The 72,089-nt window shown below is 44.8% G+C and overlaps 2 protein-coding genes across 2 annotated transcripts in view; one reads left to right on the top strand and one right to left on the bottom strand.

The window, feature by feature from the left end:
- LOC143746668 (GTPase IMAP family member 8-like) overlaps positions 1-1,768 on the bottom strand; it is a 12,815-nt gene extending 11,047 nt beyond the window's left edge. The window contains exons 1-2 of the mRNA XM_077238623.1: positions 1,753-1,768; positions 402-958 (exon numbers count right to left, since the gene is read on the bottom strand). Of these exons, the coding sequence (XP_077094738.1) occupies positions 402-958; positions 1,753-1,768 (573 nt within the window). The remainder of the gene's footprint in view (positions 1-401; positions 959-1,752) is intronic.
- Positions 1,769-32,034: 30,266 nt separating this feature from the next.
- Positions 32,035-71,203, top strand: LOC143747375 (zinc-binding protein A33-like). The gene is made up of 7 exons (XM_077240143.1): positions 32,035-32,684; positions 51,870-51,965; positions 52,182-52,412; positions 52,486-52,508; positions 52,590-52,708; positions 60,889-64,288; positions 69,527-71,203. Exons 1-6 carry the CDS (start codon positions 32,283-32,285, stop codon positions 61,377-61,379), a joined length of 1,362 nt encoding a protein of 453 aa, XP_077096258.1. The 5' UTR covers positions 32,035-32,282; the 3' UTR covers positions 61,380-64,288; positions 69,527-71,203.
- Positions 71,204-72,089: the final 886 nt, after the last annotated feature.

Here is a 72,089-nt window from a genome sequence, read left to right as displayed (position 1 = left end):
TGCTCCTCCTTCAGTTTGTGCTCCTTCTCCTGCTTCTGCAGCGCCTCCTCCTTCAGTTCGAGCTCCTTTGTCAGCTGCTCCTCCTTCAGTGTGTGCTCCTTCTCTTGCTTCTGCAGCTGCTCCTCCTTCAGTTCGAGCTCCTTTGTCAGTTTCTGATTGTCCTGCTCTTGTTTCTGCAGCTCCTCCTTCTTCAGTTTGAGCTCGTTTGTCAGTTTCTGGTTCTCCTGTTTTTGCTTTTGCAGCTGTTCCTCCTTCTGTTCAAGCTCCCTTTTCATATGCCATGTTCCTAGTAATATAACTGCAATCAATACAATAGCACACAAAATATATGGAAACTTTGCCAGGTTCTTTCTGTCCCTCTTTGACATTTCTGTTTGAGTTGTGTTAAACATCTCAGGTGTGTAATGCCTCATTCCATGCTGCCTCCTCAATGCATTAATCTTCTGCAGCAGTTCTGTAACCTGCTGTTGATCGTTTCTATCTTCATTGTTGAATGAGTGATATCTGCCACCACATCTTTCAACTATTTTGGGTAAATAGTGGCTTTCCCTGATGTACGCCTCCAAAGATTTACCCTTCAGCAGATCAGTGTGAGTAAACAGAATGATGGTACGAAGCAAAGCCTCTTTTCCGAAGTTCTCCTGGATCCATTGCACTGAGTTCCTCTCCTCTTGTGTGAATCTCACTCCCAGTTTGATCACCAGCAGGAACACATGAGGACCACGAGCAGACATCTCTACACACCTCTCTATTTCAGCCTTCACTTCCTCTTTTGTGATAGACGTATTGAACAGTCCTGGAGTGTCGATTACAGCAACGGTCTTCCCATCCAAAACTCTTTCCTGTTTCTCATACATTTTACTGGCCTCTTTAAATGCATTCCTGCCCAGGATGGTGTTTCCTGATGTACTTTTTCCTACTCCAGTTTTACCCAGGAGCAAAATCCTTAGATCACCTTCTGAAAAGAATTATAAACAATTTTTAAAATAAAAATTAGTAATAAATGACATTTTTATATTACATGGCAGACCATCCTCTCAATCCTCTCTGGACACATGTATTAACACGGTCGCTGCCCTTCTACTGTGAACTCAATCATAAAAGTTAACCAGGTTGTTCAAATCACAGACTCTTTTATTAATTTTTAAAATTTGTCTCTTTTGGTGTGTGCCTTTTTAGGTTTCCATATATTGTAAAGTCTCTTATCTTTCTATAAGACTCCCTGTCATTTTCTCTCAGTTTGCAAAGCTATGTTGTCATTAAATGTGTTAAAGAGTTGGGCTGAAAAACTTTGTTTTTATCTTACAAATTCAGTTTGTAACAGTCACATATGTAATCATTTCAATATGCTGTATGTGTATAAAAAATTGTCTGCAAATTGTCAAAAATACTCATTATTAGGGGTTGGTGCTTGCTAAAGTGTAAATAAATGTTCAATATGTTAATTATTTTTATTCGGCATGTATTCAAAGATGTATGTTGAATTGAAAGTTTAATTAAGAAAAATGTTGTTTGCTATTATTAAGTTTTGCAAGTATATCATTTTAAAAGAAAATGTCTGCTATATGTACAATATCATATTTAAATGTTTAAAAAACACCGATTTTGGCCTGAAGACATTATTCTGATAGGAAGTGCAATAATTTCAGTAAAAGTCGCTATTAATTACTTTGTGTCTTCTAGTTTTATAAAAGAAAAATGTATCTTATCTGCCTAATCTTAAAAGTATATAAAATAAATAATTTTACTGACCTTGACCTGAAGTCATTATTATTGTGTGGAATTTCCTGCGTTGTTTCACTCAGGTGTTCTCTCTCTGAGCGTCTTTCAAACTGAATAAAACTGCCGGAGCTCTTTGTTGTGATAGTGAAAGTCCTTTAGTTGAAACAGTCAATTGTGATCATGTGACTCATCTCTCAGGTCTTTGTAAACTCACAACTGCCACTTGAGGGCACTATATACTAGCACTGAGTAAAAGAGATCTGAGATATTGTAAGTTAATTGTAGTTACTTGAATCTTAATATTGTGTTACTCATTTGCTGCTGTGTAGTTATTCATTAATGATGGAAGAGTATTCTAAAGTGTTACTACTTACCTTATTTCAGAAATAAATGTTAATTTGCAAAAGAAAACAATGTATCCGTTGTATTTCTGTTCCCTTTCAAGGGAACTCGAGCTGCGTTTGAGACGCGGTGGGAACGCTCTGCGTGATATGTCGTGAAGCACGTGTAAAATCAGTCCAATGGAAGCCCGCCACGACATAGGTGACGTCATTGACCAGGAAACTATAAAGCACCCTTGAAATCAGACAGCTTCTGCACCTTCAGCAAGCGCTCTCTGTATATCTGTCCTTGTCTATTTATTGTTGTCTGTCAAGCCCAATATATCTATCATTATTATGGCGAGCAAGCAAGATTATAGACGGTGTGTTGTTCCCTGCCCTCGTTATATTACGGGTGGGGACACACATCAGCTTTGTGTTGCTTGTTTGGGAGTGGAGCATGCTCAGTCAGTCCTCGAGGGGGCTGATTGTGAGCATTGTATGAGTCTATCTATGAAGACGCTCCGCTCTCGCCGATCGTTCTTTGAGGAGAATGGTTCGGTTCGCGCTACCCGCGCGGGTCCCGCTGTTGCCTAGTCACGGCGGCGACTCGCATTTTGGGGTTCGAAGACGGATCTGACAGCGTGGGTTGGGACGGGCCCCGCCCTATCTCAGCTTTCACCTGCAGATCCAGTGTGCTGCGATTTCCAGTTCTGAGGAATTGGTATCGTTAGTGTTTTGTTAAGAAAAAGTGAACAAAACAAATAAAAATATTAAGAAAAAGGCAGATGTTTGATTTTTCAATAAATAGGCAGCTCATAACTCTGTTGAATAAAGAGGAGCTTTTAAAAGGAGGTTTTTCTAATGCTGTTGCTAGTTAAATATTTACTGGACAGCTGAACATTATGAGAGTGAAAATAAAAAGAGTTTATTAGATTAAATATATCTAAAAAAACAGGAAAACTCTGTATCTCAGCCTCCTCGTCGGGGACTACTGGTTTTTCCCTATCTCCACACTGGGTCACCGTGATTTTGCCAAGTAAGACATGGTCCTGGATCAACATTCCTGTCCCAAAATGTAGTCCTTACCCAATCCCTACCCCTAAACCTAACCCTACCCATAACTTTTCTCTAAAATCAGAGGGTAATGATAGGTGAATGACACTGATGTTTAAGTACTTCACCTTGGTTCTAAGCCTAAACTTGACATAAACTGTAAACTTGTCCCTCAAATCTGATTGGTTAATTGGAAAGTTGATCCAGGATCAACAACGATGTTGATCCAGGAACATGTGGTACTTGGTGAAATCACGTTCACCCTCCACACTGAGGTGTCGAGATCGTGGAATAAACCTGTTTCTATTTTATGTGTTTAATACCCAAACGCCTAACTAGAGTAATGTTGTGGGTATTAAGTATCATGGTATGACAGTGCCTTGGATTATAGAGACGCTTGCGAGCTTTCTCTCTCCCGAGTCGGCGTCATCATTTTTAACCCCGACGTTACCCACCAGCCATCTTTAATAATAAATAAATTTTATTAGGCAGTACTGGTGGGTAAAGTATTTAAGGACATAGATGAATGTGAGGATGTCAGCATTGACTCTATTCGAGAATATATATATATATATATATATATATATATATATATATGTTTATATGTATACGTTTTTCTGATATAAAAATAAAGAAAAAGAAAGATAAAAATGTCTGTTCTTCTGGACGCTCCGCTTTCAAGAAAACTAAACCTTTCAGCGGCGTTCCAGAGGTTTCTTCCTCACCAATCTATGTTCCTGAAACTGGCATAGAGTACAAAGAAGAAGACCTGATGCCGAGGCTATCAGGCTTCTAAGGGTGGTCCCCTCCGGGGTAGGGACGGTTTTGAGAAATCGTTTCTCCTCGGCGCCCTCTGGGGTGCGACTCAATGAGGAGGGTCGCAGCGCTGCCAGTTTGGTTGTTCCCTGCCGGTTCGCCGTTCAGGGCACCGAGGTGTCAGCGTCCCCATACGATCCTCCGAGGAGGGTCGTAGAGCAGTCAGTTCGGTCTCCCTGCCGGTTCGCCGTTTCAGGGTGCCGAGGTGCCTGCTTTTTCCTAGGATCCTCCGAGGAGGGTCGTAGGAACTAAGCTAGTTAGAGGTAGGCAAGATCTGAGGACTGTCGTCATCTCTAATAAAGCTTAGACAAGAAGTCCTGTCGAATAAAAAAAAAAAAAAAAAAGAGGGACGGTTTTGAGAAATCGTTTCTCCTAACGGCGCCCTCTGGGGTGCGACTCTCTGAGGAGGGTCGCAGCGCTGCCAGTTCGGTTGTTCCCTGCCGGTTCGCCGCTTCAGGGCGCCGAGGTGTCAATGTCCCCGTGCAATCCTCTGAGGAGGTTTGTAGAATGGTCAGTTCGGTTGTTCCCTGCCGGTTCGCCGCTTCAGGGCACCGAAATGGTTGTTCAATCAAATCCAGAGGCCAGTCTCGAGAGACTGGTTCCCTTATCGGAATTTCTGGCAGCGTGGAAACTTCTGCCAAATATTTCTCTATGGGTCCTGCACATAATAGAAAAGGGTTAAACGGAGTTGTGGAAACGGTGGGCTTGGCCTCTGAGGGGGCCCAGCTCATAGAATCCGGTCTCTCGACTGAGGTCGTTGAGACTGTCCATCAATCCAGAGCTCCTTCCACGAGAAAACTATGTACATTGAAATGGAAACTGTTCTCTACATTCTCTACATTGACTCTGAGGGGGCCCAGCTCATAGAATCCGGTCTCTCGACTGAGGTCGTTGAGACTGTCCATCAATCCAGAGCTCCTTCCACGAGAAAACTATGTACATTGAAATGGAAACTGTTCTCTACATGGCTTGGAGAACGTTTTTTAATCTTGTTAACTGCCCGGTTGGTACAGTTCTCGATTTCCTACAAGACCGTTTCTCTGCTGGATTATTTCCCTCCACCTTAAAGGTGTACGTAGCGGCTATATCTGCTTATCACCCCTCTAGGGGCTTCTTCTCTTGGGAGAGATCCTCTTATTGTTTGTTTTCTCCGTGGTACATTGAGGCTCAGGCCTGCACTGCAATCTAGAGCACCGGCTTGGGATTTGACCATTGTACTTGAGGGTCTGGCCTTGGCTCCCTTCGAGACCATCTAGGAGGTTTCAGAAAAATTCCTCACTCTAAAGACTATATTTCTCCTTGCTATATCATCTATCAAGAGAATTGGTGATTTACATGCTCTGTCGGTTGCTCCTTCATGTCTGGAATTTGCACCTGGTATGGTGAAAGCATTCCTCTACCCTAGACCGGGTTATATTCCTAAGGTCCCACTAAATATTGGGGGCCCAATAGTGCGGCAGGCCTTTTATCCTCCACCCTTTAATACCCCAGATCAGGAACAGCTTAACCTGTTATGTCCAGTCCGGGCTTTAGATGCCTACGTTCACAGAGCTGCTCTGTGGCGTAAATCTGAGCAATTATTTGTTTGCTTTGGGTCACTCAAGAGAGGATGCACTGCATCTAAACAGGTGATGAGTAAATGGATAGTCGAGGCTATTTCATTGGCTTATGAAGCGGCCGGACAGCCTTCACCTATGGCTGTGCGGGCCCATTCTACTCGGAGTATGGCGGCCTCTATGGCCTTTATTTCGGGAGTTTCCCTTCTTGACGTGTGTAATGCGGCAGGATGGTCCTCTCCGCATACATTTGTCAGGTTTTATGACCTTGACCTCTCCACTCCTGGGGCGAGGTTGCTTGCTTCTTAGTGTGCGCAGGACTTCACACAGAACGGGCATTTGTCATTATGGCATAGTGGGGATGGGGTTCCCACCGCGTCTCAAACGCAGCTCGAGTTCCCTTGAAAGGGAACGTCTCAGGTTACGTATGTAACCCTGGTTCCCTGATAGGGAACGAGACGCTGCGTTTGCCTGCCATACTTCCTGCATGCCCTGATCGACTTGCTTCAGGCCTTTCAGAAGCTGTCGCGGTCTGATTTCAAGGGTGCTTTATAGTTTCCTGGTCAATGACGTCACCTATGTCGTAGCGGGCTCCCATTGGACTGATTTTACACGTGCTTCACGACGTATCACGCAGAGCGTTCCCACCGCGTCTCAAACGCAGCGTCTCGTTCCCTATCAGGGAACCAGGGTTACAAACGTAACCTGAGACATTTCTATTTTCAATGGAATTCTTTTTTTTATAAAGTGCTTTTCTAAGAGTTATAGTAAAAATAAAATCCTGCCATCTACTAATGCTTAGGTTGTTCCACACCGTACGTCTTTTGTATAACAAACAACCACTAAAGTCAATACAAGGACATGCAGCGACCTGTAGCATAAGAGGATGCATTCAAATGCCAAGACAGTGCCCTGCCTATAATGAAGTATTTAAAAAAATGTGGCAAAAGAACCAATTTGCAAGTCAAAGGTTAATAGGGCCATGCTCGACAAAGACACTGAGCTATCAGAAATAGACACACTGCTTATTGGGAATGTAGTTCAACCGAACAGGTCTGATAGGCATACACATGGCAGGCATGGCTGTCAATTTCAAACTCGACACAGGTGCTGAATAGTGCTGCACGATTAATCATATCGCAATCGCGAAGTCAAGCCTATGCGATTAGATGATGCAAAATGCTGCGATTTTATATGAAATAAACAAATTAACGCAGCATCTGTTATTTTTCGTCATCCTTTGGCAAGTGTTACATGCAGAAGTGGGTAGTAACGAATTACATTTACTTCTTTACATTTACTTGAGTATTTTTTTGGAGAAATTGTACTTTTAAGTGTAGATTTAAATGTGGGTACTTTAAACTCGAGTACATTTCTAATGACAAAAAACTTTACTTTTACTTCGTTACGTTGGGCGACGTTCCTTTCTTTACTTTATTTTAATGCAATCTACATGTCAAATGCGTAGTTTATTTCAAGTGCGCTGTATCTTTTTTGATAGCATGAGCGATGCTCAATTCACAAATGGATCACTCTTTTCAGTCGATTCTGTTCAAAGACTTCATCAAACATGTTGGCAGATCCGTCTAAATCAGTTCGCGAATCACTTTGAATGATCTCTTCAGTTCCTGCACGCACTGAATCGTCTGAAGCGCTTTCAATTCACACTCGACTCGGAGTCGTAACAGGAAGATTTAAGAACATCAAGAGCGTTGGATGAACCTGATAAAATGTATAACCTGATTTCATACAGGTAATACATTTTACAAACAAACAGATTATTACGCCACAATAGCACTACTACAAAGTATGACATTATCCGTTTTTTGGACATATACATTAATTTATAGGCTACATTAAATAAGCTACCATTGGTGGTACCAATGGTTAAAATTTTTCCAAAATAAATTTGTCGCGTGTGAAAATGCAGCCGGTGTCGAATCGTTTGTAGCCTCTTCTTCCAGCAGCTGGAATGTAATTAAACTTGTCATTTTGATGGCAGTTTGTAATCCAGCAAGTTCAAAACAACTGGTGTGTTGATTGATACACCTCAAAACATTAGATACTTCTGCGCTGAGGAGCCGTGCCGAGGCACAACCCAAGTAAAGAAGATAACTCTGCAAATAACTGCAATTTCAGGGTTCAGACAGAGATGGAGACAAAGAGGTTAAACTTACAGACTGTAGCTTTAATTGGCAATTAATTATTCTTTACACAGTGTAGTTTTTGTCCTTAAAAATAATTATACATCAGCAAATATGTGCAAACCAAATACCTTTATTGTACACAAATATAGCATATGCCCGATTACTGGACTTTATCTAAATTGTGTCTGATTGTGCAAATACTGTGAAATACACACAGGGTTTACATAAACACAGTTGGTTATGTCTAAAGTGAAAGTGATCAGTCGTGTCTGTTATTTTGTTAGAAGCGGGACATGGTACATGGAGAGTTAAAGGGATAGTTCACCCAAAAATTATATTATTTACTCACTCTCCATGTATCAGTTTCTTTCTTCTGCTGAGCACAAAATAGGATATTTTGAAGAATGTTGGAAACCAAACTTTTGCAGGTCCCCATTGACTTCCATATACACTCAAAAAAAAATATTCATTGGATGAACTCAATTAAGTTGTGGGCAGGATTTCCATCCAATAAATATATGTAGCCCCAACTCAAACTGAGTACATCCATTCAACAGAATGTAAATTAGTTAACCTAACTCATTTGTATCAAATAGATGCAAAAGAATATAAACGAGTGACTCGATTAACTTATTTCTATCAAATACTAATTATTACTAACCAGACTGACTTAATTTCTGTCAGATGTCTACAAAAGTTTTGTTGAAAATTAACAGGGGTTTAACTCTGTTTTCCATTTAAAGTTACCATAATAGTGATTAGTGTTTCCATTAGTTGGGCTCTTAACTCTTATTATATCTATTGTCTTTTTAGGCTGCTGTGACAGTGTGTTTGTTAAACACATTTGGAGCAGCAAAGTAAGCTAAAGTTGAAATGAGATCAGCTGATGATGGTTACCTGTTGATGGTTTTATAATCATTATGAAACAGAATGATTTACTGAGGTTTTTATAATCTAACCATTATGTTGTCACGTTTTTTTCACAACACATACCTTGTGTTACTGCAGCATGAGATCAATGAATATTATAACACTAAGTTTGAAGACTTTAACGAACATGAGCATAAAAAAGTCTGTTTTGATGACACACAGACATCAACAATCAGCGTATGAATCTCAACAATGGTGACAATCAAAAGTACTTTGCTGCAATGCATACTGGGAACCACCATAGTACAAAACTCCCAGCATGCATTGCAACATGAATAAATTATGCAGCTGAACTGTCCTATAATTTTGTTTGATTCTAAATATTTGCTTTTATTTTTTGCTGTTGTATTTGTTGTGAATTAGTAGCTTTTCAGTGATGTTCTGACTTAATCTGTTTATCTAAATATTTGTGATTGTCACCATTGTTGAGATTCATACGCTGATTTTTGATGTCTGTGTGTGTCATCAAAAACTGATTTTTTGTGCTCATGTTCGTTTAAGTCTTCAAACTTATTTTTATAATAATGCTTGATCTCATGCTGCAGTAACACAAGGTTTGTTGTGAAAAAAACATAATTGTTAGATTAAAATACCTCAGTGAATCAGTCTGCTTCATGATGATTATAAAACCATCAAACCCTTAACCATCATCAGCTGATCTCATTTCACTTTAGCTTTCTTTGCTGCTCCAAATGTGTTTAACAAACACACTGTCACAGCAGCCAAAAAAGACAACAGATATAATAAGAGTTAAGAGCCCAACTAATGGAATCATTGATCACTGTTATGGTGACTTCAAATGGAAAACATTGAGTTGAACCTCTGTTAATTCTCAATAAAACTTTTGTAGACGTCTGACAGAAATAAAGTCATTCTGGTTAGTAATAAGTATTTGATAAAAATAAGCTAGCCTCTCTCGTTTATATTATTTTGCATCTATTTATTACAAATGAGTTAGGCTAACTGATTTACATTGTGTTGAATGGATGTACTCAGTTTGAGTTGGGGCTACATATATTTATTGGATGGAAATCCTGCCCACAACTTAATTGAGTTCATCCAATGAATATTTTTTTTGAGTTGAGCTATTAATACATTTTTAGTTAAACCAATTAAATATATTTACACATATGATCTTAAAAAAATATATGTAAATAAAGCAGATTAGATTTAAATGTGTCACCTCTAAGAAGGGCTTGAATAATTTTTTTGAGTGGGAAAACAAAAACTATGGAAATCAATGGGGTCTATCAACACATTCGTCAAAATATCTTCTTTTGTGTTTATCAGAAGAAATAAATTGATATATGGAGAGAGTAAATAATGACAGAATGTTCATGGGTGAACTACACCTTTAATGTTAATACATTTATTAATGTATCTTGTTACAGGTCCATCTGATTCTGATCTGTTCATTTTATGTCTTATTTAAGTACTTAATTTAATATTGTCCGTTTTGTAATTAAATATTTTTTTTTATATATATATAAGAAGATACTGTTTATCTAAAGTTATTTAGTTAATTGTTCTGCACATTTGCACGGAATTTTTTTTTATACCGAAAGCAGGTTTGCTTTTTTGAGTAAACCACTTATTACTGCAAGACTTTGAATATTAAAGTGCAAAATAATAGCTGACCACTCTCGTGGGTTTGATACTGTTACAATTTGAAACCGTATAAGAGTAAAAACATGCCAGGCACACATTGATGCAAGCAACACAGCTACAACTAATAAAATTGATAATGAGTCTGTTTTGTAGTCTGCGAATAATCAAGCATTGACAATAGTCAATCATATTGCCGGGTGGCACCATGGGCCCCCAAATAAAATTCTGCTTAGGACCCCATAAAGGCTTGGGCCGGCCCTTGAGTGTGGAGTGTGTGTGTGGAGTAGAGTGTGTGTGGAGTGTGTGTGTGGAGTGTGGAGTGTGTGTGGAGTGTGTGTGTAGAGTGTGTGGAGTGTGTGTGTGTGTGTGTGTGTGTGTGTGTGTGTGTGTGTGTGTGTGTGTGTGTGTGTGTGTGTGTGTGTGTGTGTGTGTGTGTGTGTGTGTGTGTGTGTGTGTGTGTGTGTGTGGAGTGTGTATGTGTGTGTGTGTAGTGTGTGTTTGTGTTTTTTTAGAAAAAAAAATTCCTCGTTATTTTTTCAGACTTATTATCATTAGCCTGCTTTTGCGCAAAATGTATGCGTGTTCTTGAGCGCGGGATAGGCTATATTCCTCATGCACCCAGGATTTAAGCAGAAATTAATATGAACGTGAGATTAGTCGACTAATTGCTTAAATGAATTACTACTAGTCGACTAGAAAAATCTTTAGTCTGTCAACTCTAATCAATACATTTACTATAGGCTAGTTGACATTATTTAATTAGTAATTCTAGTATCCAGCTCTTTACATTAAATTAGTTCAGTTAACAGTCAATCAGTTAATGAACTAATAAACTAATAAAACAAAGATTAAATTAAGATTCTAACTATGTATTTCTATATACCATTGCTTGTTCCACTACAAAAGACTGTTTTTAAGGTGGCAATCCATTACACATTTGAAGATTTACTGTATCTTGAAGATTGTAGTATTTTATCTTCTGAAAAGATTGACATTTCGTTAATTTTAAAAAATAAGCACATAATATTGTAAAACAAACTTATGTTCTTTTAGATATTCTATGTTTTGACTACATTTTGAATTTTGTATAATTATATCTCTAAGTAATGAACATATTTTAACAAAAAAATCCCATATATAAATATAATACATATATAAAAAGGACCTCATTGATCATTTTTGACTGATTAGGCCAGTTTAAGCGGAAAACAGAGCCACTTTTCAAGCTCCCAGTAGATGAAAAATGTAACATCTTACATCAGGTTAAACACAACATGATAAAATATTGTGCATACTTCTAAATTAATATATTTAGGCTTTCTTCATCTCCATTAGTGATGTTGCCCATCTGACACTGAGGCTCCTGCATGTATTAAACTGAAACCCTGTATCTACGCTTGGATCGTTTTCAGAGAATCACGTGAACAATAACAAATAAAGTCTCAGTTCCTGTTTAATCTCTTGCAGCTTCACTCTGAGTGTCAGAACTGTAGTTCTGAACTGTAGGCACGGTCTGCTCGCTGCTTGAATCATGCAGTGTTGTTATATTTCAAGGTGATCTGGCTGTTGTAAACTCTATGAGTCAGCAGAGGACACTGTTGTCCATATTGAATATTTTCTGGTACAGTCGAGGAGAAGATGTCAAACATAAGGGATTGTTGTAAAGAAAATGTGTAGTATTGATGATTGTCTCTTTTTCCTGAAAGATGAGACAGTATCTGTGTAAGATCGTCTAACCCTAACCCATCTCAATGTAATATCATCTGCTTTCTCAAAGTTACCTCTAAAAACAAGCCTTTGATTTTTGATAAAAAATTAGGCGAACAAAAATCAATTTTTGAGCAAGTACATAACAAATTTGTGTTCTGTCTCCTTGACTTACCTATGATTCACAAGCTTATAATAATGATTTTTAATTTGAGCTTTCAGTTTGAATAGTCATCTAAAACATAAAAAAACAGCAGTGAGTCACTGCCATTGATAAACTAACGATCGAGCAGAAGGCCTGATGCCGTGCGCTGAACATCAGTCTGGTGTCCATATAGTGCTGTAGGGATGATGCATTTCTGTAGGATGGAAACGTTCCCATAACTTCCACTAACATTCTTTAAAAGTTATGTAAATGTTAGGACAAAACGTTCTTAAAATAATGTTAATGGAACTGTCACAGTTCTGTTAGTTTGGACTTTTAGTTTGTTCCATCACATGCAGCGCCGCCGCTCCCACCACGCGCATCATGCACTGTGCATAGGGCACCAAGTGTTGAGGGAGCACCAAAAATAGCCTAATGAAAAATCAATCATCATATCATAGTCATAATTATAATGCCGATATTATTTCAGTATAGAAATATTATTAGGCACTTTTTAGGGATGTATACAACAAAACAGGCGGAACAAGAGTTTTTAATTGCTCTAGAAAGTAACGATGGTGCTGCCTTCGTCTCAGTGGTCTGTTGGATTGCGCGTTAAAAAGTTAAAGTTAAAGTGGCAAAAATAAACGTTTTATTATGCTTAGAGCACCAAAATGGCTGGCAGCGGTACTGATCACATGTATCCCGTCTCCATGGTTACGCATCATTATTAGTTCAGCTGTGTTTGATTATTACCTCGTTAACTGCACAACTTTAGTTCCTGCTTGTGTGATGTTCATCCGGTCTCGTGTGTGTTTGGTTGTGTCTGCACCAGCTGTCGGTATCTCACACTACCTGTGGGAATATTATTGGTTCCACTTTATTTTGATAATCCACTTTAGACATTCTACTAACTACAAGTAACTTTGCAACTACATGTCAACTAACTCTCATTAGAGTATTAGTAGACTAATAAACTTCCAGTGTTACGGTTAGGTGTTAGGGTTCGTGTTAGGAGACTGAGTTGACTTGTAGTTGCCAAGTTACTTATAGTCAGTAATATGTCTATTGGGGGTCAACAAAATAAATAGTCAGCAGATATTAAGCAGAAAGACTACTAATACTCTAATGACAGTTAGTTGACATGTAGCTGCAAAGTTACTTATAGTTAGTAGAATTTCTAAAGTGGACTTTCTAAATAAAATGTTACCATATTATTTAATTATCTTGGAAACCTTTAATCTTCGTGCCTTTATCTACAGAGCAGCCATTACAGAAGACCGGACCTCCCAATATGGATGAACGGGAAAAGTTGATCAGGGATTTCCTGGGTTTGGCGAGGGAGTTTCTCAGGCTTGCCATCACCAGCTCCCTCGAGGATCAGACTCTGACGACCTCGTTCCAGATCGGGACAACATTCAGCCGCCTGATCACCCTCCCAGACACCACAGGACTAGAGAGTGTTGTTTCCCGGGCCAGAACTCAGCCAGTGTCCAGCCAGAAACCCACTGACGGCGAGAAGAGACAGTGTGTGAGTCGGACGTGATGTTGAAGTGATCAAGCTGACATCACACCGGAGCTCATCTGATGAGGGGTGTGAGCCGGCCGCCCCACCCTGCGCCAAGGGAGTGTGTGTGGAAGACGAGGGTTTGGTGAGAAGCCCGCCTCGTCACTGAGATAGAGTTTCTAGACTATTATTTAGATTTATCCCTTCATCTGCTTGATTATTTGATATTGGACTATTGGTCCCGCACAGCCTACCTCTCCTATCTCCTGTTCTAAATGCCCTGGTCAGTTAATCTCAGTCTTCTTCCCAGACCTCATGCCCTGTCTGAGTTGTCTCCCGCCATTCCCGATGTGGCGTGGTTAGACCGCGGGCCTACTGTGGGCCACCGGGGCATGGGGATCCCGTGGCTCCACCTCCAGCTTCAGATCAAGTTGTTCATCGACCCGTCGCCCTGATCCTCCAGCTGCGCTCCTCACTCCCTCAATGTCTGCGGCACCATCCAGAATTCGGTTTCGCTGATCCCTCGGACCATCGACTCCCCCAGACATCACGTCACTCTTCCTAACCCTCCCTGGTTCAGCCAGAACCGGGAACACTTCCTATAACACCTGATGTACTCGCTACATCATAAACAGAAGGGCATCTATAATAATTTTAGTCTTAGGTTTACTGTAATCAACCAGATCCTGGCCGCATCCAGATCAGATGGAGGACCTGCGCCAGGACACGACCACAGCGCATCCCTGAAGTGTCAGCAGAGATTGTGTCCACTAGACTCTCCCTGTGAAGGCCTAATCGACACGACAGTCATCGGCACTGATCCACAACAAACTCTCCATACGCACGTGATGACTCCGGTCTTCAACCAGATGAATTGCAAAAGTGAATATGCTGATCCAATCTGACATCTGACCTGTAATGCTCCTGAATCATAATCACACATTGTTCGTTCGCTGGCTAGAGGAGAACTGAGCGACTGAGCCTGGTTTCTCACAAGTTTTTTTCTCCATTCTGTCACTGATGGAGTTTTGGTTCCTTGCCACTGTCGCCATTGGCTTTTTGCTTGCTTAGTTGGGGACATTTAATTTTATATTGAACAATATTGTAACATTATACGCTGCTGGGTGTTCTGCGTCACTGCTCTCCATCTGTGCCGTGGCTGTGGGCTCCTCCACCCTAGTCTCCGTGGCCTTCGCTCGTCCCCGAGGTGGCGTTGAGGCCTTCACCCCCACGGCTCCTCCCTCCAGCGCCGCCGCCGTGCTCCACCGTCCTGGCTGTGGCCTGTGTCACCATATAATTATATGGGGATTATTATATTAAATAACTAATTTAATATTATTTTGGCTCTTTTAGTGTACTCTCAGTAAACTACTAGTTTAGTAGTTTTATACTACAAGTTTTTATAATAATAAATTATAATAAACAAAATAATTATGAATACAATTAGGGTACCAAGGAGAAGAGAGGTACTTCAAGACAGACCTGTGAACATGCAAGATAATTAACCAATGACAACATGACACTAGAGACTAGGGAAGCACATGGCAGAATCACATGAGGACGGGGGAATCACATGACAAGAAAGGAAACATGAGTGACATGAAACATAAACAAAAACAAGACGTCACACATACACTACCGCTCAAACGTGTGGGGTCAGTCATTAGGGCCCAATTGTTAGGCCCTATTGTTTTCCTAAGGATTCTTCTTCTTCTTCTTATTATTATTATTATTATTATTATTAGGGCCCAAGCCTTGAAAAGGCGAAGGCCCTATTGTTTTCCTAAGGATTCTTCTTCTTCTTCTTCTTCTTCTTCTTCTTCTTCTTCTTCTTATTATTATTATTATTATTATTATTATTATTTTACAACCTTTTGGGCACTTTTGGGGCCCTTAACATGCTGGAAAACTCTTGAAACTTTGCACACGGGTCAGAACCCGCGGCCATCAGGGCCGGGCTGATGCTGGTACCTGGGCGTGGCAGAGGGGTTTGACAGCGCCCCTGGAATGGGATTTGAACTCTTGTCCATAAATCAAACACACTTGCATGTAATAATATGAAACTCGGTACACATATAGATCTCATCGGGCCGACCAACTTTCCCTCGGTCAAGTTTTACGCCAGCCCAACAGGAAGTCGGCTATTATGGGTTGTTTGGAGAACGCTTGCTCTGGAATTTTAACTTCTCCTCCAAGGCAATTCATTCAATTGTCACCAAACTCGGTCAGCGTGAAGTCAAGACATTGAAGATGCTAAATTGCGGACGGATTTTTAATATCTCGAACGGTTTGGTCGTGGCAAGGAAATGAATTTATGACTAAAAAAGGACACATAAAGTGTGTTATAACTTAGTTAGTTTTACCTACAGTTACAAAACCTGGCGTGTATATTGTTCTCGTCAAGCCGAACAACTTTCCAATTTACAGTCATTAGTTCCCACCAACATGAAGTCAGATATTTTGGTTTGAATGTGGATTCTGAGCATTTTCTCTCCCTCTCTCTGACAGAGAGAATGTCCCCTGCCAATCTAGGTGTGTGTGTGTGTGTGTGTGTGTGTGTGTGTGTGTGTGTGTGTGTGTGTGTGTGTGTGTGTGTGTGTGTGTGTGTGTGTGTGTGTGTGTGTGTGTGTCTGTGTGGGGAGGGGGAGGGGGGGTCTCTTCGGGTGATAGTTTAAACACAAAATCATAAATAGGGCTATACTGCCCTCTTGTGTCCAAAATTATATTTATATAAATATATTGCATATGTGACTGAGGATGTTGTGTTTTATTGGGAGTGTACACATATATAAGTAAACAGTTTGCAGTCTGAATGATGTCCTGTATGAAAAAAAAATGACGGAGTATGTTTCCACTGTTCTCACACACACACACACACACACACACACACATACACACACACACACACACACAGTTCGATCGCGCTCGCGCCTCTCTCTCTCACACACGCACACACACACACAGTTCGATCGCGCGCGCTCTCTCTCTCAAGGTGGAGTGTGTGTGCGCGTGAGAGAGAGAGAGAGAGAGAAAGAGAAAGAGAGAGAGAGGGGGGGGGGTGCGATCGAACGGTGTGTGTGTGTGTGTGTGTGTGTGTGTGTGTGTGTGTGTGTGTGTGTGTGTGTGTGTGTGTGTGATCCATGAGACCCATGGATGATGTGTCTCATTTAATGTCCTTATGTTTAAGGACATTATGGAATTAAGATAATGTCTGTACTATGTTATGATTGTACTGTACAATTAAATACAACCGTTGCAAAGTCTGCAGTCTGAACACTTTACCTCAGAGCGTCGAACTGAATGAATTGAGAATATCACCTGAAAATCCGATAACGTCAGCAATTTTCATTCAAGCAGCTGATTTCTGTAAATTAATGTAAAACTAAATGTATATTGCAGCACAGGTTGTAGTCAGTATATACATTAACGACGATTTGAGACAAATACATGTACATTTAATATAAAACTATGTAAATCGCGCTCTGTGGCACGCAGGATTTTGAACAAGGTCCTAAAGCCGTAGCTGGGCGCCGCCGGTGTGTGTAAGTTACACTCATAGAGAATAATGTGTTGAATTTTAAAAGATGTAACCGTTTCCCAAAGCCAAGGGTTAATAACCACACTCCGGAGGAGCCGACACCAAGGCACCAATCAGGCAAGACAGCAAGCAATGTAAAAAAAACTCTTCTTTTTATTTATTAATTAATAACACTTAAAACAGCAACGGAATGACTTTGGGTTCCTTTTCTTCACTCCCGGATGTCCCAGCTCGTAGAATAGCTGCAGATCGAGCGCAACAGTCGGCAGCTTCTCCTTCAGAAGGATGATTCGCAGGATCTCTCCGTTCACAGAACGACAGCAGATTGAACACAGCAGATCGAACACAGCAGCAGGCAGACTCACTTCAGAAGGATGATTCACAGGATCTCTCCGTTCTCAGAACGACAGCAGATAGAACACGGCAGTCAGCAGACTCACTTCAGAAGGATGATTCACAGGGTCTCTCCGTTCTCAGAATGACAGCAGATTGAACACAGTAGTCAGCAGACTCACTTCAGAATGATGATTTACAGTATCTCTCAGTTCACAGAACGACAGCAGATTGAACACAGCAGTCAGCAGACTCACTTCGAAAGGATGATTCACAGGATCTCTCCGTTCTCAGAATGACAGCAGATAGAACACAGCAGTCAGCAGACTCACTTCAGAAGGATGATTCACAGGATCTCTCCGTTCACAGAACGACAGCAGATAGAACACGGCAGTCAGCAGACTCACTTCAGAAGGATGATTCACAGGGTCTCTCCGTTCTCAGAATGACAGCAGATTGAACACAGTAGTCAGCAGACTCACTTCAGAATGATGATTTACAGTATCTCTCAGTTCACAGAACGACAGCAGATTGAACACAGCAGTCAGCAGACTCACTTCGGAAGGATGATTCACAGGATCTCTCCGTTCTCAGAATGACAGCAGATTGAACACAGTAGTCAGCAGACTTACTTCAGAATGATGATTCACAGTATCTCTCAGTTTACAGAACGACAGCAGATTGAACACAGCAGTCAGCAGACTCACTTCGGAAGGATGATCCACAGGATCTCTCCGTTCTCAGAATGACAGCAAATTGAACACAGTAGTCAGCAGACTCACTTCAGAATGATGATTCACAGTATCTCTCAGTTTACAGAACGACAGCAGATTGAACACAGCAGTCAGCAGACTCACTTCGGAAGGATGATCCACAGGATCTCTCCGTTCTCAGAATGACAGCAAATTGAACACAGTAGTCAGCAGACTCACTTCAGAATGATGATTCACAGTATCTCTCAGTTTACAGAACGACAGCAGATTGAACACAGCAGTCAGCAGACTCACTTCGGAAGGATGATCCACAGGATCTCTCCGTTCTCAGAATGACAGCAGATTGAACACAGTAGTCAGCAGACTCACTTCAGAATGATGATTCACAGTATCTCTCAGTTCACAGAACGACAGCAGATTGAACATAGCAGATCGAACACAGCAGTCAGCAGATTCACTTCAGAAGGATGATTCACAGGATCTCTCCGTTCACAGAACGACAGCAGATAGAACACGGCAGTCAGCAGACTCACTTCAGAAGGATGATTCACAGGGTCTCTCCATTCACAGAACGACAGCAGATAGAACACGGTAGTCGGCAGACTCACTCCAAAATGATGATTCACATGATCTCTCCGTTCACAGAACGACAGCAGATCGAACACAGCAGTCGGCAGACTCACTTCGGAAGGATGATACACAGGATCTCTCCGTTCACAGAATGACAGCAGATAGAACACAGTAGTCAGCAGACTCACTTCAGAAGGATGATTCACAGGATCTCTCCGTTCTCAGAATGACAACAGATTGAACACAGTAGTCGGCAGACTCACTTCAGAATGATGATTCGCAGGATCTCTCCGTTCACAGAACGACAGCAGGTTGAACACAGCAGCCAGCAGACTCACTTCGGAAGGATGATACACAGGATCTCTCCGTTCACAGAATGACAGCAGATTGAACACAGCAGTCGGCAGACTCACTTCGGAAGGATGATACACAGGATCTCTCCGTTCACAGAATGACAGCAGATTGAACACAGTAGTCAGCAGGCTCACTTCAGAATGATGATTCGCAGGATCTCTCCGTTCACAGAACGACAGCAGGTTGAACACAGCAGCCAGCAGACTCACTTCGGAAGGATGATTCACAGGATCTCTCCGTTCACAGAATGACAACAGATTGAACACAGTAGTCGGCAGACTCACTTCAGAATGATGATTCGCAGGATCTCTCCGTTCACAGAACGACAGCAGGTTGAACACAGCAGCCAGCAGACTCACTTCGGAAGGATGACTCACAGGATCTCTCCGTTCACAGAATGACAGCAGATTGAACACAGTAGTCGGCAGACTCACCTCAGAACGATGATTCCGAAACCTGGACAAAACTTCACAATCGACAGATCGGGTTTAACTCTTGATGTCCCACTGGTTAGGCTTCCCCGAACAAAGATGATAGAGTGAGGTTAATGATTTGATCTCCCACACTCGTGCATGCATCAATACTATAACTCTTTACACGTGCTCACTTCACACTTTCAGACACTGCAATGCCACATCACCTCTCGTGAACAACAGGCCTTCACTCCATCTTTGCAGGGTCAGACACTCCACAGATGGCTTTTCGCATGGGGGTATCAGGTTTCAAGAAAGATCCTATAAAGCCCAGTTCTTCTTTGGATCTCTGAGACTCACAATGAGAGAAACACCACACACTGCCAGCACAAGTCAGTATTCAAAAATGTTCTTGGTAGGTATTCATTACATCACCCTTTCGTACGTTGATGAAAAGTGCACTTAACTTCTCTCCTTGATAACAGCATAGATCCTCAGTGCGGCCCTTAATCACTCTGTCCTCTCAGTCCCATGTGTCAATCACTCACCCGTCTTCAATGCACAAACATCCCCACACTTTATATTCGCTGCGGTTGCCGCTTTCTGTTGTCTGCTGACAAGAACGCCAAGGGGAACCCAACGTGAAAAACTAAGCACCAAGAACCACTCCCCATGTCTTCAAACTTCTCCTTATATATCCCTCTTCCCGCATGTGCTCACTGATAACGGCCTGATTGGTGTCCGCAGCTGGCGCTCGTCAATGCCGGCGGCCATGACATGTCACCGGAACCGGCCTGGTGTTACACCGGAAGTCGCTCCCCCATGCAACAAATCCCGGTTCTAAAGTTCCTATTTCTCACCCGGTGACACCCTCCCTCACCAATCCGTTCTAGTCCCGAGAACGGGGGCCCGACTCCCATTCCCCGTACCTCGCAGGAGGCACTCCCTGGGTCTCTCGTTGCGAGCGCCTCAACGGCACAACCGGTTCCTCTCTCCTCGGCTCAGCAATGGGGACTCTAGGAACCATAGCCCAACCCATCCAAGGGGGTCCAGGGGCCACTGGGGCGGGCGGGGTCTCGACCACTTGCCTCGGGTAGTTGGGACATGGGCGAAGCAAGTTACGGTGCAAGACCCTCACAGGCCCGGCTCTTCCCTCCGGACGAATGGCATAAACGGGCTGGTCAGGGTTCTGTCGTCGCTCCACCACATATGGTACGGTCTCCCACCGGTCACTAAGCTTCCCCTTCCCTTGGCGCCGATTATCGCGCACCAGCACCCGCTCACCAGGCAGCAAGGGGGCCTCTCGAGTGGTTCGATCGTACAGGCGTTTGTTCTTCTTAGCAGCTGTATCTAGATGTTCAGAGACCCTCTCGTAGGCAGCGTGAAGCTGTCGATGGTGTCGGTGTACCCACTCCGTAGTGGTGGCGGGCTCTCCGGTTGCAGCAGTTCCCAGTATCAGATCCGTAGGCAAGCGTACGTGTCTCCCAAACATCAGGTAAGTGGGGGCGTATCCTGTGGTGCTGTGGACGCTATTATTGTAAGCCTGTATCAAGGCAGGGAGACTATCCGTCCACTGGCTCTGATGGTCCGTATCCAATGTCCCCAACAGACTCAACAGCGTCTGGTTAAAGCGCTCGCCGCCACCATTTCCCTGCGGGTGGTATGGAGTAGTGTGGGTCTTCCTACACCCGTACAGTTGACACAGCTCCTTGATCACACGGGACTCGAAATTCGGCCCTTGTTCCGAATGGAGAGTCTCGGGACACCCAAATGGCTGGAACACTGTTCTCCAAAGGGCATTCGCTGTCGTGGTGGCCGTCTTATTCAGAGTCGGAATAGCCCAGGCATACTTCGTAAACAGATCCGTCACCACCAGGATATTTTGATACCGATCCATCGGGCGACTCAAGGTCAGAAAGTCCATAGCCACCATATGCAACGGGGCCCGGGGTCGTACCGGAACTAAGGGGGCCTTCACTTCTCTCCTAGCTTTAAACAACGTGCAGCGGGGGCACTCCTGCACATACCTCCCCACGGACTCTTCCATTTTGCCCCAATAGAAGTGCCTACGCAACAAGGACACTGTTCTCTCCCTCCCTTGATGCCCCAGCAGGTCATGGTATGCCTGGAGCAGGGATTGAACTTGGGCTTCTGGCACCACCACCTGATGTACAGCCTCACGAGTCCTTGGGTCCTGGATAGATCGACAGACCACCCCATCTCGCAAACACAGCCGTCTCCAGTGCCCCAAAAGTTTCCTCACCGTCAACACTTGGCCCTGTCGCTCCGCCGCTCCAGGTAATGTACCCTGCTCCAGGTAAGTTCGCAAGGTGGACAGCCCTTCGTCCTCCCCCTGTCGTTCCCTCCAACGTTGCGGGTCCCATCCCCAACTAGCCGGAACTTCTTCCGACCGCGCTCCAGGCGCCTCTATCACTCCCACCATCAGCCCCTCATCCAGTTCCTCCTCTAGATGTTCTCCAGCTCTGGCCACAGGTAATCGGGACAAGACATCGGCGTTGACGTGCTCACGGCCTGGCCGATACTGCAGCTGGTAGTTGAAGTTGGCGAGTTGGGCCGCCCACCTCTGCTCTACCGCTCCCAGTTTAGCCGTCTGGAGGTGAACCAGCGGGCTGTTGTCAGTGACCACCAATACTTCAGCTCCCCATAGGTAGTCCTTGAATTTCTCACATAAGGCCCACTTCAGGGCCAAAAGTTCGATCTTAAAGGAGCTATAGTTTGCATCGTTCCGCTCCGCTGGGTGGAGACTCCGGCTGGCATAGGCAATAACCTTCTCCACTCCGTTCTGCCGCTGGGCCAGTACCGCCCCTAGCCCTGTATTACTGGCATCCGTGTACAGGACGAATGGCTGAGTGAAATCGGCATAGGCCAGAATAGGGGCCTGCAACAGCTCCTGTTTCAGCCTCTGAAAGGCTATTTCACACTCTGGGCTCCAGACTATCACGGGGAACCTCGGCCACGTGGACGGCTTGAACCAGCGAGCAGTTGATTCAAGGGCTTAGCAATCCGGGAGAAATCCTTGATGAAGCGCCGATAGTATCCCACAAATCCCAAAAAGGACCTCACGTGCTTCACCGTTTTAGGGGGATCCCAGCCTTGCACAGCAGACACCTTATCCGGGTCTACGGCCACTCCCGCAGCACTCACACGATGTCCCAAGAACTTGACCTCCTTCCGAAGGAGCTGACATTTCCCAGGCTGGAGCTTCAACCCATACTTTTCCATGGCTCGGAATACTTGCTCCAGATGTAACAGGTGGGAGTCAAATTCAGGTGAGTAGACGATCACGTCGTCTAGATAGACCAGAGTGGAGTCCACCAACTGCCCTCCCAGGCATCGCTGCATCAACCATTGGAACGTGGCGGGGGCGTTGCAGAGTCCGAAGGGCATCCGGTCCCACTCAAATAACCCAAAGGGCGTAGTAAAGGCAGTCTTCTCTTGGTCTCTTCCTTCCACCTGCACCTGCCAGTATCCGCTCGCAAGATCAAGGGTAGAGTACCAGGCGGCGTGGGTTAGGCTAGTGAGGGAGTCTTCAATTCTCGGCAGGGGAAAAGCGTCCTTTTTGGTGACCTGATTCAGCTTACGATAGTCTACACAGAATCTCCAAGAGCCAGTTCTCTTGCGCACCAGCACAATCGGGGCTGCCCATGGGCTGCAGCTCTCCCGAATGATTCCTCGTTCTAGCATCCCCCGCAACAAGGTACGGATCTCGGAGTACAAGGTTGGAGGGACCGGACGGTACCGCTCTCGACTAGGCATGGCATCCCCAGTAGGTATCGAGTGCTTCACCTCATCCGTAATCCTCGTCATGCGTGGAAAAGACGTGCTGCCACTTGGCCAGAAAGTGTTGAAGCTGGTACGTTTGTTCTTCTACTAAGCCCTCGCCCTGCAGTGATTCACCCTGAAGATAAGCCGGCACGCTCCTCCCAACGGGATCGGACCGAAGTTCTTCCGACGTCAAGGCTACTTCGACCACCGTTGCACTCACTTGACAGAAACGGACCTCCTGCCCCTCTCTCACCTGGTGAGGACTCACCGGCGTAACACGAGCCAACCGTTGGTGACGGAACAGATGTACTGGATACGTGCTCACATTCCTCACCCGTACTGAGACTCGGCCTCGACGTGCCACCGCTAACCCTCGAGCCACCTCCACACTCTGGCACTCCCAATGGGGCTCCACAAGAACCCAATCTTCGGGACCATAAGTCCGAGCGGGGAGACGAACCCAGACTACCGCCTCGCTTCGGGCCGGAACGGAGATAGCATACCGACATGCAACTCGGCCAGCGTCCTCTCGATCTTGTTGGAGACTTGCGGTCTGTACTCGCCGACAATCCGTAACAACACGCTCCCAGTCTTGCTTCTCGGCCAAAGAAGTGGTACGAAGGGGCCCGGCTTGAAACAATTTCTCCCAACACTCCATCAGCACGTTCATCCCCAGCAAGGCTCGATGCGCCCCCAGGCAAGAGTCTCGGACAACTACTACTCCCTTCTGTGGTATCACAGTCCCATGGATCTCAAAGTCGGTCACTTGGTACCCGATATACGGGATATTCAGACCATTTGCTCCCCGTAGTGTGAGCCAGGGGACTTCGGTTTCTGGTAAGTGATGGGCATTAAACAGTTCTTTGGACAGACTTTCAGCGAATAGGGTGACCTGGGATCCGGTGTCCACCAGGCACCGGACATTTACGCCATTTACCTTTATCTCTACAAGCGGACAATGGCCCACCAGACTGTCTCTTGGGGCGGACTTTACAGAGGGGTCAATCCAGGGGGTCCCGACCACTTGACCCACAGTGGCCGGTCGTCCTAAAAACCACCTTGCGAGCTGCGACGAGAGCTGCACTGACGGCTATAGTGTCCAGGTTCTCCACAGTTATTACAGAGCGTGCGCCCCTGCCCATCCCACTGGAACTTGGGGACAGTTGGTCGACCGGCACGTCTTTCCAGATCCCTTCCCCCATCAGAATAGGAGCGTTCTCGAGGAAAGGTCGGAGGCTCTGGCCGTCCACAGCGAAGCTCCCCCAAAAGGGTCTTAGAAAACTCTGCCATCTCTTCACGGACATCCTTCATCAACTCAGTACGCAAGGCTTGTTTCCAATCCGACGGTTCAGGAGGTACAGGAATGCCAACTCCGCTCGCAGCCATGCACACAGGGGGGTCCACTGCTTCGGCGTGATCCCGCTCCAGAGCTAAGGCTTCTTGGCGAAGCTCCTCGAAGGTCAAAGCAGCATCTCGCCGAAGCTGTAATCGTAAACTCTGCCGTATAGGGCCCTCTCGTAACCCCAACAAGAATTGATCTCTCAACAGGGTCTCTTCCTCTCCCAGACCATGGTCTTCTCGGTTCTTTAATCTAGAATACTGCTCTCGTAGACGCAGGGCGAATGCCCGCAGAGTTTGTCTAGGCCCCTGCTTGCAGTTGAAGAATTGCGCCCATAGCACTGCCACCGGAGTGGAATCACCGTACTGCCCAGTCAAGAATTCAAAGATGGCTCGTGTGGTGGCTCGGACAGCCTCAGGTGCAGCTCGGACCTCTCTCTTCGCCTCCCCCTCTAGAGAATTCAGAACGAACTGTACCTTCTGGGCCTCACTTAACCCCTGTAGTCCAGCCAAATACTCCACTTGTGCTCTCCAGTCAATCAAGTTCAATTCAGATCCAAGCCCACCATACTTCTGGGCCCACGGAGCTCCCATAAACATTGGTACCGTCGGATGCCGGACGGCTGGCAATTCTTCATCCGCCATCATGGCTCCTTGGCCGCTCAACTCCGAGTGGTAACCCTGCCGACTGACGCCAATTTGATGTAACCGTTTCCCAAAGCCAAGGGTTAATAACCACACTCCGGAGGAACCGACACCAAGGCACCAATCAGGCAAGACACCAAGCAATGTAAAAAAAACTCTTCTTTTTATTTATTAATTAATAACACTTAAAACAGCAACGGAATGACTTTGGGTTCCTTTTCTTCACTCCCGGATGTCCCAGCTCGTAGAATAGCTGCAGATCGAGCGCAACAGTCGGCAGCTTCTCCTTCAGAAGGATGATTCGCAGGATCTCTCCGTTCACAGAACGACAGCAGATTGAACACAGCAGATCGAACACAGCAGCAGGCAGACTCACTTCAGAAGGATGATTCACAGGATCTCTCCGTTCACAGAACGACAGCAGATAGAACACGGCAGTCAGCAGACTCACTTCAGAAGGATGATTCACAGGGTCTCTCCGTTCACAGAACGACAGCAGATAGAACACAGTAGTCAGCAGACTCACTTCAGAATGATGATTTACAGTATCTCTCAGTTCACAGAACGACAGCAGATTGAACACAGCAGTCAGCAGACTCACTTCGGAAGGATGATTCACAGGATCTCTCCGTTCTCAGAATGACAGCAGATTGAACACAGTAGTCAGCAGACTCACTTCAGAATGATGATTCACAGTATCTCTCAGTTCACAGAACGACAGCAGATTGAACACAGCAGTCAGCAGACTCACTTCGGAAGGATGATCCACAGGATCTCTCCGTTCTCAGAATGACAGCAAATTGAACACAGTAGTCAGCAGACTCACTTCAGAATGATGATTCACAGTATCTCTCAGTTCACAGAACGACAGCAGATTGAACACAGCAGATCGAACACAGCAGTCAGCAGATTCACTTCAGAAGGATGATTCACAGGATCTCTCCGTTCACAGAACGACAGCAGATAGAACACGGCAGTCAGCAGACTCACTTCAGAAGGATGATTCACAGGGTCTCTCCATTCACAGAACGACAGCAGATAGAACACGGTAGTCGGCAGACTCACTCCAAAATGATGATTCACATGATCTCTCCGTTCACAGAACGACAGCAGATCGAACACAGCAGTCGGCAGACTCACTTCGGAAGGATGATACACAGGATCTCTCCGTTCACAGAATGACAGCAGATTGAACACAGTAGTCAGCAGGCTCACTTCAGAATGATGATTCGCAGGATCTCTCCGTTCACAGAACGACAGCAGGTTGAACACAGCAGCCAGCAGACTCACTTCGGAAGGATGATTCACAGGATCTCTCCGTTCACAGAATGACAACAGATTGAACACAGTAGTCGGCAGACTCACTTCAGAATGATGATTCGCAGGATCTCTCCGTTCACAGAACGACAGCAGGTTGAATACAGCAGCCAGCAGACTCACTTCGGAAGGATGACTCACAGGATCTCTCCGTTCACAGAATGACAGCAGATTGAACACAGTAGTCGGCAGACTCACCTCAGAACGATGATTCCGGAACCTGGACAAAACTTCACAATCGACAGATCAGGTTTAACTCTTGATGTCCCACTGGTTAGGCTTCCCCGAACAAAGATGATAGAGTGAGGTTAATGATTTGATCTCCCACACTCGTGCATGCATCAATACTATAACTCTTTACACGTGCTCACTTCACACTTTCAGACACTGCAATGCCACATCACCTCTCGTGAACAACAGGCCTTCACTCCATCTTTGCAGGGTCAGACACTCCACAGATGGCTTTTCGCATGGGGGTATCAGGTTTCAAGAAAGATCCTATAAAGCCCAGTTCTTCTTTGGATCTCTGAGACTCACAATGAGAGAAACACCACACACTGCCAGCACAAGTCAGTATTCAAAAATGTTCTTGGTAGGTATTCATTACATCACCCTTTCGTACGTTGATGAAAAGTGCACTTAACTTCTCTCCTTGATAACAGCATAGATCCTCAGTGCGGCCCTTAATCACTCTGTCCTCTCAGTCCCATGTGTCAATCACTCACCCGTCTTCAATGCACAAACATCCCCACACTTTATATTCGCTGCGGTTGCCGCTTTCTGTTGTCTGCTGACAAGAACGCCAAGGGGAACCCAACGTGAAAAACTAAGCACCAAGAACCACTCCCCATGTCTTCAAACTTCTCCTTATATATCCCTCTTCCCGCATGTGCTCACTGATAACGGCCTGATTGGTGTCCGCAGCTGGCGCTCGTCAATGCCGGCGGCCATGACATGTCACCGGAACCGGCCTGGTGTTACACCGGAAGTCGCTCCCCCATGCAACAAATCCCGGTTCTAAAGTTCCTATTTCTCACCCGGTGACAAAGACATGGCACTGCGCGACACGGCGCTGCGCTTCTCGTCCGGTGTGCGACCACTTTTAGGAAATGGACAGCCGCCGACACGAACGCACACACCTATTTACTTGATAATAAAGCCGTAAAGTAGGCTATCTTTCAACTCAGGACCATAGCTCAGCACAGCGCCACTTCTCAAAAATACTGACAGGACTGGAGATCAAAAGTTTAACTGACACGTAACCGCGATCAGAGTCGTTTTCATCCGAGAAACGCTGTGATTGGTGGATAGGATATGGAGCAGGCGACTGACAGCGACATAACCAATCACAGTGTGACAGACGCTTCACACAGCACCAACTGCAATGTTTAATTTTAAATGAATGTAGCCTACTGGTAGTCTGGCACACGTGGGTGCTCGATATTTTCCGTGGGTGCTCGAGCCCCGGAGCACCCACGGTATCGGCGCCTATGCCCTAAAGGCACCAGGGTGGTGGTGCCACCCTTCTTTTATATATATAAATATAGCTGCGAGCAGCGATGAAGGGCCAAAGCCAGAGGCACCGCCACCCCGGTGCCTTTAGGTAACTAAAGGAACCGGGGTTACGGTGCCACCGGCTTGGGCCCGCAATCGCTGCTCGCAGCTATAAGAATATAAGAAAGAAGAATATAAAAGAAGCCGGTGGCACCGCCACCCTGGTGCCTTTAGGGCATAGGCGCCGATACCGTGGGTGCTCCGGGTTCTTCTTCATCTAAGGATTCTTCACCTAAGGATTCTTCTTCATCTTCTTCTTCTTCTTCTTTTTATTAGGGCCCAAGCCCTGAAAGGGCGCAGAGCCCTATTGTTTTCCTTAGGATTATTTTTTTATTTTTTTTAGGGCCCAAGCCTTGAAAAGGCGAAGGCCCTGTTGTTTTCCTTAGGATTATTTATTATTTATTAGGACCCAAGCCCTGAAAGGGCGCAGAGCCCTATTGTTTTCCTTAGGATTATTTTTTTTTAAATATTTTTCTTACGACTATTCGGGCACTTTTGGGGCCCTTAACGTGCCCGAAAACTCTTGAAACTTTGCACACAGGTCAGAACCCGCGGCCATCAGGGTCGGGCTGAAGGTGGTACCCGGGCGTGGCAGGGGGGCTAGACAGAGCCCCCCGGGAACGGGGTCCGAAGACTTGGTCCATAAATCAAACACGCTTGCATGTAAGAATATGAAACTCGGTAGTCATATAGATCTCATCGTTTCATATATACTTCATACTCTTACTTTTTACCCCAGCCCAACATGAAGTCGGCTATTTAGGGTTGTTTGTAAAACGCATGCAATGGAATTTAAAGTACTTCTCCTAGAGAATTCAAAGAAATGGCACAAAACTCGGTCAGCATGAAGTCAATACATTGAGGATGAAAAATTGCCAGGGGATTTTTGATATTTGGAACGGTTTGGCCGTGGCGAGGAAACGAAATTATGGCGAGAAACGTGAAACAGGAAGTGTGTTATAACTTCAGCATACATACATTAACTGATATTGATGAAACTTCAGCAGTGTGTTCGTTGTAAGAGGCCGGTCACATGGATGTGACTATTGTGAGTCAAAGTTATAGCGCCACCAACTGGCAGCAGGAAGTGTTTCACTTTCAAAATGCTTTTAAATCACCCTCTTATTTTTACCCGATTTGCTTCAAACGTTATGTGTATAATGTAAACACACGCCACATGTAGACCTGTGAAAGGATTATTGAATCTTAAATACTGTTGCCATGGTAACGCATCAAACTTTAATATTCTTTTTGGATGCTTTTGAGACTCTTAACATTCTTCAAATTGCATGAAACTCGACAGACACATCTCATTTATTACCTAGTAGACATGTGCAAAGTTTCAGAAACGGGCGTGGTACAGGGGTTCAGTAGCGCCCCCTTTTGACAAAAGTGGGGGGGTTAGTTTTATCAACAGTAACAAAACTCGGTATGTATATTGTACTCTTCAAGCCTGACAACTTTCTAATTTAAAGTCATTAGCTCCGACCAACAGGAAGTCAGATATTTTGGTTTGAATGTGGATTTTTCAAGCATTTTCTCTCCCTCTCTGTCTCTCTCTGCCTGTGCGTCTCTGTGTGTGTGTGTGTGTGTGTGTGTGTGTGTGTGTGTGTGTGTGTGTGTGTGTGTGTGTGTGTGTGTGTGTGTGTGTGTGTGTGTGTGTGTGTGTGTGTGTGAGATTTGCTTTTATTCTTGTTTTTCAGGTTTCGGGGGCTTTTGGGGCCCTTAACGTGCTCGAAAACTCTTGAAACTTTGCACACTGGTCAGAACCCGCGGCCATCAGGGACGGGCTGAAGCTGGTACCCGGGCGTGGCAGGGGACTCAACAGCGCCCCCTGGAACGGGGTTTGAAAACTTGGTCCATATATCAAACACGCTTGCATGAATTAATATGCAGATATCCATCGCCAGATTGTTACGACGGATGCCTCTTTGACTGGTTGGGGTCTGATCTTTTGAGGCCAAACCAGCTTACAGTGTTTGGACAGGCAAGCTTCTCTAGTGGCACATAAATTGCAGAGAGTTGCGAGCCATCTCTCTGGTCCTGGATCACTTTGGGTCTGGCGCAGTGCCCCCTCTGGTTCTCCCTGTCTCATCCGACACCTCTGAGGATAGATGCCTTCGCTCATCTGTGACCGGATTTGAGACTGTATGCATTCCCTCCGGTCAAGCTAATTCCTGCAGTGTTTTGCAGAGTGAGGGAGTGTGGAATCGCCTCCTTCTGGTTAGCCCTATTCTGGCCATCCCAGATGTGGTTTTTAGAAGCTGAGCTCCCTGGTGGAGGGGTCCTCTTGGAAGGTTCCTATCAGGAGAGATCTGTTGTCTCAGCTCCAGGGCTGGATTTGGGACCCTCAACCCGAGGTATGGAAGCTGTGGGTGTGGCGAATCAGGGGCAATCGCTAGCGCCAGTGGCGTCTGGTTTTTCTACAAATGTTCGGGAGACCATTGATAACTTTGAGTCTTGGTGTTGGGTTTTTGCAGTGGATCCAGTCAGCTGGTTGGCCGGTCAGTTCAGTGCTGGAAATCCTGCAGGATAAGTTTGTGGCTGGAGTGGCTACAACTACTTTGAGGGTTTATGTCGCGGCTATCACCGGCCATCGGGTGTCAGACGAGGTCCCCCTAGGTAGACAATGTCTGGTCTCTTCGTTTATGCATGGAGTTAGATCCTTGAGGCCTTCGCGTCCTATTAGTGTCCCCACCTGGGACTTATCCATTGTTTTGGAAGGGCTATTGGAGCCTCCCTTTGAACGCTTGGAATCAGCTCTATACCTGATTCTGACTCTCAAGGTGCCACTTTGTTAGTATTGACCTCTCTCAAGTATGTGGGGGATCTGCAGGCTCTTTCTGTGAGTGAGCCTTGCATGAGATTTCCCCCGGGTATTCTGAAGGTGTTTCTGCGACCCAGACCTGGTTATGACCCCAAAGTTTTGTCCACGTCATTCCGCTCTCAGGTGGCCATGCTTCACTCTTTCTGTTCCACTTCTTCTTCTAGCTTTATATCAGAACAGGATTTGCTTTCTAGGATGCATTTCTTTGATTATGGATTTTTACACTGTAAAAAACGCCCCACAAAGGTTATTTCTGTGAGTGCTGTTAATGGCACTGGTTTCACTTCTATTCTGACGGTCTGTCTTCTGAAAAATCTCCCACTGTTGTTTGCTAAATTGTTCCTCCAGGACACACAAACTGGAGGGTTTTGTTTTTGTTTTTACTTCAAATAATGAATATTTTCTCTTTGCCTTGTCTCACTCATGGCATGATGGTTTATTTGAAGCACTAGATTGTTGACCACCACAAAATATTTAAGTACTTGTATGCACATACAAATATGATACCACATTGTAAAAAATATTGCTGTGAAATGTACAGTGAATTTTGGTTGCCAGCAAGCCTGTAAATTAACAAGAGAACTGTAAATCAACTACAATTACAACTACAATAAAACACAGGAAAACTGTAAAAACAGACAAACAAGAGCAGCTTTGGATTGACATGTCACAGTTTAGCCCAAATGATGATGATGAGTTACAAAATGGATTAAATAACAAAAGTATTTATTAAAAAAATAAAACTCAGATAAGTCATTGGATACTTAAATAAACTATGTACAAATAAAGATCAATGAATAAAACACACAAATAAACCGTCTTTGAGTATTTTTATTGTCAATATTTGAACAATATTTTTCATTGTTCTCTAGTGTATGATTCAAGGTTTTATACCATTATAACTGAGAAAGTTTCAATGCAAGTTTTTTTCAAATTTAACCTGAAGAAATCCTGAACTCATACTCAGAATTAGTGCACACACATTTAGGAGCAATGAGTAGTGAACACACACACACACACACACACACACACACACACACACACACACACACACACACACACACACACACACACACACACACACACACACACACACTTGTTTTTGCAGTTTTCTTTTACCCAAAGAAACTCCACCCTCATAAACTGCACCCTCTTACAACACTTACCAGTAAGAGACTGACTTATTTCTCTTTCTGTCATGCTGACTCTCTTCTCTCTCGACAAAAGCAATAAAGACGCAGCGATCAGTGGAGAATGAAGACAAACACTTTCAAGAAGGATTGTCGAGACATTTGTTTCTGAACAGAGAGCAGATCGTTGTGATTCTCAAGGTGATTCATTTTTAAACCCGTCGTTCAGAAAGTGAAAGTAAAGTTAAAAATGGCTTCACTAAATGTATTTGCTGAAGAGCTTTCTTGTCCCGTGTGCTGTGAAATCTTCAAGGCTCCTGTTGTTTTATCATGTAGTCACAGTTTCTGTAAAGAGTGTCTTCAACAGTTCTGGAGAACCAAGAAAACTCAGGAGTGTCCTGTCTGCAGGAGAAGATCCTCAAGAGATGAACCTCCTCTTAATCTGGTGTTAAAAAACTTGTGCGAGTCAATCCAGAAGGAGAGAAATGAGAAGCGTTCATCAGGATCTGAGGAGATCTGCAGTTTACACAGTGAGAAACTCAAACTCTTCTGTCTGGAGGACAAACAGCCTGTGTGTATAGTGTGTATTACTTCACAACAACATGACAATCATAAATTCAGACCCATCAGTGAAGTGGTTTCGTCATATAAGGTAAGACAAATGTCTTATATTTCACGTGAAAGTGAAAGTGGCATGTGAAGGCCAAACATGTAAACCCATACTCAGAATATGCGCACATATATTTAGTGAGTAGTGAACACACACACACACACGGATCAGTGATTGGGGATCAATGGATCCTCAGTCATTTCCTGCCAGTATTGAGAATAAAACACAGTTCTGGTAACAAGTCTGACTCTAAACATTAGGCCACGACTTCCCTTTATTTTACCTTAACAAAAAAAGAACAATACTTAGTCATAAACACAAATATTACATTCATGCACTCAATATTTATCTCTGCCATTTTACTCAACTTCAAATGACATTTACTGTGCTGTGAAAAAGTATTTGCCCCTATCCTGATTTCTTCTGTTATTGTGTCTCATACTAATTTAAATCATTTTTAAACAATATACTAGAGTTGGGGTACTCAAACTCGGACTCAGATTTCAATTTTGAACGAACTCGGGCTTGTCAGGCACTCGAGTGAATTTGTACTTGGACTTGACAAGGACTCTGACATTTTAGACTTGGAAAACACAGTACATATGAACCTAGTACATTTGAATCCGGGCACTGGAGGACACAATATATTATTATTCAAAAACTAAACAAAACTACTTACATTGTGTTGTTTCAGCATTAAGCATTGTAGCCAATCGCAGACATGTATATTAAGCACATGAACGCAGTGGCCAATCAGAGGCGTTTTAGCATCACCATGCTGAGAATATGCTCAAAATGTTCAGCACCAGCTTTATACTTTCACTAATCACCTCATAAACATCAATTTCTAGACGCAATGTAAATTAGAGATTGACTGTGCAGTGTGGACAACTTCAGTGTTTATGATGAGAGTTTTAGTGAGAGTCTAGAATGCGGTAAGTAAATGAAAGATTAAAGGGAGCGCTATTGACCTAAATAATAGTTTTGTTTTTCATGCTTCTAGAGGACCAGTGGTTAAAGGGTTAGTTCACCCAAAAATGAAAATTATGTCATTAATGACTCACCCTCATGAATGAGCACTGTGCCACTGTTCGTCCGACTGTTTGCACTGTATTTTACTTTATGTTTTAATTATTCTGATTTCTGTATTTTATCTTTTATTCTAAACTGTTTTAATTATTCTGATTTCTTTTGATTATTTTAATTTCTTCTATGTAAAGCACTTTGAATTACCATTGTGTATGAAATGTGCTATATAAATAAACTTGCCTTGCCTTGCCTTGCCTTGCCTCATGTCGCTCCAAGCCCGTAAGACCTCCATTCATCTTCAGAACACAGTTTAAGATATTTTAGATTCAGTCCGAGAGCTTTTTTTCCTCCATTGAAAATGTATGAACGGTATACTGTCCTTGTCCAGAAAGGAAATAAAGACATCATCAAAGTAGTCCATGTGACATCAGTGGGTTAGTTAGAATGTTTTGAAGCATCGGAAATACATTTTGGTCCAAAAATAACCAAAACTACGACTTTATTCAGCATTGTATTGTCCTCCGGTTCTGTTGGGGATTGGAGGGTTTTCAAGCATGACGTGCCTGTTTAATGTCCTGCCACATCATTTCTATTGGGTTCAAGTCAGGACTTTGACGAGGCCACTCCACTACTTTAACTGTGCTCTCTCAAGCCGTTCAGAGCTGGATTTACTCCTGTGCTTTGAACAATTTTCTTGCTGCTTTTGCTTCAACCTACAGACTGAAGATCTGAGATTCTCTGTTAGGATTTTCTGAAAAGCAGAAAGCAGAAAAATGCAATTCCTTCGATTGTTCATTGTTCTTCGCTCTTTTGTGGCTTCTTGCTGAGCCACTTCTGGGAAAGTTTGATACTGTTCCCAATTTATTTATTTTTCTGTTTGGAGATAATGGCTCTCGCTGTGATTCTCCAAGAGCCTTTGAAATAGCGTTGCAATTCTGACAGACAGACAGTGACGTGCGGTCTGAGTAGGCAAACTAGGCACTGCCTACCCTGCCAAAATTCAAAAATAAAAATGTTTATTAAGGCGAGACAATACAGGTGAATTGGGTAAAAATTTTAACTTACAGATATCACCTTGAAACTTTACCAGTTGATTACTCACATGAATAGGAGAAAAAAATGTATTGCAAGTTTTCTGTAATTTTTTGTTTAAATATGCTAATCAGGCTATATCTAATTAAATATGCGCTAATTTGCCTATATTTTGAAGTGACGTTTTTTGAAGATGAAAAAAACAAGGTTCAAATTTATTTTTGCATTTTGTTGATATATTCAATGAAAAGACATTTACAGAGGGGCTTATGAATATCTCCTTTTGTTACCCTGTAAATCAGAAAATACTGCCAATAGCCTTAAATTGATTTCCGCCCAATTTATAGGCATAAAATGTCATATAAATCAGGCCAAGAATGATATATAAACAAATCCCTCAGAACAAACCTTCACAATATAGTTAGGAATAGGACAGTAAAGTTTGGTGTATGTATGCGCTACAGAAGTGGAAAATCGTCACTAGGAGTGTGAGAAAAAACTCATTTTGAGAAAACGGCCTTTAAAGATTTTTATGGCAAAATTCCACTCATTTCTATTGAAAGCTATGAATTACAGACAAAATATGCTTTAGGTCCAAGTACAATCAATGTATCACACTGTTTAACATCCAAAACTCATCATTGCTTCATCCATCACTGATCATAACATCCAAAACAACACTCAAAACATCAAAGCCACACATCAATAGTCCATCGCACAGGTGTTTCTGCCTGAGGGACTCACAACCACTTTAGGATCCCACAATTACAGATTTGTTTAGTAATATATAGTAATTATATTATACAAAAACTGAAATGTGTTGTGTAATATAATTGTTTTGTATATATAGTGTGTAAAGTATAGTATTATGTGATGCATATGTATAATGTCAGAGCGCGTCACGTGACGATTCTGAATGAATCACGTTGTCAGAAATTGGCATCAGCCAATGAGATTGCGCATTTCGAGTTAAATCGCCCGTTTTACTTTCATGATTGGTTGCTGATAGACAGGAAATGACCATATTTGGATCCGACAGTATTGCAAAGGAGAGAGAGAGAGCTTTATACGGTGTGTGTGATGACAGGGTGCAGACAGCGATCGCGGAGCTGCAGGATGATTTAAGCCCCGTTCACACCGCCAGCGACTTTGTCGCTGTATGTCGCTAGGCTCTGTACTGTGAAGTCGCTTGTGGGCGTTCGTAGTGCTGTCGCTCTAATGTTATTGGTAGACTGCACGTCTGGCCATATCTATACAAAATACCATCACAAGTGATATATACAACTATATCATTTTAATTTGGCTAGGAATTAGGCTCAAAAGAAACAGTATGCTGTTGGGAGAGTGTTTTTATATTACCACAGCAGTGTTCAGTGGATTAAATAATTTACTAGATTAATGATCGATCAATCAACAAATTAAACTCACTCATATTGTCATAAATTACTAAAACGTCATTCGAATTTGACAAATAATCAATTTTCTTGTCCCTAATAGTCAACATAATGCAGGGGAAACTGTAAAATGAACTGCAGCAGTACTAAACTTGCATCAAAAAATTACACCACTCGAACTATAAATGTATGAATTAAACTTACTGACACTGTCGACAGTTTCTTTTCCATGGATCATTTTATTATATCCATATACAGTCAAATCATATAAAACAGTGAAATCGTCCTCGAACTCTTCTGTCTTGCCTGCACTCGAGACGGTGAAGTGAGCTCCACTGAAAGGCTTCTTTCCTATTGGATGTCGCTCGCGAAAATCACTTCTCATGTGCATAAAGTTGAAAAATTTCTCAACTTTTGTCGCTTGTCTCTTGTCGCTTGACACGCCCACATTCTGTCACCAACGGTCAATGTCGCCGTGTCGCCGGAAGTCGCCAGCGCTCTATTGAAATGAATGGGATCATGTCGCTTTGTCGCTGTGTGTCGCTGGCGGTGTGAACGGGGCTTTAGAACGCCAATTTTTGATGAATTTATGTGAAATCTACACACGCAAACAGACAAAGTGTAGTAAAATAAAGACCTAAATGTGTATTTTGGACTTTTTTTCAGCACAAGTCACAAATGTTATCGAAAAAAAATAGCCCAAAATCTCAAAATTGACCAATGAAAAAAAAACGATGTTTTTGCCTGCCGTGTCTCGCCTTAAATAATAAACTTGTATTTGTAATTTTACTGTTTATTCTTATGATTTATATGCAATATGTGTGTTATTCCAATTGTTTAGACGTTCTGATGACAAATGTAGCAGTTACCCATAATCAAATAAAAAACAAATGGTAGAATAAGCAGTGCTTTTACTGTCCATTCACTGCAGAAGACCATAGAATATATACTAGATGTCACCTTAGGGTTCTAAGCATGCGTCAAAACCGCCGCCATCTTGGAACAGGGGTCTTGTCATAGGAAGTAGCTAGGTAACGCTGAATTCATGGATGATGCCGGACTTTTGTGTTGCGTATGGATGTTCACACGAACTAAATCTAGAAACCAGATAGCAAAGGATTACATTTCACAAAAATTTGAATTTTTGTACATTTTTTTAAATTTCTCTGGACTCAATGATAAATACATGTCTGACCGTTGGAACGAACCAAAACAGCTAGAAAATCGCATTCATGACGATTTATGGTGATTTTATTTCCATTAGACATTAAAGAGGAGGGGCTCCCCTGTTCCATGATTGCGGCCCTATTGACGCATTCGTTCCAATGAACTGCCGTAGCCAAGGCCACCTCTAGTGTATATATCTATGGAAGAAAACAAGCGAAAAACCCATGTTGCGCATTTCACACTTCGATCCTGTATTCTTCAACATGTACGGCAAAAAGCACAAATCTGCTGTGCCTTTGGATGTCAATATGTTATGCCATATGAGACTGTGAGAGTACACGATATACATCCTGATTCGCTTGTGCGTAACGTTTACTGTTATTACGTATTATTAGCCTAAACAATAAATCAGGTAGTCTGCTCTCATAACTCAGTGCCTACCCTCTTTAAGACATCACCGCACGTCACGGCAGACAGATGGATTAGTGAAGCCATACCGGACAAAGCAATACATCTGCCGGGCTTCCAGCTGTTCCGAGCGGATCGCGTCGCGGAGCTAACGGGGAAAACGAGAGGTGGTGGATTGTGTTTCTACATTAACGAAAGTTGGTGTTCAGATGGGGGTGAAGAAGAAGAAGATGTGCTCTCCTAACTTAGAGGCAAATTTCATAAACTGTAAACCCTTCTACTCACCTCGGGAGTTTTCCTCTTTCATTCTCGTGAATGTATACATCCCTCCAGACGCGTGCGTGAGCGCGGCGCTACAACAGCTGGTTGAACAAATAGCTGAAACAGAACAAAGGTACCCAGACTCTCTTTTAATCATTCTTGGGGATTTTAACAAAGCAAATCTTTCCCGTGAACTACCAAAGTACAGACAGCACGTTACATGTCCCACAAGAGACAGTAATATACTGGACCACTGTTACACCACAATAAAAAATGCGTATCACTCCATCCCACGGGCAGCTTTGGGGCTCTCTGATCACTGTTTGGTTCATCTCATACCGACCTACAGGCAGAAACTGAAATCAGCTAAACCTGTAATAAGGACTGTAAAAAGATGGACTAATAAAGCAGAGCAGGATCTACAGGCCTGCTTTGATTGCACTGATTGGACTGTTTTTGAAGCTGCTACCAACGATCTGGATGAGCTCACAGATACTGTAACATCATATATAAGTTTCTGTGAGGATACATGCATTCCTACCAGGACATTCTTATCATTTACTAATGATAAACCATGGTTTACTGGGAAACTCAAACACCTTCGTCATGCCAAAGAGGATGCCTAAAGAAGTGGGGATAAAATGTTGTATAACCAGGCCAGAAACAGACTGACAAAGGAGATCAGAGTTGCTAAAAGAAGCTACTCTGAAAAACTGAAAAAACAGTTTTCAGCCAACCAGAGCCGGTGCCAGCCGAGCGCTGATGAGGGGGCGTCTGAAATACCGAGAGGGGGCGTTCACATTAACGTACGTCACCACTTTTTGCCAGGGCCGATCTTCTCCCCACCACTTTTTAAAACATCTTCGCGGCACGGATGTACCAATACAAAGTAATAAAACATCTCCAGTTAACTAGCAGAGATTCATTTTGTTCGTTTGTCAAATTAGAGTCGTTAGGCGCTGAAATGTGTTGCTTTTTAAATCAAGTGATCAAAGTGCTCGTTGCCGCTGCAATCAGTGAAGCGGATACAGTGTTGTCTTGTGGCTCGCTCAGCTTTCACACGGACGCGCACTTCATATCGTTGTTGCGGGGAGACTCTATTCGTTACGGTGAAATCACAAAAGAAAATGCACACAAACGTGTCCCTGCTTGATATAGACTGTTATAGACGATTGATAAGACATTTTAATGAGAGAGAAAAAAAACTTTTTGCTAAAAAGGCTTAGCCTTCCCCTGGGCACGGACGTGAGACTAGCAATATAGCCTACAATTCGAGTGAAATGTCTCCCTCAAAAGCAGCCTGACTGCTTCTACTAGCTGCTTTTATAAAGAAATGCTGCACATAATTGCTGGTCTAGGATCGGTTTCCTCAATCCACTCCATAACCAAATGATAAGCGTGACTGGGCTGGCTCAGTATATGTGGAAAACGACGTAAACTACATGCCGTTTTTTTTCCGATAAACAATTTTTAAATAAATGAAAGCAATATAATTTATAAATTGCAATGTTTTTATTAAATTGTGATCACTTTAAATACAAATTCATTAATTTGCACGTTGTGTCGAGCCCGGCCCGGCCCGACACATTAACTGTAAAATTATGAGCCCGAGCCCGATTTAAACCCGAAGATTTTTTAATACGTGGCTCGTTATAACTGACGTTCTCAACTACTTTCTGTGTTACTTTCCCCCGCCCGCAACATTAATGTTTTGTCCCGCTCCTGCCCACAAATATACTTTTTTTTTCTGTAGGCTACCTCCAAAATACAAATACTATGTCGCCATCATACACATCAGCATAAATGCTCCTGATAAATTTGTTACTATAGCATTAACTTTAAAGCTTGTTATTGCTTGTTATTAAAGCACACATATAGTTGTTCTTGTTGCTTTTCTGCAACATATGAATAAAAATGTAGGCCTATTAGTTATTATATGTTTTATTCATAAATATTTCTAATAATTCGCGAATCGTTTTATTCTCCCGCAACCCGCACACGGAGTGATGTGCATTACCGCCCGCGCTCGGCCATCAAATCTAGTCCTGCGCCGCACTCTATTGCGTTGGGAGTGCACGTCTTTAGATCAAGGGCCCGGCCCGGCCCGGCCCGAGGATAGTGACGGGAAATATCGTCGGTTCGGGTCAAGTTCGGGCTCGAGCAGAGAATCTATAGCTCTAATTGAGAGTGACAAAACTAAACAACGAGGCGAGGGCATCATCAACGTACGCATGATGCCATGTCTAAACCTCTATGGTCTTAACGCAGAATTTTGCTGCATTATAGGTTAGGCAATGTTTATTTATATTGGCTGCCAGACATACAGTAGCCTCCTGCTTGCTTTTTTGCTCAAATTAACAGTTTGTAAACGTAGGGCAGGCTATAGTTGCGCTAATAACAAATGAGTTAACGGGAGCGTTTATACTGGGACGTTTAAGTTGTTTAAAACTACAACTACGACGTTGGTTAAAACTACATGGTTGGGAAATCTATTTAAATGCAGGGGAAGCACACATCTTAGCCTTACCCTGGAGTTGGTTCACCCTCCGCCTATGCCGACTCGACCGATTGCCCCCGATATGCAATATTCAACCTTGAAATTATGGAATATCCGTTCTACAGTCCGTAGCCGTCGTGTGATCTTTCCCGTATGTGAAATTTAACATAATGCTAAGGTGAGCGAGCATGCAAAATCGAACCACCAATCAAAAATCGACTTTGTCTAACATACTGTCCTTAATTAAAATATTATTAATTTAGCTTAATATTCACCAAAACAAGAAAATGTGAAAATGTAATTGGCAAATGTGATTTTTAAATAGTATATTTTATCAGTAAAATCCCGTTTACATTCATGGTGATCTGAGGGGGCGGGAGAGTCCCGTTGAGGGGGCGTCGCCCCCTCACGCCCCCCCATGGCGCCGGCCCTGCAGCCAACGACCCATCATAAGTCTGGAATGGCCTGAGGAACATCACCAACTACAAGTCACCATCCCCCCGATCTGTGGACAATCAACACCTGGCTGATGATTTAAACTCATTTTATTGCAGGTTTGAAAAGCCCTCTATTCACACCACACACCGGCTCAGACCTGCACTTCACACATTCAACATCACCTCCTGCACTCCCATTCCTCCCCACTCCTGCCATCCAACCTGAGCTTAAGGTCTGTGTGGAGGACGTGAGCAGAGTCTTCAAAAAACATAAGTCTAGGAAAGCCTCAGGCCCAGACGGCATCTCATCTGCTTGTCTAAAAGCCTGCACTGAACAATTGTCCCCGGTCTTCACGCAGATCTTCAACAGATCATTGGAGCAGTGTGAAGTTCCCTGCTGCTTCAAGCACTCCACTATCATCTGGTCTCCAAAAAACCCCAAATCACTGGACTTAATGACTACAGACCTGTCGCTCTCACGTTTGTGGTCATGATCTACAGTCCAAGATGGCGCCGCGGATGGCTGCCTCGGTGTGGAGCTCTCCAGCTATTGTGTTGTTTTTGTTCGTTTGTTCTGCGTTTAGTCATTCTTTTCCTATCAGTTTCACCAAAGACGAACTACTGGACATTAGGAAACACACACCAGAAACCTTTTCTACAGTTTTTGATTATTCGGACGTTTTGCTGGACATTCTCGTCGGAGGGGCAGCGTTGTTGTTCAAACGCGCGTTCAGACGCAAACGCGGGAAGTGAGCCGGCGCGCTGGTTAAACTCCGAGAGCGCGGACTGCGCACTGCACTCCCCAGCATTCATCTCGCGAATCTCCGATCCCTTCCTAACAAAACGGATGAACTTCTTCTCCTCACCCACACTAACAAGGATTTTTTAAACTCTGCTGCTTTGTGCTTCACTGAAACCTGGCTGAGTGAAGCCATACCGGACAACGCAATACATCTGCCGGGCTTCCAGCTGTTCCGAGCGGATCGCATCGCGGAGCTAACGGGGAAAACGAGAGGTGGTGGATTGTGTTTCTACATTAACGAAAGTTGGTGTTCAGATGTAACAACACTGAAGAAGATGTGCACTCCTAATTTAGAGGCACATTTCATAAACTGTAAACCCTTCTACTCGCCTCGGGAATTTTCCTCTTTCATTCTCGTGAATGTTTACATCCCTCCAGACGCGTGCGCGAGCGCGGCGCTACAACAGCTGGCTGAACAAATATCTGAAACGGAACAAAGGTACCCAGACTCTATTTTAATCATTCTTGGGGATTTTAACAAAGCAAATCTTTCCCGTGAACTACCAAAATACAGACAGCACGTTACATGTCCCACCAGAGACAGTAATATACTGGACCACTGTTACACCACAATAAGAAATGCATATCACTCCGTCCCACGGGCAGCTTTGGGGCTCTCTGATCACTGTTTGGTTCATCTCATACCGACCTACAGGCAGAAACTGAAATCAGCTAAACCTGGAATAAGGACTGTGAAAAGATGGACTAATGAAGCAGAGCAGAATCTACAGGCCTGCTTTGATTGCACTGATTGGACTGTTTTTGAAGCTGCTACCAATGATCTGGATGAGCTCACAGATACTGTAACATCATTTATAAGTTTCTGTGAGGATACATGCATTCCTACCAGGACATTCTTATCATTCACTAATGATAAACCATGGTTTACTGGGAAACTCAAACACCTTCGTCATGCCAAAGAGGATGCTTACAGGAGTGGGGATAAAATCTTGTATAACCAGGCCAGAAACAGATTGACAAAGGAGATCAGAGTTGCTAAAAGGAACTACTCTGATAAACTGAAAAAACAGTTTTCATCCAACGACCCATCATCAGTCTGGAATGGCCTGAGGAACATTACCAACTACAAGTCACCATCCCCTCGATCTGTGGACAATCAACACCTGGCTGACGATTTAAATTCATTTTACTGCCGGTTTGAAAAGCCCTCATTCACACCACACACCCGGTCTGATCTGCACTTCACACATTCAGCATCACCTCCTGTTCTCCAATTATCACTCCCCCCTCCTGCCATCCAACCTGAGCTTAAGGTCTGTGTGGAGGACGTGAGCCGAGTCTTCAAAAAACAGAAGACTAGGAAAGCCTCAGGCCCAGACGGCATCTCATCTGCTTGTTTAAAAGCCTGCGCTGACCAACTGGCCCCGGTCTTCACGCAGATCTTCAACAGATCATTGGAGCAGTGTGAAGTTCCCTGCTGCTTCAAACGCTCCACTATCATTCCTGTCCCCAAAAAACCCAAAATCACTGGACTTAATGACTACAGACCTGTCGCTCTCACGTCTGTGGTCATGAAGTCGTTTGAAAGACTGGTGCTGGCCCACCTGAAGGACATCACTGGACCCCTGCTGGATCCCTTTCAGTTTGCTTACAGAGCAAACAGGTCTGTGGATGATGCAGTCAACATGGGACTGCATTATATCCTGCAACATCTCGACAGACCAGGGACTTATGCAAGGATCCTCTTTGTGGACTTCAGTTCGGCCTTCAATACCATCATGCCTGGTCTTCTCACAGCCAAACTGACCCAGCTCTCCATACCATCCTCGATCTGTCAGTGGATCACCAGCTTCCTGACGGACCGGCAGCAGCGAGTGAGACTGGGGAGACACACATCCAAGACACTCACAATCAGCACTGGTGCTCCCCAAGGGTGCGTTCTCTCCCCACTGCTCTTCTCCCTGTACACTAATGACTGCACTTCTAAAGACCCCACTGTCAAGCTCCTGAAATTTGCAGACGACACCACTGTCATCGGTCTCATCCGAAACGGTGACGAGTCTGCTTACAGACTGGAGGTTGAACAGCTGGCTGCCTGGTGCAGTTATAACAACCTTGAGCTGAACACGCTCAAAACAGTGGAGATGATCGTGGACTTCAGGAGGAACAGCTCAGCACTCCTCCCACTCACCATCATGAACAGCACTGTGGAAGCAGTGGAGTCATTCAGGTTCCTGGGCACTATCATCTCTCAGGACCTGAAGTGGGACAATCACATTGACTCCACTGTGAAAAAGGCCCAGCAGAGACTGTACTTCCTTCGCCAGCTGAGGAAGTTCAACCTGCCACAGGATCTGCTGATTCAGTTCTACTCAGCCGTCATTGAGTCTGTCTTGTGCGCTTCCATCACTGTCTGGTTTGGTTCAGCTACCAAATCAGACATCAGGAGACTACAACGGACAGTCCGGACTGCGGAGAGGATTATTGGTGCCCCCCTGCCAAACCTCCAGGACCTGTACTCTTCCAGAGTGAGGAAGAGAGCAGGTAAAATCATCACAGACTCCACTCACCCTGGACACCACCTGTTTGAACTGTTACCGTCAAGACGGAGACTCAGATCACTGGCCACAAGAACATCTCGGCACAGGAACAGTTTCTTCCCACAGGCCATTTCCCTCCTGAACAGTTAACACTCCTCCCAAGGCATATGCCTGTAAGTGCAATACTCCCACTGTTTAGTGCAATATCCCACAACTCAGGTGATACTTATATGTAGATTTATTTATTTATAATATTCAAAACACTGTAAATAGGTTCATAATCTGTAAATCTGAAAATGTCTATTCTGACTAAACCCAACTGTGATAGTTTTATTCTCATATATTTATATTTTTATTTTTTATTCTTATAATTTGTAGTATTATGTTTCATGTTGTATTTGTATATGTCCACTGGAAGCCTCAGTACCAAAACAAATTCCTTGTGTGTGCAAGCACACTTGGCAATAAAGCTCTTTCTGATTCTGATTCTGATTCTGATGAAGTCGTTTGAAAGACTGGTGTTGGCCCACCTGATGGACATCACTGGACCCCTGCTGGATCCCTTTCAGTTTGCTTACAGAGCAAACAGGTCTGTGGATGATGCAGTCAACATGGGACTGCATTATATCCTGCAACATCTCGACAGACCTGGGACTTATGCAAGGATCTTATTTGTGGACTTCAGTTCGGCCTTCAACACCATCATGCCTGATCTTCTCACAGCCAAACTGACCCAGCTCTCCAGACCATCCTCGATCTGTCAGTGGATCACCAGCATCCAGGACTCTCACCACCAGCACTGGCACCCCCCAAGGGTGCGTTCTCTCCCCACTGCTCTTCTCCCTGTACACTAATGACTGCACTTCTAAAGACCCCACTGTCAAGCTCCTGAAATTTGCAGACGACGCCACTGTCATTGGTCTCATCCAAAACGGTGACGAGTCTTCTTACAGACTGGAGGTTGAACAGCTGGCTGTCTGGTGCAGTTATAACAACCTTGAGCTGAACATGCTCACGCTGTCACGGTAGACATATTCTCTGTTCCTTCTAGTCTTGTGTTTATGTTGTTGGGTGAGTGCACGTGTGTAGTGGGTGTGAGTGTATGACATCACCTGATCCGCTCCAGCTGATCGTCATTCATCACCAGCTGCAATCAATCTCACGACTCCTTAAATACTTACCACTGTTCTATCATCCCTGTCAGATCGTTGTTTGATGTCCTGCGTGTTGGTGTTCCGGTGTTCTGTTCCTGCTTTGTGTTCCTGTTCCTCGTCGTCTGCATCTGGTTCTCCTGTCTTCTCACCGTCACCTCCGCACCGCACTTCTTCACGGATCCTGGCCATCGAAGTCCCTGCGTCACGGTGTTCCTCCTGCTTGTACTGTATTCCATTTATCATCCATTAAACTGTTAACTCGCAACTGCTTCCTGTCCTTTATCCAGACATTATGACAGAACGATCTGACCCTCAAATGGAAGCAGCGAGTTCATCTTCGGGATCCTTGGAAGAATTTATCCAACATAGCATTCGGAGGATGGATTCTCAGCAGCGGGATATCGGCGACACGGGCCGGGCAGTACAAGCATTAGTGACGCAGGTGTCCGAGCTCACCCAGCAGATCCAACGCCTACAGAATCCCGCTGCGCCGCCCACGCCGGCCGTTCCCCCACCAACTCCAGAGAGACCATCGCAGACCGAGCCCCGCCTACCGGTACCAGAGTCATACGCTGGAGAACCAGCCTTTTGCAGAGCGTTTCTGACACGCTGCTCCATGCACTTCGCTCTTCAACCACATACTTTCAACACGGAACAGGCTAAAGTGGCGTTCGTGCTGACGTTGCTAACCGGGAAGGCGGCGCTTTGGGGAACGGCGGTGTGGGAGAATCAGAATCCATGCTGCGCCTCGTTCCAGACCCTCGCCGCCGAGATGAGAAAAGTATTCGATCGGGCTGTCTCTGGGAGGGAGGCAGCCAGAGCATTGGCGGACCTTCGTCAGGGAGAGAAATCTGTCTCCGACTTCTCGATCGAGTTTCGGACCTTGGCGGCGGAGTGCGGCTGGAACGAGGAGGCGCAGTGGGATATGTTCCTGCATGGGTTGGCTGACCACGTCCTGAAAGAGATTTACGCCCTGGATCTGCCGACCACACTGAATGGCCTCATTGATCTTGCTCTGCGGGTGGACGCCCGACTGTCAAGAGTCGAGCGTCGGATTCCGTCCACCCGTACCTTCGGAGGAAATGACGTGACACGATCCAGCGGCAGGGACGTGGTCAGCCCCGTCTACGATCCCGAGCCCATGCAGGTGGGTCGAGCTCGGCTTTCCCGGGAGGAGAGGGAGAGGCGGAGGTCCCAGGGCCTTTGCCTGTATTGTGGAGGAGCGGGACATTTTGCTTATAATTGCCCGGTAAAAGGCCAAGCCCGATAGTAAACTTGAGGCTACTATCGGGTGGGATCTCCGCCAGGAAGACCTCATCAGCGACTACATCTACCTCCACGCTCCTCCCGGTGAGACTAAGATGGTCAGTCCATCAGCACGACTGCCAAGCACTTCTGGACTCTGGGGCTGAAGGTAATTTTATGGACCACACTTTTGCACAGAAATTTCAGATTCCCCTCAGAACTCTCACTCATAGGATCGCGGTTCACGCACTCAATGGACAAGAACTTCCCACCATTTCCCTCTCCACTCAAGACATTACCCTTATCACTTCTGGCAATCACTCTGAGACAGTTTCATTCTACATCATGGATTCACCTCTTGCACCCGTCGTCCTCGGACATCCCTGGCTCCTCCAACACAATCCCCGGGTGGACTGGTTTCATGGATCAGTGCTGGAGTGGAGCAAGGAATGTCATAAGTCTTGTCTCGTGTCTGCTTGTTCGTCTGTGCCTGTTTCTGTTTTTCAGGAGGAAACAGGGGATCTGTCTAACGTGCCCGCTGAGTATCTGGATCTGAAGGAGGTGTTCAGTAAGTCTCGTGCTGCTTCTCTTCCTCCGCATCGTCCCTATGACTGTGCTATAGATTTACTGCCAGGTAAGTCTCCGCCTAAGGGCAAGTTATATTCACTTTCTATTCCAGAAAGAGAGGCTATGGAGAAATACATTTCTGATTCTCTAGCAACCAAGTTCATTCGCCCATTCCTCTTCTCCAGCGGGGGCGGGGTTCTTTTTTGTGGGGAAGAAGGACGGTTCTCTGCGACCTTGTATTGATTACCGGGGGTTGAATAACATCACGGTAAAGAATACGTATCCTTTGCCGCTGATGTCTTCAGCCTTCGAGAGGTTGCAGGGAGCGTCTATCTTCACAAAATTGGATTTGCGTAACGCTTATCATTTGGTTCGCATTAGGGAGGGGGATGAGTGGAAAACTGCTTTTAACACCCCCAGGGGGCACTTTGAATATTTGGTCATGCCTTTTGGGTTGTCCAACTCCCCAGCAGTTTTCCAGGCACTGGTCAATGACGTGTTGCGAGATATGATCGATCAGTTCATATATGTCTACCTGGATGACATATTGATTTTTTCTTCTTCTCTCCAGGAACATGTGCAACACGTCCGACGAGTGCTTCAGAGGTTGCTAGAGAATGGGCTTTTTGTCAAGGCGGAGAAATGCGATTTTCATGCACAGTCGGTTCCGTTCTTGGGACACATCGTGTCGTCTGAAGGTATGCGGATGGACCCTGAGAAGATCAAGGCTGTGGTGAATTGGCCAACCCCGGATTCTCGCAAGGCCCTGCAGAGGTTCCTGGGGTTCGCCAATTTCTACCGGCGTTTTATTCGCAATTTCAGCCAACTAGTCGCTCCTCTGACTGCCTTGACCTCCCCCAGAACTACGTTCAGGTGGTCTGACACGGCGGAAGCCGTGTTTACCAAACTGAAAGGCCGCTTTGTTTCAGCCCCCATCCTTGTCGCCCCTGATCCCTCACGTCAGTTCATGGTGGAGGTCGACGCGTCAGAGGTGGGAGTAGGTGCAGTGCTGTCCCAACGCTCTCCGGCAGACGACAAGATGCATCCCTGCGCGTTTTTGTCCCATCGTTTGTCACCAGCCGAACGTAACTACGACATTGGTAACAGAGAGCTGTTGGCAGTTAAGTTAGCATTGGAGGAATGGCGCCACTGGTTAGAAGGGTCGGGGGTACCTTTTATCGTCTGGACTGATCACAAGAACCTAGAATACATCAGAACCGCCAAAAGATTGAACTCCAGGCAGGCTCGGTTGGCACTTTTTTTCGGTCGTTTTGACTTTACTCTTTCATACCGTCCGGGTTCCAAGAACATCAAACCCGACGCCTTGTCTCGCATATTTGATTTTTCCGAACGCCCGTCTACTCCCGAGTGCATTTTACCCGAAACTCTATTCGTTTCCACACTCACATGGGAGGTCGAATCGAGGGTCGAGAAGGCCTTAGAAGGGGTAACGCCTCCGCCCGGTTGCCCACCGAATCGTTTGTTTGTGCCGGAGGGATTACGGTCTGACGTTATCCAGTGGGGTCATGGCTCCAATATAGCTTGCCATCCAGGAGTTAATCGCACTAGCTTTTTAGTCAAGCAACGATTCTGGTGGCCACTTATGGCTCGCGACATTCACGATTTTGTTTTGGCCTGCTCGGTTTGTGCTACTGGTAAGACTTCCAATCGACCTCCAGACGGGTTACTTCAGCCGCTGTCGGTTCCTTCGAGACCCTGGTCCCATATCGCTCTAGATTTTATCACCGCCCTCCCCCCCTCTCAGGGGAACACAGTCGTTTTGACTGTGGTGGACCGGTTCTCGAAGGCAGCCCATTTTGTTCCCTTACCCAAATTACCCTCAGCTAAGGAGACGGCGGTGACGGTCGTTGACCACGTTTTTCGGTTACATGGCCTCCCGATTGACGTGGTTTCCGACAGGGGACCCCAGTTCGTGTCCAAATTTTGGCAAGAGTTTTGTAGATTATTGGGGGCGACGGTTAGTCTATCCTCTGGGTTTCATCCCCAGAGCAATGGTCAAACCGAGAGGGCCAATCAGGATTTGGAGAGAGTGTTGCGATGTTTGGTCTCCAAGAATCCTTCCTCATGGAGCCAACAGTTGTCTATGGTGGAGTACGCCCACAACACGTTGCCAGTGTCAGCCACGGGCCTATCTCCGTTCGAGTGTAGCGTAGGTTACCAGCCACCAATTTTTCCCAGTATGGAATCCGAGGTTGCGGTCCCCTCCGCTCACGCCTTTGTTCAGAGGTGTCACCGCACCTGGACTAGAGCCCGTGAGACTCTACTCCAGGTGGGGGCGCGCACCAAGGCCAAGGCCGATCGCCACAGGTCAAAGCCTCCCGTATACGTCGTTGGTCAAAAAGTGTGGCTTTCAACTAAGAACATTCCACTGCGCACCGTCTCTAATAAGCTTGCACCCAAATTTATTGGCCCGTTTCCTGTCACCAAGATCATTAGTCCGGTGGCAGTCCGCCTCAAGTTACCTCCAGCGTACAGGAGGGTCCATTCCGCCTTTCATGTATCCAAAATTAAACCCGTGTTTCATTCTCATATTAATCCGCCCGTCCCGGTTCCTCCCCCACCGCGGCTCGTAGATGGGGAGACCACATATTCGGTTAATCGTATTCTGGACTCTAGGCGGAGAGGACGCGGATTTCAGTACTTGGTGGACTGGGAAGGTTACGGTCCGGAGGAGAGAAGTTGGGTGCCTGCTAGAGACATCCTGGATCACTCCCTTATCGATGATTACAATCGACAGGTAACGGAGTCTGGGAACGCCAGGAGGCGTTCTTAGGAGGAGGGGTACTGTCACGGTAGACATATTCTCTGTTCCTTCTAGTCTTGTGTTTATGTTGTTGGGTGAGTGCACGTGTGTAGTGGGTGTGAGTGTATGACATCACCTGATCCGCTCCAGCTGATCGTCATTCATCACCAGCTGCAATCAATCTCACGACTCCTTAAATACTTACCACTGTTCTATCATCCCTGTCAGATCGTTGTTTGATGTCCTGCGTGTTGGTGTTCCGGTGTTCTGTTCCTGCTTTGTGTTCCTGTTCCTCGTCGTCTGCATCTGGTTCTCCTGTCTTCTCACCGTCACCTCCGCACCGCACTTCTTCACGGATCCTGGCCATCGAAGTCCCTGCGTCACGGTGTTCCTCCTGCTTGTACTGTATTCCATTTATCATCCATTAAACTGTTAACTCGCAACTGCTTCCTGTCCTTTATCCAGACATTATGACACACGCTCAGTGGAGATGATCGTGGACTTCAGGAGGAACAGCCTAGCACTCCCCCCACTCACCATCCTGAACAGCACTGTGGAAGCAGTGGAGTCATTCAGGTTTTTGGGCACTATCATGTCTCAGGACCTGAAGTGGGATAATCACATTGTCTCCGTTGTGAAAAAAGCCCAGCAGAGACTGTACTTCCTTCGCCAGCTGAGGAAGTTCAACCTGCCACAGGAGCTGCTGATTCAGTTCTACTCAGCCGTCATTGAGTCTGTTTTATGCACTTCCATCACTGTCTGGTTTGGTTCAGCTACCAAATCAGACATCAGGAGACCACAACTGACAGTCCGGACTGCGGAGAGGATCATTGGTGCCCCCCTGCCATCCCTCCAGGACCTGTACTCTTCCAGAGTGAGGAAGAGAGCAGGTAAAATAATCACAGACTCCACTCACCCTGGACACCACCTGTTTGAACTGTTACCATCAAGACGGAGACTCAGATCACTGGCCACAAGAACGTCTAGGCACAGGAACAGTTTCTTCCCACAGGCCATTTCCCTCCTGAACAGTTAACACTCCACCCAAGGCATATGCCTTTAAGTGCAATACTCCCACTGTTTAGTGCAATATCCTACAACTCAGGTGATAGTTATATGTAGATTTATTTATTTATAATATTCAAAACACTGTAAATATGTTCATAATCTGTAAATCTGAACATGTCGACTATTCTGACTAAACCCAACTGTGATACTTTTTATTCTACTATATTTATATTTATATTTTTTATTCTTATAATTTGTAGTATTATGTTTCTTGTTGTATTTGTATTTGTATATGTCCACAGGAAGCCTCAGTACCAAAACAAATTCCTTGTGTGTGCAAGCACACTTGGCAATAAAGCTCTTTCTTATTCTGATTCTGATGTATTTCAATCAACTTCATTATTTCTGGAGTTTCTTTCACCATTCGCATAGTGTGTTACTGTTTAAAGTGCCCTTATTATGCTATTTTAAATGTTCCTAATTTTGTTTTAGAGGTCACCTACAACAGATTTACATGCATCAAAGGACAAAAAGTTATCATACTATACAAATTTCTCGTACTATACATTGCACATTTTTCAATGATTCTCAAACGACTCATCCAAAGATTCAATCTCTCTAAACCCCTCCTTTCCGCGAGCCTACTCTTCTCTGATTGGTCAGATGACCCAGTCTGTTGTGATTGGTCTACTTTTCTCTGATTGGTCAAATGTTGGAAATGGATAACGTTTAGCTTCAATATATAACATTGTCTTTTACAAACTGTACTTTGTGTTTACTCAGGTTGCCTTTGTTTAATGGTAGGTTTCAATTTCTGAATCAATTTAGTATGAGATGTGCACAAAAATAGAAGAAATCAGGATGAGGGCAAATACTGTTTCAATCATTGATCATATTATTGTATTGTCTTCTCTTCTTCTCTTCACTGAAATCTTCACTTAAATTTTTGGTTCAATTCTAGGAGGAGCTCAATACAGCACTGGAGTCCTTACAAGAGAAACTTAAACGCAATGAAAACATGAAAGGAGAGTTTGAGAAAACATTTCAACACATCAAGGTGAGTAAACAGAATCAAGAGTCATGTATAGTATCACTGTATACAGTTATGATTTGATATAATGGATTCCAGTTGATTATTTCTGTAAATGACGACCATCAATCTGCTTCTGGATCCGTTATATGTCGGGTATCCGTGTTTATCTCTAAAATGAAGGATGTGAAGTGTTGATGTGTGTCGATTGAGATGATTGAAGTGAATGTAATCTGATGTCAGGCTCAAGCTGTGCACACAGAGCGTCAGATTAAACATCAGTTTGAGAAACTTCATCAGTTTCTCAGAGATGAAGAAGAAGCTACAGTCACTGCACTGAGGGAGGAAGAGGAGCAGAAGAAGCAGAGGATGAAGGAGAAGCTGGAGGAGATGAACACACACATCTCAGCTCTTTCACACACAATCAAAGACATGGAGGAGATGATGAAAGCCAATGACGTCTGCTTTCTGAAGGTCTGATTTCAGATCATTGGTTGATCATTGGTTGATTGAGTTCTCGATGATAAATGGTGTGTTTGTTCTGCAGGAGTTTCCAGTCTCAATGGAAAGGTGAGTGATCTGCTCCTGTCTCTGGTCTCTCTGGTTCTGATCCAAAGCCACTGCAGTTCTGACTCCTGAATGTTCTTCCAGAGTCCAGAGCTCACGGCCGGATCCACAGATGGCTTCTGGAGCTTTGATTCATGTGCCACGATACTTGGGCAACCTGCCGTTCAGAGTCTGGAAGAAGATGCAGGACATTGTCCAAAACAGTGAGTCTGACTGCAGAAGATCTTAGCTGGACATGTGGATGAGCGGAGAGTTAAAGGCTCTATATGACACAAACGGATAGATAGATAGATAGATAGATAGATAGATAGATAGATAGATAGATAGATAGATAGATAGATAGATAGATAGATAGATAGATAGATAGATAGATAGATAGATAGATAGATATGGCTCATTTAAATATTCCATCAATGACAGCCTATGGGATTTTCAACCTCATTTTTAGGAAAACTGTCTGGTCCGTTATAACAGATAAAGCCGGGTCAGAACAGTCTAAAGGTCTGAGGCGAGTCTGGAGGTTTTTAGGAGGATTTACAATTAGAAAACTTAGTCTCAGAATAATAACTAGATAATAATCATGATGCTAACTTGGTTAACATGTTGCTTGCATGTTTTAACAATATGATAATATAATTGCCATTATTCTGGCATGATTAACATGTTGCTAGCATGATTTTAACATAATCACCATGTAGCTTATATGTTTTAACAAGATGCTAACATGGTTGCAATGCAAGCATGATTAACATGTTGCAAGCATGATGCTAACACAATTAACATGCTGCCAAACAAGATGCTAACATGATAAGCATGTTGCTAGCATGATGTTCACCCAATCACTATTTTCCTTGGATGTTTAACAAGATGCTAACATGATTATCGTGATGTAAGCATGATTAACATGTTGTTAGCATGATGCTAACATGATTAGCATGCTGCTACTGCACTTTAGTTAGCATTTTTGACATGTTTTAACACTTAGCTAATTACTATCAGCATGTAGCTATTCACTAATAGCATGTTTAGCATGATGGAAGTCCTGTGGAATGAAGATGATCAGAAGCTGCTGAACATCAGACACAGACTTACAGTTCCCTTTCGTAAGGGAACTCACACTGCATCGATACTCTACGCTTTGGGGAATGCCTTCGGCATGACGCATCTGAAGTCTGTAGTGCAGCGGTTCTCAAAGTGTGGGGCGCGCCCCACTTGTGGGGAATAAAGACGTGACAGGTGGGGTGCACCAACCAGGAGAAAATTTTCCTTTTTATGCCTTTTTATCTTTATTCGTTCATGGCGAGTCTGCATCGTCAATTTCATCTTTGCAGCGACACAGAAAACACCAGTTTATTATAAACAATTAAATGTCTCCTTGCTATTTTTTACATATTCATAATCATTACTTTTGCCGGTTCTCTGTGGTAAGCTATGCGTGCGGTCGTGCGCTTGAGTGCGGCAATATAACGCTCATTATCCTGTATAGCCTATTGTTAATGAAGATGATTATTTGCAATTACTCTGTCTTGATTAATGTCTGTTTAGTTTAGTAGTACTTTTATGTAAGTAGTAATACTGCATGAAAATGTATTGGAAATTATATACAAAAAATAATACCAATTACTATGCATGTATACTTAACCTTATAAAAGTAGTAGATGTTTATATTAAGTAACTTAGAGTAGAGAGCTTGTATGTATTAGATATGAATTGCTTTTAAGAAAAATTTAATGCTGTAGATAAGGTATATTTTACAGACGAAGAAACGGAGAACAAATAGGAAAAAGAGCCAAGAAGATAGTTGGCAGACTACATCGGAAACACCTTAAAAGGGTCATGGAAGACTTGGCAGCTCTCCAGTTGATGACAACAGAAGAGAGTTTGACTGATAAAAGACTGATGAGAAGACTGAACAGGCAGATACTACCATTTTAACGCTTATGATTTAGGTCAGATTTGACTTACTCTACCTAACCTGAGGATAATAAATAATAAGGTTAAAGGTGTAAGGTTAAAGCACACACCGTAAAACATGGTGCCCAACGTGGGGCTTTGATTGTTCAATTACTGGCCAGAATTGAACAATAAAGCGCCTGCTAAATAGCGTGTGCGTGGATATGCTTAAGGATAAGAAGGAACGATAAATTACCAAATAAAAGGCGACTAGAGAAACATAGTCAGGAAGAAATAATCTAGAAAAGATTATTTAAAGAAAACCCAGAAAGGGTTAAATGTGCACATAAAAAATAAGGTAAAGAGTTACCAAAGAGGCTAAGCTATGGCAGCAAAAGCCCAGAAAAAATCCAGCAATATTTTTATACAAGCATATACATGGGGTGATTCTCGTGTACTAGGATGGCAAAAGATAGCCATGCAGGCAGAGACATCAGTCCAAAAGATGGAACCAGATGGAACCTCACATGCTCTGATTGGAACAAAGGAATATTAAAATAATTAATCATTAGTTTATATTTTATACACTGCCCATCATTTTAATCCCATATCAAACACAGTATGTTATGTCTATTTTATTTTATTTTATTTTTTATTTCACGTTTTTAAGTACAATATTATGTTAGTCCACAGCCCCCCACCAGGGGGTGCTGATGCTATGACGAGTGGCACTTTTATTTCTTTTCTATTTTTTAACTCGATACAAATTTTGACACAACTGCACTTTTGTTTTCTTTATTTTTGAACTTGCTGTTATTTGATGTAGATATTTCGCTTGTATTTAGATACAACTTGTTACTATACTGATACTACTTGATACATGGAACATTGTAAGCTTGTTGCGCATTTCATTAGCATTGCGTTTGGGAAGATGGGGGCAGGTGGGGCTTGAAAATTCCCCCTTGTCCAAAGTGGGGAATGACCGAAAAAGTTTGAGAAACACTGCTGTAGTGGAACTACTCCAATCTAGATTGGTGCTAAGTCTTTCTTCACTCGTGACGTTGCATGTGACGGTGATCCGGAAGCTATAAAAGGACACCGGAACATAGCCGTGTCAGCTTTCTGTCTTCAGCAAGCGTTCTGTGTGACTGTATTGTCTTATTTGGTGTTGTCTGTCTATCTCAATATATATGGCGAATATAGAGAAACGACTCAGGCGGTGTGCGTCCCCTTGCCCACGTTATTTGACCAAGGATGACACGCACTCATTTTGTGTTGTTTGTCTGGGAGTGGAGCATGCATGGGCAGTGCTCGAGGGCGCTGTCTGTGCAAACTGTTTTCAGTTACCTATGAAGAAGCTCCACTCCCGTTTGAGCCTGTTCGATCAAATAGATGTGCATCAGGTCTGTCGAGGCAATGCGCCGCTTGTATGCACGGGATTCGCACGTGGGGTTGGCAGATAATACTGAGACGGTTACTACCCTTGCTCAGTGTTTATTAACCAGCACCATTGGTCTTGTGCATGGTTCGGAAGCCCGCGCTGCGGCTTCTTCCGACCGTGTTAAAGGTTTATCTGGCTCCGAGGAGCTATATATTCCCAATACCGAATCATTTGGATATGAGGATTCGCCACCCCATATTCCCGTTATTGAGGAGTTGCTGGAGGTTGTAACAAGGGCAGTGGCTAAATTAATTGTTGAATGGCCATTTAATAAGCAGGAAGCGACTAAGAAAAATAAAATGAATGAGCGCTTCCTGCAGACCCAGTCACAATCCTCGTGTCAGAGCCTTCCCTTTTTCACTGATCTCCATACTGAGGTATTGAGGTCGTGGAAAAATCCATGTTCATCTCAATTATTTTCCTCCCATGTATATATTTACTCATCCATTATGGAATCTAATGAGAATGGTTATGAGGTGATGCCTCGGGTAGAGGAATATTTTGCGTAATGTTTTCTCCCCGACATAGCGTCACCCCTGATAGCTCAGACACACCCTCCAAATCTCGAACATCGAATTTGTTAGGGAAAGCATATATGGCGGTGGGTCGAGCCGGTGCATGCCTACATACAATGGGGTTATTACAGGCATACCAGGCTGACCTCTTCAAAGAGGTGGATGATAATGAGGTCTCACTCCACGGTATTACTGAATTTCGTAGAGTGGCTGACTTATCACTCCGTATAATTAAAGAGATGGCCTGTGCCATTGGCCGTTCTATGGCAGCACTAGTCGTCTCAGAGAGACATTTGTGGCTAAATCACTTGGGGATCGGGGAGAAGGACAGGGCCTTCCTTCTTGATGCCCCCCTTTCGCCTTCTGGCCTCTTTGGCGACCATTATCGAGAGGCTTCAGGAGGCAGAGCGACAATCAGCTATCCCCAATTGTCAGTCCAGGTCTCATGGGGTTGCCTCATGGGACAGCCGCCAGCTCCTCATATTCTGAGAAGGTTGCCTCGCGTGAACCCCCCCCCCCCCCCCCCCCCCAAATAAGGCTTGGGGCCAGAGGAAATATTTTCGCACAAAGCCATCCATACCGAAGACAGGTCTGAGGACTGTCTCTCGGGTTAAGATGGCCTCGACCAGGAAGTCTTGTTGTAAAACACGGACTCTAATGGTCGTTCCCTCAGGAGAGCGAGTACAAGAGTCTCGCCCCCTTATACAGCCCTTAGGAAAACGATGTTTTCTTCCCGCCGCAGATGGCGCCTCGGGACACATCGGCTTCCAGCGAACACCAATCGCAGTGCCCGCCGAAGACGTTGCGGCCCTGTTGATTTTACAGCCTCTCAGGAGGTCTGTAGAGAGCATATTTTGGGTAGTTCCTGCCAGCTAGCTGCTTCAGGTCACCGAAGCCCCTTGGAAATGTATAGCTGAGGCCAGTCTCGAGGGGACTGGTCCCCGTAATGGCATATCTAGACACCCCGAGGGGTCTTCAAATTATAGCCTAGGGGGCCCTGCTTACAGTGGAGCTAATATAAAAATATGATCTACTAGAGGTGGTTCACGCGTTGGCCAGCCCCGAGCAGGGCCGGTTCTGGAACAAGAAGTCTAGTCCCTCTTAACACAGGAGACCTTAGAGTGGGCTCTTCCTTGGTTACTGGAGCCCGGGTTCTACAGCCGGTACTTCATAGTTCCTGTGAGGGGAGGGGAGTTAGGCCTTGTTTTGGATCTCAAGGTACTGGATCAACCGTTAATGGGGTTCAGATTCAAGTTACCGACTGTCAGTCAGACCAGCTCCGAGGACTGGTTTGTCGTTATAGATCCACAAGCTCCTTAACTCCTCATTCCTCTCTAACCCCATCTCAGGAAGTTTCCGAGATCCGCTTTTGGGGGAAAAGTGCATCAGTACCGGATTCGTCCACTCAGCCTAGTATTGTATCCCCGCACCTCCTTGGAATGCATGGTCACTGCCCTAGCTCCATGGAGTCTTTACGGCATTCTCATTCCTGTCCATTGACTACTGAAGCAGATGGTTCAACATTGAGGTGTTGTTCTGCGACTCGTGAGGTACTTGGGAATATGGCTCAGAGTCTAGGAAAAATCACTAGATCCCCTTCAGAGAAACCTTTTCCTGGGGGGGCTTTAGGTTATAGTCACGATGCAGGCACAATTGTCTCCAGCTCGGACATTCACATTCCTGACCATAGTCATGAATATCAAGCTAGGCCAGGCCACCACTATATGACCTTATCAAAGAGTGGGCTCGCTGGCAGCAGCATTGAACATATTATCCTTTGGCCTGCTGTACGTGGGGGCCCTGTAGCAGTGGCTCCGGACCAGTGGGTTTTTCCATTGAGAGGGAACCCACTCCGCATGACCAGAGTTACACGCAAATGCCCTCGTTTTCTGATCATGGGGAGGAAGTTATGGTTCATGCTCCTCGAACCTGTGTTGGAAACACAGGATCTGAGGAGATTTCAGAGAGGCCATCAGGTTCTATTTTTCACAGACAATACGTCGGTGGTCTCTCTGATCAAAGAGGGAGCAGTCATCCTGTCGAGGCAGGGGTTGCGGCCCGGGGATTTCAAACTCCACCCCAAGTTGGCTTTAGCCGGGATGGAGGTCGGTGTGTCTGAGGTGTTCCCGTCTCCCCTAATGCGCGGCACCTCTCCTGTGCTCTTCCAGCTCCGCTGGATCTGGATATCATGATACAGACATGGTTGAGACCACGTCTGTGTATGTTTTCCCCGATTGTTCTGCCCCCGGGGGTTATAGAGTGCAAAAGTGGGTTTTTCCATTGAGAGGGAAAAGTGGGTTTTTCCATTGAGAGGGAAAAGTGGGTTTTTCCATTGAGAGGGAACCCACTCCGCATGACCAGAGTTACACGCAAATGCCCTCGTGCCCACCGAATATGGCTTCCAAACATCTGGGCTCTCCTGGCAGGCCTTCCGCGATAAATGGACTGCATTTATATAGCGCTTTCACAGACCGAATGGCCACCAAAGCGCTTTACATATTTGCCTCACATTCACCCATTCATACACACATTCATACACCTACGGCAGTGTCAGCCATGCAAGGCGCCACCCAGCTGGTCGGGAGCAGTTGGGGTTAGGTGTCTTGCTCATGGACACCTCGACACTTGGTCAGGTGGAACCGGGGATTGAACCACCAACCTTTCGGTTTGTAGACAACATACATGAACCACTGAGCCACTGCCGCCCGCGATAAATCCGGATCAAGTTGGTCCTCCCTCCTCAGCCCGAGGTCGTGATACTTCACCCTTGACTGAAGCCCAAGAAGCTGCTTGATTGGCCCCTGAGGGTACCAATTCACAAACTCTGGTCTCTCAGCTGAGGTTGTTGAGACCATTTTAAACTCTAGAGCCCCCTCCACGAGGAAACTTTATGCTTTTAAATGGAAAATTTGAATTTCATGGTGCAGAGAACGTCAGTTGGACCCAGTTAACTGCCCGGTGGCTTCAGTGCTGGAGTTCCTCCAGAATCGTTTTTCTGATGGGCTCTCCCCGTCCGCGCTTAGGGTCTATGTGGCGGTTATATCTGCCTTCCACACGCCTTTAAGGGTGGGCACTCTGGGGACACACCCATTCATAATTCGTTTCCTTCGTGGAGCCAGGAGGATGAGGCCTGCTATCCAGCCTAGGGTCCCCACGTGGGACCTGGCAGTGGTCCTCGAAGGGTTATCCCTGGCACCCTTCGAAACCTTGGATAAGGTGTCTGAAAAATTATTATCCTTTAAGGTGTTCTTCCTGCTCGCTATTACTTACCTGAAACGAGTTGGCGACCTGCAGGCGTTATCTGTGGCTCCCTCTTGCCTCGAGTTCGCTCCTGGCAGAGTGAGAGCAATTCTCCACCCTAGACCTGGCTACGTGCCTAAGGTGCCCTCGAATGTGGCACGGTCTATAATCCTTCAGGCCTTTCATCCTCCACCGCATGTGTCGGCTGATCAAGCTAAACTACACTTGTTATGCCCGGTCCGAGCTCTTGAGGCCTATGTACATAGGACCTCGGCCTGGAGGAAGTCGGACCAGCTGTTTGTTTGTTTTGGGTTATCCAAGAAGGACTCCCCGGTCTCCAAACAGACTATTAGCCAGTGGATAGTAGAGGCTATTCCTTCAGCTTATGAGGTGCGCAATCTGCCTTCACCTCTCCTGATAAAAGCCCACTCAACTAGAGGAGTGGCATCCTCTAGAGCCTTGCTAGCAGGGGTTTCTCTTCAAGAGGTCTGTGATGCCGCTGGCTGGGCCTCCCCACACAGCTTCATAAAACATTACAGTCTGGATCCGCCCTCTACACCGGGTTCACAAGTTCTCACGTCTTGAGTGTGCCAGATTGCTTCACACCAGGGCGGGGTCTCTCAGTATAGCGGCGTGGGTATTCGTTCCCGAAAGCGTCGAGTATCGATGCAGCGCGAGTTCCCTTACGAAAGGGACCGTCTCAGGTTACTGTTGTAACCCTCGTTCCCTGAGTGGGGAACGAGATGCTGCATCCCTCGGCCAAACTTTTCGCGCTCCTGAGAACGACTTGCTTCGACCCTTCAAAAGCTGACGCGGCTATGTTCAAGGGGCCTTTTATAGCTTCCGGATCACCGTCACATGCATTGTCACGAGTGACGAAAGACTTAGCACTAATCAAGATTGGAGTAGTTCCACTACAGACTTCAGACGCGTAATGCTGAAGGCATTCCCCAAAGCGTCGAGTATCGTTGCAGCATCTTGTTCCCCACTCAGGGATTGAGGGTTACAATAGTAACCCGAGACGTTTTTCATACAACATAAATCTCAACAGATCTCATTGATTTATTGTTATAACTTTCCCAAAGTATCAGTTTCTCTTGGTGGACACAAATGTCTGAATCTCATATTTAATGTTTGCAGTTGATGCCGTTGTGTGAAACTAATAACAGCACTGACACTGATCAGAGGAAAATGAGTTTGATCTACAGGACGAGTGTCATAATTCATAATAATCTGTGTTGGGTTCATTATATGAAGATCAGAATTAAAGCATGTGTTGATTGTGTCTCATCAGCTCCTGTGATTCTGGATCCAAACACTGCGAATCCATGTCTCGTCCTGTCTGATGTTCTGACCAGTGTGAGATGGAGCGGGAACAATCAAACTCTTCCTGATAATCCAGAGAGATTTGACTCTTATTACTGTGTTCTGGGTTCAGAAGGTTTTTACTCAGGAACACACTGCTGGGATGTGGAGGTTAAAGAGAGTAAATACTGGACTCTTGGAGTAACTACAGCATCAAACCAGAGGAAGGAACGTGTTCTCTTCAAGTCTGATGTCTGGAGTGTGTCGTACGGATGGTCTCCAGGTTCTAGTTTTCGTGTTAAACAGAAGCGTGATCGTGTGAGAGTGAATCTTGACTATGACAGAGGAACAGTGTCGTTCTCTGATCCTGTAACTAACACACATCTACACACATTCACAAACACCTTCACTCACACACTCTTTCCATTCTTCTATTGTTATTCTTCCTCTCTGAGGATCTTACCGGTCAATAGTCAGTAAATGTCACTCCTGTAGATCTGGATCTTCTGCTTTCATCATGTTTCCAATATTTAATCCATATCTCATGAGTGAGAGTACTGTAGATCTGAGTCAAATCAAGTCATCTTCATTTATATAGCACTTTTAACAATGTAAATTGTTCCAAAGCTGCTTTACAGTGATAATAGGAAATCAAAGTAACATAGATTGTTTTGGCTTTATGACAGCTCTAAAATAAAGTTATTTTTAAGCTAAAGTTAGTTTTAATTGATTCACTTCCGTCGCAACGATCATTAGTTATTAACTTAGGGGCCGCTAACACTACACCGTTTTAACAGAAAACTCTTAAGTTCTCTCTACGCAAACTTTAAAAAACGCAAACCCGCGAGAACGCTGATGGCGTGCACATGCCTATAAAGAGTTCATTCTATAGGTATGCGTTTGAATATAATATTTGCGCAGGCATGTAGTCTTTCCCTACAAAACCAACCCTCAACAAACTACTTGTCTGGACTTAAAATGTATAATACAGAATTTTATTGTTTTGGCGTAGCCACGTGAACCGGAATAATCCCGACAATGATTATCTGTAAAGGACTTCAGGACTGCGTTGTCATCGCGTCTAGGCCTCCTTCATCAGATCTGGATACGGCCTGGGTCCGCCGGACTGCGGTAAACTTCGGGATAAACAGATACTATGGCCATTCTTCTTATGATGTAACGAGTACATCAGGATTTATGGGAAGTTTTCCCGGTTCCGGCTGACCTAATCTATGCAGCCTAACATTGAATTATAGAAGTCTATAGTGTGTTATGTGTATGCAAGTTCCAAGAGATGTGTTTTTTGTCTAGCTTTGAACTGACAGAGTGTGTCTGCTTCCCGGACAATGTTAGGAAGAATGTTCCAAAGTTTTTGTGCTAAATAGGAAAAGGATCTACCGCCAGCAGTTGATTTTGATATTCTAGGTATTATCAACTGGGCAGCATTTTGAAATCGCAATAGACGTGAAGGACTATAATGTGTTAAGAGCTCGCTCAAGTACTGGGGAGCTAAACCATTTAGTGCTTTATAAGTAATTAGCAATATTTTAAAATGTATACAATGTTTAATAGGGAGCCAATGCAGTGTTGACAGAACCGGGCTAATATGGTCGTACTTCCTGGTTCTGGTAAGAACTCTAGCGGCTGCGTTTTGGACCAGCTGTAATTTGTTTATTAAGCGTGCAGGGCAACCACCCAGTAGAGCATTACAATAATCTATCCTTGATGTCATGAACGCATGAACTAATTGTTCCGCATTCGTAAATGAGAGCATATGACGTAATTTAGATATATTTTTAAGATGGAAAAATGCGGTTTTACATATACTAGACACGTGACTTTCAAATGAAAGATTGGTATCAAAGAGCACACCCAGGTTCCTAACTGACGACGAAGACTTAACAGAGCAGCCATCAAGTGTTAGACGGTATTCTAGGTTATTACGTGTGGAAGTTTTTTGTCCAATAATTAGAATCTCTGTTTTTTCAGAATTTAGTAGTAGGAAATTACTAGTCATCCAGTTTTTTACATCAGCTATGCATTCTGTTAATTTTGTGAATTTGTAAGTTTCGTCAGGGCTTGAAGAAATATAGAGCTGAGTATCATCAGCATAACAGTGAAAACTAATGCCATGCTTCCTAATAATATATCCTAACGGTAGCAGAGTGAACAGTAGCGGTCCTAGTGCTGAGCCTTGTGGTACGCCATACTGAACTTGTGATCGATAAGACATCTCTTCATTTACTGGTACAAATTGATAGCGATCAGATAAATATGATTTAAACCATGCTAATGCAATTCCACTAATGCCAACATAATTTTCGAGTCTATTTAAAAGAATATTGTGGTCAATAGTCTCAAATGCAGCACTAAGATCGAGTAACACTAATAGAGAGGTACAACCACGATCGGATGATAAGAGCAAATCATTTGTGACTCTAATGAGAGCTGTCTCAGTACTATGGTACGGTCTAAATCCTGACAGGAAATCTTCGCAGATACCATTTCTTTCTAAAAAGGAACATAGTTGTGAGGATACTGCCTTTTCTAGTATCTTTGACACTAGAGAGTTTTTGAGTTTTTTTAACAAGCGGATTAATCATAGCCAGCTTAAAAGATTTTGGTACGTGTCCTAGTGACACAGATGAATTAATGATATTAAGAAGAGGATCTATGACCTCTGGAAGCATCTCTTTCAGTTTAGTCGGTATAGGGTCTAACATACATGTTGTCGATTTAGATGATTTTATGAGTTTAGAAAATTCTTCCTTTTCTATAGCAATGAATGAACCTAATTTTTCGTCAGTGAGACTACACTGCACTGTCTGATGCGATACTGTAGTAGACGGTTGCATAGTTATAATTCTCTGCCTGATATTATCAATCTTATAAGTGAAGAAGGTCGTAAAGTCATTACTGCTGTGCTGCTTGGAAACTTCTGTGCTTTAAGTTTAATTTTTCTCAGCATTGGGATGCTGAGATGATGAAACTGATCAGGAAGATTATTAATAAAGCATTCTTTAGTGGCAGAAGTGATAGGTCTAACATATTTGTAACACGGAGTCGGGTTTGCAGCCTTGGCTAAATTAAGTTTACACGAAACTAGATAATGATCTGTAACTGGGATGAGGAAGAGGTGGCAAGACCCACAGTTAACATTTATGATGGCCCACAGCCATATAATTAATAAATAAATGCATGGTCAGAGGAGAATGACTGGAGAGTTGGTGGAGTGTCTTGGTGAGTTGCTACCATTTATAAACACAGCAATGACCGCTGGAGCTAGTAGTCTATGAACATGAGTGCATACAATGACAGCTTTTTTTTTACTGTCAGTGAATAGCATAGAGTGAAAGTCAACGTTCCCTTTCAAGGGAACTTCGAGCTGCGTCAAACGCTGCGGGAACGCCCCTGCGTTGTGCGTCATGAAGCACGTATGGAATCAGCCCAATGGAGAGATGAAACGTCATAGGCGGGTGACGTCATCGACCAGGAAACTATAAAGCACCCCAAAAACACAAGCGCATTAGCTTCTGTGCTTTCAGTCGCGCTACATGTGAATCTGTCCCTGTGTGATATTGTCTGTCTTACATACCCTGCACCACACAAACAATTTATCCCTATATATATATATATTGAGAGATTATGGCGGACGAACAGCTGTTTAGAAAGTGTGTTCCTCCCTGCTCGCGTTATTTAACGAGCGGGGATACACATGATCTTTGTGTTGTTTGTTTGGGAGTTCAGCATGCCCAGTTTGCTCTCGAGGGAGCAGACTGTGAGCATTGCGAGCGTTTGCCGTTAAGGACGCTCCGCTCCCGCCGATCGCTCTTTGAGGAGAGCGGTTCGGTGCGCGCTCCCCGCGGTTCGGGTCCCGCTTCTGCCGAGGCAGAGCGGCGGCGCTTATCGTGGGGATCGCAGATGGATCTCACAGCGGGGTTTGAGACGGGCTCTGCCTTATCTCTCCCTTCACCTGTGAGATCCAGTGCCTCAGTCCCGGGTTCGGAAGCACGCGCTGCGGTTTCTTCCGCTCGGGCTGAGGCACCAATGCTGCAGCTATCCAGTTCTGAGGAACTTGATGTTGTTAGTGTTGAGGGAGATGTGGAGGATTCGCCACCCCACACTCCTGAGAGTGATGAGCTTATGGAGGTGTTAACAAGAGCTGTTGAAAAACTTAATATTGAATGGCCAGTGACTAGACAGGAGTCTGTTTCTAAATCAAAGTTGGATGAGAGATTTTTGCCGTCACGTGTGCAGCCTCCACGCCGGTGCCTGCCGTTTTTCCATGATCTCCACACCGAGGTGTCGAAATCATGGAGAAAACCGGTGTCATATAGAGTGTTTAGTCCCCAGACTTCAACATACGCTAATATTATGGGAGCCAAGGCTCATGGTTATGGTGCTTTGCCTCGTGTGGAAGAGACGCTTGCGAGCCATCTCTCCCCCGAAGCAGCATCATCTTTTAAGGCACCGGCATTACCCACCAAGCCTTTAAGAAACACTTCGGCTTTGGTGGGTAAAGCATATTCGGCAGCAGGTCAGGCTGCGTCATGTCTGCATACTATGTCAATCTTGCAGGCATACCAGGCTGATCTGCTAAGGGACATGAGTGAGAGTGAGGAGGTCAGTACTGACGTAGTTCGCGAACTGCGTCAGGCTGCTGATTTATCCCTGCGTGCCACCAGAGAATCGGCCAAATTAATGGGTCGTTTTATGGCAGCTCTGGTGGCCGCAGAAAGACATTTGTGGTTAAATCAGACTAATATTAAAGAGAGAGAAAAAGCTTTTCTTTTAGATGCTCCTCTTTCTCCCATGGGGTTGTTTGGTGATGCTGTGAATTCAGTTATCGATAAATTCCAAGAAGAAAAGAAACAAACTGCAGCTTTTAAAAAGTTTCTTCCCCTTAAAGTTCATGTCCCTGGGGCTGCTGGGCGGGAGCAGCCCCGGCCGTCTTCGAGCTCATCACATAGAGCGCAGCAGAGGCAGAGTGTCGCGTCTCGTGCTCCCCCTGCTGGACAGTGGGCTCAGCCGCGACACTCTCAGCCGAAGCCTTCTCCCAGTAGAACTGATCTGAGGACAGTTATATTGGCTAAGAAGGCTTCGGCTAAGAAGAAGTCCTGACGCCAAGCCGTTCAGGATGCTGAGGGTGGTCCCCACCGAGGCGGAAAGGTGTTCACCTCTTTTTACGGTGCCCATTCCTCCTCGGTGCCCTCAGGGGCTCGTTCTGCCAACCCCGCCTTTATGCCGGGGCACAGACGATCCCAGCGAGCGCTTTCCCGAGGGACGCTCGCTCCCTCTGAGGAGGGTCTCAGAGCGGTCAGACCAGTTGTTCCCTGCCGGTGCGCCGTTACAGGGCACTGCGTCTGCTGCTCAAGTTACACCAGAGGCCAGTCTCGAGAGGCTGGTACCCTTAGTAGAATTTCTGGCAGAGTGGAAAAGCCTTCCAAAAATATCTCATTGGGTCCTGCAGACAGTAGAAAAGGGTTATGCTATCCAGTTCAGGTGTCGTCCACCAAAATTCAGAGGGGTTCTGCACACAGTGGTGGGCCCCGAGCAGGCTCTGGTATTGGAACAAGAGGTGAAAACGCTCCTTCAAAAAGAGGCTATAGAACGGGTTCCTCCTCCCAGTTTGGAGTCAGGTTATTACAGCCGATATTTCATCGTTCCAAAGAAGGATGGGGGGTTGCGTCCAATTTTAGACCTGCGCATATTGAATCGCTCGGTAGGGAAGCTAAAATTCAAGATGCTCACTATCAAGCAGATCGTGTCTCAAATCAGGTCCGAGGACTGGTTTGTCACGATAGATCTGAAGGACGCATACTTCCATGTGTCCATCCTTCCACAACACAGGAAGTTCCTGAGGTTCGCCTTCGGGGGCGAGGCGTACCAGTACAGGGTTCTTCCGTTTGGCCTAGCTTTATCTCCCCGCACTTTCACGAAATGCATGGATGCAGCACTAGTGCCTCTGAGGCTTCAGGGCATTCGTATTCTCAATTACATCGACGATTGGTTGATTTTAGCTCAGACCGAGCAGATGGCGGTTCGGCATCGAGATGTCGTCCTCGCTCATATCAGAAAGTTGGGGTTGAGGCTGAACGCAAAGAAAAGTGTATTATCTCCTTCCCAGAAGACCACTTTTCTGGGTGTCGTTTGGGATTCGGTATCGATGCGGGCGCGACTCTCTCCGACCCGCATCGCTTCGATTCTCTCAGCTGTGAAACAAGTGAAGCTAGGCCAGCTACTCACTGTCAAGCAGTTTCAGAGACTGTTGGGTCTGATGGCAGCAGCGTCCAACGTTATACCTTGCGGCCTGTTGTACATGAGACCGCTACAGTGGTGGCTCAGGACCAAGGGATTCTCCCCGAGGGGAAATCCGCTCCGCACGTTCAAAGTCACGCGGCGCTGCCTTCGTGCTCTGGTCATGTGGAGAGAAACTTGGTTCCTATCCAAAGGTCCTGTGCTGGGGGCTCTTTGTCGTCGCATAACGCTAACGACGGATGCTTCCCTCACAGGATGGGGGGCGGTCATGAGTGGTCGCCCAGCCCAAGGTCTGTGGCAGGATCATCATCTTTCGTGGCACATAAATTGTCTAGAGATGTTGGCTGTGTTTCAGGCTCTGAAACACTTCCTAACAGACCTGAGAGGCCATCATGTGTTAGTTCAATCAGACAACACGTCGGTGGTCTCTTATATAAATCATCAGGGGGGCCTGCGGTCTCGCCGGCTTTACAAGTTGGCCCGTCAGATCCTCCTGTGGTCCCAAGGGAAGCTACTATCTCTGAGAGCAATGTATCTCCCTGGGTATTTGAATGTGGTAGCAGACTCCCTGTCGAGGCAGGGGCCGAGGCCAGGGGAATGGAGACTCCACCCCGAGGTGGTGGAGCTCCTTTGGTTGAGTTTCGGTCGCGCCGAGGTGGACCTATTCGCTTCCAAGGAGACCACTCATTGTCATCGGTGGTTCTCCATCACTCTTCCAGCCCCCCTGGGGTTGGATGCTATGGTGCAGCCGTGGCCGAGGTCACGTCTGTACGCCTTTCCCCCGATTGCTCTGTTACCAGGAGTTCTGGAGAGGGTCCGCCGGGACGGGGTCAGTCTACTACTAGTAGCCCCGTTCTGGCCGGCCCGAGTATGGTTTGCGGACCTGATTTCTCTCCTGGACGGTTCTCCTTTGGAGCTCCCGGTCAGGAGGGATCTACTCTCCCAGGCGGGGGGCACGATACTTCACCCCCGCCCAGAATTGTGGAAACTGTGGGCTTGGCCTCTGAGGGGGCCCAGCTCATAGACTCCGGTCTCTCAACCGAGGTTGTTGAGACCATTCTTAACTCCAGAGCTCCAGCCACGAGGAAGCTTTATGCCTTGAAGTGGAAACTTTTCACTTCTTGGTGTGGAGAACACCTGCAGGACCCAGTTAACTGCCCAGTGGGTGCAGTGCTGGAATTCCTGCAGGAGCGCTTCTCCACAGGGTTATCCCCCTCCACACTAAAGGTGTATGTGGCGGCACTAGCTGCTTACCACGTCCCTTTCAGTGGAGTTTCTCTTGGGAGACACCCGCTTATAACTCGTTTCCTCCGTGGCACTTTGAGGCTGAGGCCAGCAGTTCGTACGAGGGTGCCGACTTGGGATCTGGCCATTGTATTAGAAGGTCTTTCCCTAGCTCCTTTTGAACCTATCGAAGAAGTTCCCGAGAAGTTTCTCACTTTTAAGACTATCTTTTTGCTTGCTATCTCTTCACTAAAAAGAATCGGAGATTTGCAGGCTCTGTCGGTTTCACCCTCGTGCCTGGAATTTGCACCTGGCATGGTTAAAGCTTTTCTGCATCCTAGACCAGGTTACGTTCCTAAGGTTCCTACTAATATTGTTAGACCTACGGTTCTGCAGGCTTTCTGTCCTCCTCCATTTATGTCATCGGACCAGGAGAAACTTAATTCACTCTGCCCTGTTAGGGCATTAGACGCTTATGTCCACAGAGCTGCCCTGTGGAGGAAATCAGAACAACTTTTTGTATGTTTCGGGCCACCCAGGAAGGGGTGTCCGGCGTCTAAACAGAGAATGAGCAAGTGGGTGGCTGAGGCTATCTCACTTGCTTATGAGTCGGCTGGCCAGCCTTCACCTTTGGTTGTCCGAGCTCACTCTACCAGGAGTATGGCTGCTTCTAAAGCTCTTTTGTCGGGGGTTTCCCTGAGTGATGTTTGTGATGCGGCTGGATGGTCTTCACCGCATACTTTTATTAAGTTCTATGACCTAGACTTAAGCTCTACCCCTGGGGCACAGGTGCTCTCGTCCTCTGTGCGCTAGTCTCACATGACGGTCATTTGGTCCTATGGCGACGTGGGTATTCGCGTTCCCGCAGCGTTTGACGCAGCTCGAAGTTCCCTTGAAAGGGAACGTCTCGGTTACGTATGTAACCCTAGTTCCCTGATAGGGAACGAGACGCTGCGTCGCTCCGCCATACTCCCGGCACTCCCGTTAGCGCTTCCTTCAAGCCTATCAGAAGCTAATGCGCTTGTGTTTTTGGGGTGCTTTATAGTTTCCTGGTCGATGACGTCACCCGCCTATGACGTTTCATCTCTCCATTGGGCTGATTCCATACGTGCTTCATGACGCACAACGCAGGGGCGTTCCCGCAGCGTTTGACGCAGCGTCTCGTTCCCTATCAGGGAACTAGGGTTACATACGTAACCGAGACGTTTTCTTTATATCTAGTGACAGTGATTATGTCGTTGTGCTAGCTTGACAGTCCCACCTGTGAACCCCTATTGTTTATTTTTAAACTTTTACCTCTTTCTCCGGTGAAAATGATGTTTGCAAATGTAGCTGACGCCGAGTAGGCTGGTCATGTCTTCAGTGTGATTATTGTTGATTGTGCCAACTAGTTTTCCTCGTGATTGATTGTCATTGACACCGTCAGGCTTACCTGGAGAGGGAATGAGTAGTAAGCGTCTGTGTCGCTGTGTTTGGCAGGTGTGTGTGTGGGCGGCGTCGTCCCAGGGAAACTGTGGTGGAGAGCTTGTGTTATAGGGAGGTGAGCGCGTTTTAGTCGCTGGTCGAGGACCACGCCCCGCGGCCAGCAGATGTAACGTGCCTAACGCAGCATCCTGGATTTGAGGCATGCTGCCTGAATACGTTTGTGCTACACATAGCATACTCACACTTCAGGCAGGAATTTACCATGACGATGATAAATTAAAATACAAAAACTACCGAAAACACTGACTCACCACCGCTCTTACTGAATACCAACCTACTCAATACTGAGCTGACGCAGAGCTCACATACAACTCCCTCGTGTGACGTAAAATGACGCGATGCTGAAAAAAACGTTTTTTACGAACAGTCAAAGAAACACTCACTTTATCTACTAAATTGGTGCCCTTACGTTGTTTTAAAACATTTTAAATCCTGCATTAACTTTTCATATGGTATTTTCATACAAGGTTATGTATTAATTTAGATTTTTTTTACCTGCCCTTTAAATAACGTTCAAGTATACTTTATGTAGTGAGTATACTAATGTCAATGTACTAATAATACTGTACTAAGTGCTTGGGTGTAAATTGGCCCAATTTAGTATATAAAAAGTATAAGTTTAAGTGTACTATAAGTGTTACAGTAGTAAACTTTAAGTGCACAACTAGTTCACAACTACATTTCTCATTTGTACTGCATCTGTACAACAAGTGAACTGATAAGGATACTAGTAGTGTACTATTTTTAATACTAGTAGTAAAAAAAGTTTGCAGTTATAGCAATTATGAAAGTACACTTTCGAGTATACTCTCAGTAAACTACTTGTAAGGGCCATTTTGTCCTTATTTTTAAACTTTGTCATGTAAGTGTGTATCCAGTAGGGGTCTCTCTTGGGGAATTGGTAATAGAGTTCAGGTGTGAACCTTCTTTCAGGTACATGTGTTTCTGCAGGGAAAGTGCACACAGTTTTCTGACCGCTACCTTAAGTTATGCTATGCTAGAATTAAATCTGTACTGGTGAAGGACTGGAACGGTGTGTTTATTGACTGTTTGCTTGGATTCTTGCTTGCTTGAAACGAAGACCAGTCAAGGTAAAATAAATCTACGACTGTAAGCTTATTAACTTGTGTGTGGACATTGCAGTGAATGATAACCCGGGCGTCTTGGTTGATTACACTATTACCTTCTTGATTCTCACTGTTTTGTTTGGTAAAGTAAGTTATATTTAGTAATATTATAATAATTTCCCAATTTTTGTTTTATGTGTTATGCATTCTAATTGTATCAACATCTTTTCATAGAATGTCAGGGAAATAAAGGATAAAACGAAAAAACAAGGAACTCTTCTCTCTTTTTTGCCCTTTTTGATCCTTCCGCCCCTGATGAGGTCTGTGAGGGGGAGGATAAATGTACATAAAAGACACTATATTGCCTACATTTTTATATCTTCTTCAGAATATCCCTCTAGCACCTCCAAGCACCTTATTTTCTAAACTGAAGAGGCTTGTTACTAAATTGATATGGAATAATAGACGGCCCGGACTTCGACTATCTCTTGTATATCTGCCTTGTGATAGAGCTGGGCTTCAGTGCCCGAATTTACAATGGTATTATTTGGCAGTTCAATTAAGATTTATTATGGGGTTTTTTTCTCTCGTCTTCTCATGACTTGGGGAAAATTGGGGAAAAAAATCAATTACATCAGATTTATCTCCGGAAACGTATCTATATTACTCAGACTGTAAAGTATTAAAGAAAATGAAGGAAAATGTTACGAATGCAATAGTTTTAAACATGGTAATGGTGTGGCATGAAACGCAGAGATATTGGGCATCTCGTATACAAATGCATTATCTCGTTACGGCCCTATATGGGGAAATGCTTCATTTATTCCGGCAGAAAAGATGTAGGCTTCAAATCATGGGCAGATAAGGGTATTAAAAATATAAAAGATTTGTATATAGATGATAGACTAATGTCCTTTCAAGAAGTGATTACTAAATTTGGAAAATCTAGAAATATATTTTTTTAGTATTTCCAAATAAGGAGTTTTATTTAGTAATTTCAGAAGTGTTTTATAAATATACCACCGTTATCCATCTTGGAAAAGGAAGTCACCTAAAATTGTTGCAGTAAAGGTCTGATTTCACTTTATATAACATGTTTAGAAGGATCTCAGGAGTGCTAGTTCTCGATTGGAGGCATGAGAAAAATCAGTGAATG

The sequence above is a fragment of the Siphateles boraxobius genome, unplaced genomic scaffold (assembly GCF_051911475.1).
Source record: "Siphateles boraxobius isolate OS27281-9 unplaced genomic scaffold, OSU_SipBor_1 22, whole genome shotgun sequence".
NCBI lineage: Eukaryota > Metazoa > Chordata > Actinopteri > Cypriniformes > Leuciscidae > Siphateles > Siphateles boraxobius.
This window is presented reverse-complemented; position numbering and strand designations above follow the sequence as displayed.

What these genes read in the sequence shown, in the direction of transcription:
- LOC143747375 (XM_077240143.1), top strand. Translation starts at nt 32,283, where the DNA reads ATGGCTTCACTAAATGTATTTGCTGAAGAGCTTTCTTGTCCCGTGTGC. An exon ending in AAACATTTCAACACATCAAG is followed by an intron (nt 51,966 to 52,181) that starts GTGAGTAAACAG and finishes ATCTGATGTCAG; the next exon opens with GCTCAAGCTGTGCACACAGA. An exon ending in TTTCCAGTCTCAATGGAAAG is followed by an intron (nt 52,509 to 52,589) that starts GTGAGTGATCTG and finishes ATGTTCTTCCAG; the next exon opens with AGTCCAGAGCTCACGGCCGG.